Source organism: Nicotiana tabacum, chromosome 7 (assembly GCF_000715075.1).
Source record: "Nicotiana tabacum cultivar K326 chromosome 7, ASM71507v2, whole genome shotgun sequence".
Classification (NCBI taxonomy): Eukaryota; Viridiplantae; Streptophyta; class Magnoliopsida; order Solanales; family Solanaceae; genus Nicotiana; species Nicotiana tabacum.
Window position 1 is genome coordinate 170887812 of NC_134086.1, and position 72089 is coordinate 170959900.

Below are 72089 nucleotides of genomic sequence, written 5' to 3' on the forward strand. Positions count from 1 at the left end.
ATAAATTTAGACGGTTCATGTTATCGAAACTCGAAGGCACAAAACCTATTAGGCAGTGCCCAAACCTAAAAGGCTATGTTCACCCTAAAAATGGTTCAGAGACGTCTGAAGCCCATAATCAAAACATAAGACATTCAACAAAATTCCAAACCTGTTCAAAGGTTACCCTCAGCAAAGATATAGTCTAAAACATTTGAACGAGCATCTTAGGAAAAACTTATGGTCACTCTGAGCCTTCATAAGTTTCAAGCAAAACTTGTATCAAGGATGAGTCTTTTTCGGACCTCCAAAAAATGACTTATTACTACGTTTTATTCCGTGCTAAGGCAATTGAATCTTTGCAATTGTAAAAAGGATGCTAAAAATAATAGATTTTAAAACTGCCAAAAAGGAAAAAACTTTATATACATTACGGAATGTCTTTACAGAGGCCAACAAAAATAGCCTCAACAAAATAAATGTACAAGGTGCAAAAACAAAGACAAAAAATCATAAGGCATCTACGCCTGATCTTCACCAGGACTCGACCCATCACCAGGGTCGTTGGGGACTTCTTCATCTTTGGGTTCTTCTGAGCCCTTGAAGCCTTTTTCAACGCCTAATTCAGCTAGCTTCTTGGCCTCTATCTCAAGTCTTTTTGCCTCTTCGATCTCGGCTGACAGATCAAAGCCTCGGGCATGGATTTCCTCGAGGGTCTCCCTCAGGGATAGCCCGCCTCACGTACTCAATAGTAGTCTCCAAGCGAGCCTCGACTGCTTCGATATTGACCATTTGCCAAAGCTGAGCTCAATTATGATCGGAGTTCATCATACAACTAGGACTGCTTGTCGGACTTTTCTTTTGCTACCTAGAGTTAAACCTCAATCGATGCCATCTATGCCTTGGCAGCTTCCTTCTCCGAACCGAGACGATCCGTTTTGATCTTCCAACCATCGACCATGGCTTGGACCTCGTTCATTTCGTCTCGGAGTTGATCGATCCGGTCAATCTTCTGCTGAACCTACAAGGTGTTTGGTTGTTAGTCTCCATGGCTAAGTCTTCATTGCTAACTTTAAAAACTTTTACCTTTTCCACTAAGTCGGCATGCTCCTTCTGAGCTATGTCCTGCTCGTCCTAGAGATTCTTAACTACCCCTTTGTGTTTCTCGCTAGCTTATACATGTCTCTTTTCTTAGCAAGATCCTTGACCTTAGCCTCGAGCTAGCTAACCTCAATCCAGTATCGAAGAAAGCTTTCATGATGGAGTACCAAGGTCTGCAAAAGGGTAAAAGAAAGAAGACATGAGAAATATCAAAGACTAAGTCAAAGGTCAAAATATCGTAATGATCTCTTACGGCTGGGGTCCGCACTCGGGGCGGAGAACTGGTTGACTAACTTTGGGCTCAAGTTAAGCCCTCTGACTTCTGAAGACGGATTCTTTCTTGCCACTTCCAGGTCACCCAGCCCGGAGTAGTCTTCCAAGACAGATGTGTCCACGCCGTAAAAAAAGGAACGAAGGGGATCATCCACGCCATGAACCCCTTTGTTAGATTTCTCCTTCCTTGCTTAGGCTTCGTCGAGGATAGACTCGGTGTAAGAGGGCATCCCTGAGATCTCAACTTTGCCGGGCACTCCCTTCGGTCTAGAACTGGCATCCTGGGAAGTTTCTCCCGAGGATCCACATCGGTTTTCTAAGTTGGAAGGGAATCGATCTCGCGAGTCTCCCCCTCGGATGCCTCCCAATCCCCGGGATAGGTGGTTGTCCCATGAGTTACGAAGAAAAATTCTTCCTTCGGCTCGTCCCTAATTAGAAGGAGGGAGTCGGAGGCAGGCACACGATAACTGGAGCCCCTCCTGGGCTTGCGGAGCACCTGCTTCTTCGATGTTTTCACCTCGAAGCTTGGGGAACCCGAGGGTTTTCTTTCCCTCTATGGCAGCAAAAGAGGAATCAATGGGCGGGGGCACATCTTCGTCCCCTTCCGAAGGCCTATGTTCAGAGGTCTTAGGCAAACCTACAATGATAAAGAAGAGGGGTTAATATAATATAAAGCGGAGACGTAATGTTGGCTATTCGAAAAGAGACCTTACCATGAGAACAAGCTTCCCATTGGCCCTTTGAGAGTCCGCACCACGTGCGATCGAAGTAGGACATCTGAGTACAGATGTCCTCGATCTATTCCATTAACCAGAGGACCGCATTCGGAATTCGGGCAACGGCTGCACAGCCATAAACATAAATGAGAATATCAAAATAAAAGAAGAAGAAATTTTAATTAAGGATTTTCACTTATGAGACGCATTCCATTCCTTAAAAATGGCATGTATTCTGGGGGGGGGGGGAATCGAATCCTCGGTCTTTACTCGGACAAAGCATCCCTACTAGCCACAGTATCGGTCTTCATCGATAGTGGAGAAGGGGGCCTTGCTGGCCCGGCGTGTGAGCTTGATCAGTCCCCCTCGGAACATCCAAGGATTGTATAATTGAAGCAAGTGGTCGATCGTGAACCGATGATATTCGGTCTTGTCCAAGAAATAACAAAGGAAGGTCACGATCCTCCATAGTGATAGATGGATCTGCCTGAGGCACACTTCGTACCTCTTGAAAAATTCTAGGCTGATCGGGTCCACCGGGCCCAATGTGAAGGGATAAGTGTAAACCCTTAAGTACCTATTCGCATGGGTAGTAACACCGTCCTCGGTCTTGGGGACTACCACATCCTTTCCTTCCCAACCGCAGTCCTTATGAACTATGGAAAAAACGTCCTCGGTCACGTAACATATATATCTCGAGACCCCTTCACCCCGGTCCTGTTTGCAAGAAGGCTTCTCGACCTTGAAGTCGTCTGCAAATGAGCAGCCCCCAGGGATAAAAGCCGTTAAGGAAGGCTCGATGGCCGGTTCATTAGCAGCCTCAATGGGGGGCCGTTTCGAGGACAACCACCTCAGGGTTAAACACTTCAATACCAATGGCCGGTTGAGAAGACAAAGAGGCAACTTGTTGAGGAACAATTTCAATGTTTTTGCCATTATCATCTGGGGGAGTGTTTGAAAATTCAAGAAATAAACACGAATTTTTGGAGAAACGGGTTTTGAAGATGAAGAACAGGGTATGAAGATTTGAAGAAATTTTAGGTAGGAATCTGGAGATTGCTATGAAGATTGAAGAACAAGGATGAAGATTTAAAGATATGAAGAAGTTTTTGATGATAGTTGATGGCTCGAATATTACGGTTTGATCGGAAAATAGAAAAGTATAAAGGAAGGAGGCTTTTATAGGAAAACAGCTGATTGATCACGCCCAACTATGCCTTATAAAAAGGACACGCGGACGTTGCAATTATAATCTGAGCATTTAGCCCAGAGTCGAACCCACAAGGAATTAACCTATCAATTACTCTCGTTAGACTTACTAAATTCCACGGAATCAACTTCCCAAACGTTCTGAATAACGATTGAAAATGTTTCTACTAATTAAGAATGAATGTAAATAAGCCACTGAAAACTAACTATGATTAAGTTGTAAACAATCAAGATAAGGTTTTAAGGTTATGATTTTCCCTATTGATGGAATCCCTTTTGGTTATGGTTCACATAGATTTTCCTAATTGTCTCTATCAATCATGAGCACTCTTATTACCGTAAATCTCTCCCGAGTAATCACAATAATTTACTAGACGCACTCTCCCGAGATACGCTAGCTGGCTTTGGTTATTACAGCTCACTTTAGATTGCACCCAAAGCTTCGTTATCCCTAATCCCGCCTTTAAACCGTCAGTTATTGATCCCTCATATACTTTGGGAGTGATGTTGTTCAACAATTACCTAACTATGCACTCTCTCCCGAGTTATGCACACTAAATAGGCACAACTAATTGAGGATCCTATCAACTAACTACAAAAAAAATGTAGTTGAACAAATAGAGATTAAACCAAACTATATTAACATAACAAGAAGTTCATCCTTCAATAGGTTCCATCAAAACCTTAGACTAAATATTTAGCTACTCATACTAGGGTTCATCATAACAATATTCAAATTCATCACAGATCGTAAAAACAAAAGGAAGAAAGGAAGAACTCGATGTTGAATTATCCTCCTTGCCTCTCCTTGCCTTGAACTAAGCTATGAAAACCTTGATCATGATCTCTTGGGCGAGCTAGACCTTCTATAGGTTAAGTAGATTTGCCCCCGAACTTCCAATTTTACCCCTGAAATTTACTTTTCCGGAATTGGGCTAGCGCGGTCGCGCTAATGGATGCGCTAGTGACCGCACATATGCCCTATCATTCTGCCTCGACCATCTGGGCTAGTGCGGTCGCGCTAATGGACGCGCTAGTGGCCGCGCTAGTCCAGGTCTTCATTTCCTCTCTTCTTTTTCTCGTCTTCCCATGTACTCAGCTCCTAGGGGCTTTTCTTGCTTCAATTTAGCTCCAATCACCGTTTTAAGTCCTCATACGTGCTACTCACTCCTGCAATGTGAGCCAATTTATCATCATTTAACTATATTATCACAGTGAAACATAATCAAGCTGGGGCATAAACAATCGCCAAATTACATACATCTAGCCTATTATCACTGATGCTTCGCATTCGGAGGCAACCTGCTGATGAGTGACATGTGTCTAAAGTCAGAACGACGCAATTGATGGGACGTTTTGGTTCCCCGTCGTAACGTACGAAGGAAGTAACCTGGGTCATCAATTGTTTTCCATCGTTTCAGCTAGCCTACTCTCTCAGAAACGAGAGGACCAGCTGTATACGGGTAAAATCGAGCCCCGTTGCATAACTCGACATCCCGGTGAGCCAAGCGAAGCGGGAAGATGACAGTAACATATTGGAGTCAGAATGAAGAACCCCTCGTATTAGGGCTTGGGCAAACACCTGCCCTCGGGATGTGGGGGTCATATCCTCGAGGTCCGATTTAAGGGTTGAGACTTTGGAGAGCATCACCCTGTACACGACTAACAACGTATCGTGATGTTCGTACCCAACCGGATATCAGAGCATGAATCTCGGCTCGTATCAGCGAAAAATCAGTGATCATCGAAACGGAAGATTTTTACCTTTTTAGCATTGTACTTAGGATAAAAACCCCTACTGTATAAAGGGGAGAACTAAGTATTCATAGGCACATTGTAACACACATATCAAGGCAATATACTCTTATTTTCTCTGTTATTCAAAGTTCTTATTTTTATTCACCAGTTCTTCATAAGTGGGAGCCCGGGATCGAAGACAGGAATTTCACTACACTGTTATTGAGTTCGGGGTCACTCCCCTAACTGGTTTGACAATTTATTACGTTCTTTATCTGTTTAATCTAACGCTATTTATCATTTGTATTGAATTAATCTGTGTATACTTAAAACCACGTATAAATTCAATTGTTATCCATTTTTTAAGGTAAACACCTACTCTATTTAAAAGACTAGAATCAGGATTTAAAGGCATCAACCACGTCATTACATCAATTCAAGAAAACTATTCAAAGTGATCAAAGTGGTCTGCGCCATTCTTCTGCCCTTGATATGCATGTGGAGTATAAAACAATTTCTCGACAGACTAGGCCTGCATCAGATCGTCCTAGCTTATCAAGTTTTCTCTCACGCCAAATGATGTGTATGAGCATAGCAAACACACAACGTAACAATTACTATCGGATTTGCTTTTTATCATCTGACATGCCCATTGTGACTTATGTCTCCAAGAACCAATATTTCTTTGAACACCCAGCCAGCTAGGTAATCTATATTGAGCCAACGTGAAGCACTGGAAACTTCAGGGACTAAAGTGTACATAATCTAAGTTATAACTAACTTACTGTTAGTCGGTTAGTTAGGTGTATGTAGTGCTGTGTATATGTATAGAGTAGAGAGGTAGCTAGCTTTATATATAGAGGTAGTTAGTGATCAATGTAATCATCTGAGATCATTCTAATTCTACACAGAAATGAAGAAGCATTTTGTTCTCTGCAACTGATCTCACTTCCTCTCTATCCTTCACATTTTCTATACGATCACATTTTGACGTATGTGATTAGTGGTGGCAAAATAGAGTGGAAAAACAGTAATCCCTCCATATTTTTCTCTAAGAAATAGGTTGGATAGTGAACTTTTTAAAAATTGGTCAAATATGGAGAAGATTCATGTTATCCACTTAAAAAATGGTTAATTAATGGGTTTAACATTTACATTTGCATATACTCAAATTAGGAGTTTTTCAAGTTTGATAGACTAGGAATTCTCCCAAAAGTGATCATATTCAAGAAGCCATAGATAATATGGATATCTATATTATCCCCCAGTTAACCCATTTTCTATCCGTATTAAATATGGGTCAGATAAGATATTTTATCTGTTTTGCATTATCTAATTTCGACCCACTCATATCTGATCCCGATCCGATCCGCATGTGTGCCACCGCTATGTGTGATTAATATTTTTTTACAAATTCCTTTAAATACCCGCACAAATATACACCCATGGGTGAATGCATGCTTAAGTGACGCCGCTCCGTCGAAATTTTTTACTAAATATATATATTAATACTGTATGGAAACTGATAAATAGAAAAAATGACATCACTTAATATAAATTGTATCTTGGCGTATTTGTTATATACTTAAATTTGCTCTAAGAGGTCAAAGGTTCAAACCTCAACTAGAACATTTTTCTTTTGTAAATATTTCAGAGTCTTTTTAGTTAAAAATTGTGATAAAGTAAAATTGAACTCGTGACCTTTTCTAAATTAATACTCAACAAAATTAATAGACTAAGGCTATTTCTTGTGTAAAAGTATGATAATTAAAATTATATTTCAGTTCTTCTATAAATTTCGACATTGCTTACAAAAATTTCTGCGCACATGTGTACACCAGATGCTTACCCATGCAAATCCTACATCAGATATGTCCGTATGTACGTATTAGAGTTCAAGTGATATAGGGTAAGAATTTATTCCCAGCCGATAATTATTTGCTATCAATAGTGGAGTCCCAAGTTATACACGTACTAGTTTATGACACCTTGTGGTATTCCTCCATTTTGCCTATATAAATTAACATTTTGTTTCATGAAGATCTTCACCTGCAAGATTATCCCGTCTCTTCTCCGTCAACTTATGTTGGGAATGAATATGGCAGGTGGGAAACTAGAAGCAATTTACGCGTGTACACATACTATGACTGTGAGAGTGAAGAAACAAGTTTGTGAAAGAAATTGAGGACACGGACCGGAGAAATTCTTTCCATTTGCTATAATACACATTTTTTAGTCGAGGGTCTATCGGAAACAATATTTTTATTTCGACAAGGTAGAAGTAAAGTATTTATACAAACTATCCTCGCTATATTCACATATAAAAATATAACGGGTATGTTGTTGTTGCTATAATACCCATCCAAAGGAAGCTTCATGCCTTACCTCACTCAGCAAAAGTATTTTATTTTATACGTATAATGCATCTTGACTGTATTATGTGTGACGAGACGGTGTTTTCAAATCATTATATACGGACATAAAATAGAGTTCTCACCGAGCAACCCCACCCCCTTAAAACACAGTTACTACTTCCAAGTTCCAAGTTAGACAAAGGAAGGTTTGACCTCTTTTCCTTTAAAATGACGGGTACAAAAGTAAGAAAGGAAAAAATTATAGATAGAAATTATTGAAATAGTTGGTAACTCAGTTGAGTTAACTGTGGCTAAAGTCTAGTTATATTAGAGGTTTGTTATTACTGTTAAGAGGTTGTTAAAAGTACTGTTAAGAGCAGTTAGTTGCACATGTAGTGCACGTGAGGTCTAGCTGCTTCATCTATACAAGCAGTCATTGTACTCTTCAGCTCAATAAGAAAATATTACTCCTTCTTCTTCATTTCCCAATCTCAGATTCTAGAAAGATCTTCTCTGCATGTGCCCTAATTCACTGCTCCATTGATAGAGCAGTGAAAGCTTCATCTCTGTCACAAATTCTTCATGGTATCAGAGCGGCGATCGTGAGGATCTGATCCGGCGTGAAGCTCCGGCGAAATTGAAACAATTTTTGGCAGACATGGATTGAAACGAGGTAAGCTCGCTCGACCATAATCACCCGCTATTTCTTCAAGCAAGAGATACCCCCGGACTAATTTTAATCCCAATTAAGCTCACAGGGCCAAAAAATTATGCCCTGTGGAGCAGGGCAATGAATCTAGCTATGAGAGGAAAAGGTAAGATTGGATTTGTAGATGGTTCCTGTACTAAAAGTAGGTACATAGGTGAATTGGTTGAGCAATGGAAAAATGCAACGCGATAGTACTGTCTTGGATTGGAAGTACAGTTTCGAACCAATTGATGTCAGGGATCGTTTATGCCTCAGATGCTAGGAAGGTATGGAATGATTTTCAAGAGAGATTTGATCGTTCAAACCTAACAAGGATCTATTACCTTTGGTTTGAGATTGCAATGATGAGACAAGGAACAGATTCAGTGACTAGCTATTACACTAAAATGAAATATCTATGGGATGAATTGAATGTTTTGTCCCCAATTTCTTGTTGTGATTGTGAAGAGTCAAGACGTTCATTTGAACATCTAAAGTCTTAGTGTGTGTTGCAGTTCCTTATGGACTTGAATAAAAGCTATGGGAATGTGAGGAGTAACATACTAGCAAGGAGACCAGTAGTTACTATTAATGAAGCATGTGCAATTCTGTTACAAGAGGAAAGCCAAAGAACACTTGATGTGGTAGATACACAGAGGGATCCACTCACTATGTTAGCAGGAAGGGCACAAGGATTAAAACCTAAAGGCACAGTGTTGATTTGTGAACATTGTGGATATAAAGGTCATCTGAAGGAAAACTACTACAAAATTGTAGGCTATCCCCTAGGTTTTAAGAGTAAGAAGAAAACTGGACAATTTGGTGGAGTTACAGGCCAGTAGGGTGGCAGAGCACATCCTAGTGGAGGATTCAAACCATATGCCAATAATGCAACTACTGGAACTCAGCTGCAAGGACATTTCTTCACTAAGAAAGAATACTCACAGTTGATGGACCTCCTAAACAAGCCACCATCAAATGATAGCACCTCAAATGTGATGGCAGGTACTGTTATATTATTATCTAGTACCTATGCTTGTAAATGGATAACTGATTTTGGAGCATCTCGTCATATTACGCCATGCAAGGAACTGTTAGATGAACTAAGAAGCTTAGAAAAATAACAAGACAGTAAAGTGCATGTGCCAACAGGAAATAGATCTTCCATAGCATGTGCAACAAGTACAATGATTTTAGGAAGTCAAAAGATCACAAATGTACTACATGTCCTAGATTACAAATTCAATCTGCTTTTAGTGTCAAAATTAACCAAGGAATTGTTGTGTAAAGTCACTTTTTTCCCTAACTTCTGTGTGTTTCAGGGACTCTACAATGGCAAGGTAATAGAGATTGGTAAAGAGAGTAATGGTCTTTACAAAGAGAGTTCAAACCCACAGTAGGAGCAACAATAACTGGAGAAGTGAATGAATCAGAACTATGGTATCTTAGATTGGGGCATCCATCAATAGTTTCTATGCAACATATTCCTAGCTTAAAGAATAAAGTCAATAATACAATACATGAGAACTGTTCAGTATGCCCAATGGCATCAGGTTAAGCTTTCCTGTTAGTAAGAGTAAATCTAATAGTATTTTTCAATTGATTCATGTTGATATTTGGGGACCTTATAGAAAGGCTACATTTTACAAAAAATAATATTTTGTTACTATAGTAGATGATTACAGCAAATATACTTGGATCTGTTTGATTCAATCCAAATGTGAAGTTTCAATTGTACTTAAATACTTCTTAGTGATGGTCAAAAATTAGTTTGATGTTTCTGTAAAAGTACTGAGATCAGAAAATGGCACAATTTTTTTTAGTTCACAATGTAATGAGATGTTATCTTCCTTTGGCATAGTTCATCAAAGTAGTTGTATCTATACACCTCAACAAAATAGAATAGTTGAGAGAAAGCATAGACATATCTTAGAGGTAACAAGGGCTCTTAAAATACATAGTTCAGTTCCAGTTAAGTTTTGGGGAGAGTGTGTGAAAATTGCAGTCTATTTGATGAATAAAATACCTACTGTTGTACTAGATGGAAAAACACCCTATGAATTGCTTTATGGTAAAGAACCTAGGCTAGATCACCTAAGGGCGTTTGGTTGTATATGATGTGCAAGCAGCTTGCCCAGGGGTGACAAACTAGCCCCAAATGTAAGAAGGACAGTGCTGATGGGGTATTCTAAGGTTCAAAAGGGATATAGGCTATTTGATCTGGATTCCAAACCTTTTTTGTTAGCAGGGATGTAAGTTTCAGAGAAAGTATCCTTCCTTTCAGAGCCATGCCAGTTGAACATGAGGAGGAAGTCATATTCATGCAAGTAAATGATGCACCATCACCACCAGACCACCCTCCTGTGATGCAACATAACAATAATAGTGCAACAGCAGCAGAAGAACCAATAGAGAAAACAGAAGCTAAACCTCCTATCATTTACAATCATGAGATAAATGCAACAGATAGCACATCAACTTCTTAACATGCTGAAGATCCTGCAGATGCTGATAATTCAATAGAGGCACCTGATACTTCATTACAAGAGATTGAATCAATAGCAGAAGAGCCTCAAACTACAGAAGAACCTGCTACTACTGAAGCAGTTGCAGAAAGTAGCAGAGGCAAGAGAATTATCAAGCCACCAATATGGATTAAAGATTATGTAACTTCTAGAAGCAATGCCCATATTTGCTTATACTTCATCACTAACTATGTGGAGTATGATCACTTGTCCATTGGTTATCAAGAATACATAAGTTTGTTCTCAGCACCCACAGAGCCCAAGAATTTTAAGGAAGCATCTCAAGATCAAAAGTGGATTGAAGCTATGCAACAGGAAGTCACTTGCCTTAGAACAAAATCAGACCTGGGAATTGGTAGACCTATCTAAAGGAAAGCAGGCAATTGGATCAAAATAGGTGTACAAATTCAAATACAAACCAAATGGAGAAGTAGACAAATACAAGGCCAGACTTGTGGCAAAAGGCTACACTCAACAGGAAGTCCTAGATTATCATGACACTTTCTCACCAATTGCTAAAATGGTGACTGTCAGAACAATGATCAATGTTGCAGCCTCAAGGAATTGGCTTATGTATTAGATGGATGTAAATAATGCTTTCATACAATGTGACCTATTAGAGGAAGTTTATATAGATTTACCTCAGGGGTTTCAAACGTAGGGGGAGTATAAAGTATGTAAGCTGTTGAAGTCACTATATGGCTTAAAACAAGCCTCTAGGTAGTGGAATATCAAACTCACAGATGAACTACAATCAGCCAAATACATTTAAAGTCCATATGATCATTCTTTGTTCACAAAGAAGGAAAGTGAGGAACTAGTCATTGTCTTAGTGTGTGTAGATGATCTACTCATTACTGGGAATAACAGAAGAATAATTGACCAAGCAAAGAGTACATCGCACAATAATTTTAAAGTCAAAGACCTAGGTGAATTAAGGTATTTCCTAGGAATTGAAGTTTTCAGATCACATAATGTTATATTGCTCAATTAAAGAAAACACACTCTTGAGTTGATCTCTGATGTTGGCTTGAGTGGAGCTAAGCCTGTGAACATACATTTGGAAGTAAATGCTAAGTTTACTACTGTAGATTATGATGAACATAAGGAGGTATCACAGATCCAATACTTCCAGATGTTACTCCTTATCAGGAGCTCATTGGGAAATTACTCTACCTAACCATCACTAGACCTGATATTAGCTTTGCTATACAGGTCCTAAGCCAATTCATTCAACAGCCTAAAACTTCACACTGGGAAGCAGCACTTAGGCTGGTTAGGTATTTGAAAGGGTCACCAGGTCAAGGGATTTTGCTGAAAAACAATCCTTGCACAGAGCTGACTGCATTTTGTGATAATGATTGGTCAGCCTGCTCAAACACTAGATGTCTGTGACTGGCTACATAATAAAACTAGGGGACTTTATCATATCATGGAAATCAAAGAAGCAACACACTGTGAGTCGAAGCTCAGCAGAGGCAGAGTATAGGAGCATGGCAGTTGCAGTCTCAGAGGTAATATGGATAACAAGGTTGCTGAGAGAACTAAATGTGCCTGTCACCACACTTGTGAAGTTGTTCTGTGATAGTAAAGCAGCTATACAGACTGCTTCCAACACCATCTATCATGAGATGACGAAACACATTGAAATTGACTGCCACTTTGTAAGAGGCATGATCAAAGAAGGGTTGATAGTGCCTGAGCATGTCAATGCCAAACACCAACTAGCAGATTTGTTAACTAAAGCTCTGGGAACTACTCAACATCAGTTCCTTCTATCCAAGCTTGGAGTGCTCGATGTATTCCATCTGTCATACCCATTTTTACCCATCCAAAAGATATAGATATGTTATGGATTGTGGGTTAAAGAGTTTTTTCAATTAAAATGACAAATTTGAAATATGAATTATTTTATTTATAGAGTCGCCACTTGGAATTGATTTTTGTCGGTGTTGCAAGTCACCTTTATTTGAATCCCTATTCAAAGGAAGATTTGACTCTATTATTATTGGTCTGCGAAAATAAAATTCGGGTAAGGAATTCTATTGACCAGGAAGAAGGTGTAAGGCATTCCCCGAGTCCCGTAGTTCTAGCACGGTCGCTTTATTGACTACATTTGGCTTGAATTAATTCTTTAATTGCTCATCTTAGAACCTATGTACATTTTTACCTTTTACCGCTTTTTACTTGCTTGATTATTCGCAATTTAAGAATTGAGTTACGCGGACGTATACTCTTTTCCTTTGGCGCATAAAAAATAATGTCACGCGAACGTGTCTACAATCAATAACGTTTTGTTTATTTTTAAGAAAAAGTTTGGTTGAAATTGTGCGAACGCATCCCTCGAGTTACTTTTAGAAATAAATTCGCAATTATGTTACGCGAACGTATACATAATCACAATACTAGTCTAAATCGAGCCTAAAGCAAACTACGATTATTCAAAATACTTTCTACACTAATTGTTATTAATGTGAGGGCCATGGGTTATGAATTTTATTTGTGGATGAAGATTTTAACTATTATTATATTTGATAGATCATCTACATTACAAATTATTAACGGGCTAAAAGGCATCTCAAACTTATTTAACAATTACGAATTAAATGATAGGCTGATCAATTAATCAAATTCAAGCCCAATACAACTTGGTCCACTTAGTGGCTCAAATCAGCCTAAATCCAATATCCAGTGAAAAGCACATGACCCACTTCAACTTTGAAAAACCAAACACTGACCTATTTGTTCTAAGAAAACAAACCAGTGGTAGGTTCCAATTTATCAAATACTTAGATTAAACTCCATAATATCTAATAATTATCTAAGTGAACAGCAGACTAACATGGATCAAACTTTAACTAAGACAAAGAAACAACTAAATCAAAGCAATCATGAGGAAATGAACAAAGAAATAAAAAAAATCAACGAAAAGCATGAAATTTAAAAGAGAAAAATGAATAAAAGAAACATTAAAGATGAGGACAATAGGTGAAAACAGACCTTTCTTTAGCTTTCAATAATAACTTTGTACAAAGGAATCTGACATCGACAAACTTTGCAGAAAACAAAAACAAGAACTAGGATATACGTCCGGCGAACTCGAACAATGGCCTCGATAATCTCGACTCAAATGGGTTATTTTCGCTGATGTTTTATGTGAAAAAGGAGAATGCTTCAAGGTGTTTTTAATGGTATTTTGGTAGGTTTAAGGGTGCATTTTGGGGCTGATTTTAGCAGCTTTTGGACCTGTTTTGCAGCATGATTTTCGCTGCTTTTCTGAGCTGCTTTTGAGCTGTTTCATAGCTGCTGGGGTTTGTGTTCTTGTGTGTGTGTGTTGGTCGTTTTTTGTTTGGAAGAAACCATGGCAGAAGGCTGAAGAAGAAGATAGGATAGGAGGTTGGGTATTTTTGTTGTCTCAGCTGAAGAAACGGCGGATAAGATGGGGTTTTCGGCGTAGGTCTATATTTAGGTATTAAGTACTATTGTATAGGGGTAGGAATTAGGCTATGGGTATGGGCCTAAGAATTATGAGCTTAGTAATTATGGACTAGGTCAAAAAATTAGGCCTAAAAATTGGTTGCTCGAGCCCAAGTTTTATTCTTTTCCCGCGAACGAGATTAAAATACGATCTCATTTATTAATTAATCCTACTTAAGTAAAATAACTATTAAAATAAGACTGACAGTTAAAACAAAACTATTTTTTGGTATTTTTCAAGATTAAAAAAAATGACTACAAAACATTAATGAAACTATTTTTTTGTAATTTTTATTTTCTTGTAATAAAATAAAGTAAAAGAGTCAAAATTAGTTGAAATAGTTATATTAGGCCTAAATTAAATATTTACGTGCTAAAATATAAAAAATCTTGGGGAGGGTCAAAAATCACATATCTACAGCTGCCCCTCTTTGACTGGAAACACAAAGAGTTTTCAGACGAAAAATGACGAGACAAGTTTTTTGACCCCGACCCTTATTTAAGGAGACCAAAAGAAAGGAGAATGTGACCGAGCCCTGGTATCTGAGCTGCCTACATATCCTTGGCTATAAAGGAATAAGACCACGTGTAATTCAGAAGTGAATGAGGTGATGGAGTACCGAGGTTGAGAGCCGATCGAGGTGCCGTCGAGGTTCCGTTTCGTGGTCATGTCATTACATCAAAATCAAAAATTAAAAAGACTAACTAATCCTATCAGCTACGAGTTACAAAATTTCTATTTATGAGTCTTCTGAAGCTTGATCTTGAGTCTTGGTTGGTTCTTCATGCAGACTCTGATCTGGATCTTGATGCTTGTTAGCTGCAGGTGCTAGTCCGTTCTTCTTCAATTTTTTCAGGTCAAGATGGGGCATGCAAAGCTTGTGACTTTAATTATGTCTTGAGCAATCCACATCTTTTCTCTGCTTCTGCACTTTGGATTCACTTTTTTTCTTTTCTTCTTTTTCCTTTTATTCACGATTGAGACTACTTCTTTTGGTCGTCTCGATTCCTGTGCCTCAGGTAAAAACCTATTTAGGCACCAAAATAAACAAACAAACGAAATTTTTTGCCCCAGTTTTCACTAGGAAAATTTTGTGAGTTATTGTAACAAAAATCTAAACTATTTCTTTATTGAAAGTAATAAAATCAAGATTGCGTATCTTTAAGAGAAAGAGATTAGGGAGTGGAGCCCTATAACTATACTAAAAATCAACCAGGGAGTGGAGACCCTGTGTTTAAAATCTCAACTAGGGAGTGGAGACCCTATGTTGGCAAAAGGCGACTAGGGAGTGGAGACCCTATGTCTAAAATAATCTCAACTAGGGATTGGAGACCCTATGTTGGCAAAAGGCGACTAGGGAATGGAGACCATATGTCTAAAATAATCTCAACTAGGGAGTGGAGACCCTATGTTGGCAAAAGGCGACTAGGGAGTGGAGACCCTATGTCTAAAATCTCAATTAGGGAGTGGAGACCCTATGTTGGCAAAAGGCGACTAGTGAATGGAGGCCCTATGTCTGAAAATCTCAACTAGGGATTGGAGCTCTATGTTGGCAAAAGGCGACGAGGGAATGGAGGCCCTATGACTAAAATCTCAACTAGGGATTGCAGCCCTATGTTGGCAAAAGACGACTAGAGGATAGAGACCCTATGTCTAAAATCTCAACTAGGGATTGGAGCCCTATGTTGGCAAAAGGCGACTTGGGAATGGAGACCCTATGTCTAAAAATCTCAACTAGGGATTGGAGCCCTATGTTGGCAAAAGGCGACTTGGGAATGGAGACCCTATGTCTAAAAATCTCAACTAGGGATTGGAGCCCTATGTTGGCAAAAGGCGACTAGGGAATGGAGGCCCTATGCCTAAAAATCCCAACTAGGGATTGAAGCCCTATGCTGGCAAAAGGCGACTAGGAGATGGAGACCCTATGTCTAAAATCTCAACTAGGGATTGGAGCCCTATGTTGGCAAAAGGCGACTAGGGAATGGAGACCCTATGTCTAAAAATTTCAAATAGGGATTGGATCCATATGTTGGCAAAAAGCAACTAGGGTATGGAGACCCTATGTCTAAAATCTCAACTAGGGATTGGAGCCCTATGTTGACAAAAGGCGACTAGGAAATGGAGGTCCTATGTCTAAAAATCTCAACTAGGGATTGGAGCCCTTTGTTGGAAAAAGGCGACTAGGAAATGGAGGACCTATGTCTAAAAATATCAACTAGGGATTGGAGCCCTATGTTGACAAAAGGCGACTAGGGGATAGAGACCCTATGTCTAAAAATCTCAACTAGGGATTGTAGCCCTATGTTGGCAAAAGGCGACTAGGGAATGGAGGCCCTATATCTAAAAATCGACTAGGGAATGGAGGTCCTATGTCTAAAAATCTCAACTAGGGATTGGAGCCCTGTTTAGCAAAAGGCGACTAGGGGATGGAGACCCTATATCTAAGATCTCAACTAGGGATTGGAGCCCTATGTTGGCAAAATGCGAATAGGGAATGGATGCCCTATGTCTAAATATCTCAACTAAGGATTGGAGCCCTATGTTGGCAAAAGGCGACTAGGGAATGAAGGCCCTATGTCTAAAAATCTCAACTAGGGATCGGAACCCTATGTTGGAAAAGCGTAAAAGATTAAGATTGGGGATTTTAAACTATCATTTTTTCGAATTTTCTTCTTATCTTTCCTTTTGTTTCTTTTTTTTTCCTTTTTTTTTTTTATTTCACGGAATGAGTAAATGCGGGAAAAAACTTGGGGGGGACTTCCCTTTTTAAGGATTGTTGCTACAAAGTTGTTTCTAGCATCTGCACATTTCTTTTATTTCTTTTTGGTGGCACTTGCTTCTTGCACGGTTGCTTTGGATTGCACCTGCTTCAAAATTCAAACAAAGAATAATTGTTAGTTTTAAACGGTGGCTGATTTTGTGGCTTTGATTGTTTTTTATCATGGCCCGGTTTCTTTGATGAAGATCTCAATTGCAACCGCTCATTTCCTAGGGACCGATTTCACTTCAGGCCCTGAGAACCTCTGGGTTTTTTTTAGATTTTGCCATAACGGCTGGTCAGTGGAACTCACCCTTTTCGACTTTATTTTACCTTCGTAGGCCTTTCCTTTCTAACTTCTTTTCTTTCTTTTTTTTTCTTCTCTTTTTTTTTTAACTTCGGAGCATCGGGGAACTTTTGGCTCCTCAAACTTTGTTGCAACGGCTAGTCGTGCGGGACTTGACTTTTTCCAACTTTGTGTCGCCTTCGTAGGCCTTTCTTTTTTGGCTTCTTTCTCCCAACTTCAAATTTAGAGCATTTGGGGTATCTTGGTTTTTTTTCAACTCTTTGCCGAGACGGTTAGCCACGTGGGACTCAACCTTTTCAACTTCATTTGCCTTTATAGGCGCTCCATTTGATTTTCTCTTTCCAAGAGGTTTGATTTCGATGCATCGGCCGCCATGGCTAGTCAGGGTCGACTTGATACCCGTGACGAGGCTGGGTGCCTTTCTGCACATTAACTCGCGCCAAATGAGAACCCTGTAAATCAGTCTTGCCATCCTTTCTTTGTCTTAGTTTCGAAATAGTGTTAGACCAAAAAGGGTTTAAAGAAAACAAACAATGGAATGGAGAATGAGTTTAAAACAAGAAGTGTCCATTTCGGGGAAAGGAAACAAGGACTTATCTGGAGTACATGCGGACTTCAATAAACATGACATGCCTTTTGGACTAGATGCCTGATCTGTGTAAACCGTCCAACTCTCAAAAATTCATTACAATTTTCGCCTCAAAATCGAGAAACCTTGCCAGGACTCTGTTGGTACCAATGGCTGTGAGGATCTTCTTTTCGATCAGGGACGCCTTTTTTGGGTTTTCACGAGCTGACCTCTCTCATTTCTCTTCTCACCATCGCCTTATAGTGCTCTTTGCGGTTTTCACTAACAAGACTCTCTCATTTTCAATTTCTCTGCTTACTGTCGCCTCACGGTGCCCGTGTGTGTTTTCACCAATAAGACTCTCTCATTTTATTTCTCTCATTTTGTTGTATCAGATCTGAGTAATTGCATTCTCCTATCCTTGGACATTCTCACTGATTGGTCAGAAGGACTTGAACAGGGTTTTGGGGTAAAAAAGATTTGGATTGAGTTACAACTTTGGAACTATTCAGGCGGGATCATCGCCGAACCACTATAACATCTGTCCCAGTTTCACTTTTGGGAGAAATTGGATTTTTGTTTTGGTGTGACTGAACCCCAGTGAGGCTGCCTACGTATCCTTTCGGAATCAAGTTGAACGTAGTTCAGGGAACTTTGTTTTTTATTTTCTTTTGTTTTTCTACTTTGCTTTGTTTTCTCTTTCTTTTTCCTTTCCTTTTTCCTCTCTCTTTTTCATTTTTTTTCATCATCATTTTTTTTTCATTTCATTTTTTTTTCTTTATTTTTCTTTTCTTTTCTTCCCTTTTTTTGTATCTTTCTTTTCCCTCTCTTTTCATTTTTCATTTCATTTTTCATTTTTTTTTTTCAAAACACTTTCAGGTTCAAAAAAGGGTAATCAAAGAGGAGTAACCGACTCAAAGGGTTTGCAAATGGTTGAATAATTAGATGGTGAGAAAGAAAATCTTCTTTATCCCAACCGGAGAATATTAATTCTATATAAAGAATCCAACATAGTACCATTTGACTGCATTCGCATTCACAGTTGTTTCAGAGACATTTCCTTCGATGTGTCCCAAGTACAACGCACTCTTTTGGCAGTACTCCTATTGCAATGTATGGACCTTTCCAATCTGGGACCAATTTTCCTTCGTATGTTCCGAATTTTTGTTTTATTTCCTTAAAATTATCTTCATTGCGATCTAATTCTTGATTCATTATTTCGGAGTCTGACAGCTTTCAGGATCTGGGCATGAAGTCCGCAAGCATGTCATGTTATTGAAATCTGCATTTAACAGAACTAAAAAGAGAATGAGAAAGAAAAAGAAAATGACAAGATTAAGAAAAGAGACATTCCTAGACAATGAAATATTAATTTCATTTGATTTTTTTATTTTTTTTATTTTTTGATTTTTTTCTGATTTTGAATTTTAAAGATAGAAGGGTTTAGATCAGAAAGTAAGACAATAAAGTAAAACATTCATATCACACCCTGAGATAATCCGGACGCAGAAAGGATAGCAAAACTGGCTACCGAGACTCCCGTCTGATAGGGAACTTTCAGGTTTGGCGACCGTTTTTTGGCTTTTCTTCTATCTCGGCAATGGTTGCAATGGCCTTCAGTGCCGGATCAAATTCCTCATCTTCATAAATCATTCTGACTATTGGCCCGTTATTATGGGGGCAATAAATTATTCATCGCATCAAGAGCTTCTTCATCCTGAAAAACAATTCTTTCGGCTTCAATCAAATCTTCAACTACCGTTTTGAGGGTCCAACAGTCCTCTGTACTGTGTCCCACTGCTCCAGAGTGGTATTCACATATAGCATCAGCTCGGTGCGAGGGGGACTCGGGGTTCGGCCGGTTTGTGGCCACTGGCTGCAATAAATCTAGCCTGATTAGCTTTTGGAACAAGCTTGAATACGATTCACCAATAGGGGTGAACTGATTCTTTCTGAAAGGCTCTCTTGGGGGAGGATTGTATTGGGGATCATTTGGTTGAGGATTATATGGAGCTTGGTAAGGATGAGCATTTCTGGGAGGTGGAGCTTGGTTTTATGTATAATGTTGTGGCTGCGCATAAGATTGCGAGCTCATCACCACATATGGAGGCTGTGCCATGGCATACGCAGCATCTTGAAGAGGATAATAATGTTGAGGGACCTCAGGAAGCATATATGATTGGTTGGATGACCTGCGGGTCCCCCTCGAGCTCGGAACCATCATGGCTCCTTCTTCTCTCCCGTTTCCATTTATCAAATCCTCTGAACCATTTTTAACATTTGGTGATGTGGCTTTAAAAGCAACATGACTCCAGATTCGACCAGTTTTTAGCCCATTTTCTACCATCTCCCCAATTTTGATAGCCTCAGCAAACGACTTTCCTATAGTGGACATCATGTTATGGAAGTAGTCCGCCTCTTGGGCCTGTAGAAAGACTGTGACCATTTCAATTTCATCCATTGGAGGATTTACTCTGGCAGCTTGCTCACACCATTTGACAACATATTCGCAGAAGCTTTCCATGATTTTCTTTTTCAAATTGGACAAAGAGTTTCTGTCTGGAGCGATGTCCACATTATACTGGAACTGGCGAACAAAATCTCGGTCCATATCGTCCCACGCGTGCCAATGATAATTTCTTGATCCGTATACCACTCAGAAGCGATTCCGGTGAGGTTTTCCCCAAAATAGGCCATTAGCAACTCCTCTTTTCCACCAGCACCCCTCAACTGGTTTCAGTATCGTTTCAGATGAGCAATCGAATCTCCGTGCCCGTTGTACTTTTCAAATTTTGGCATCTTGAAGCCAGCTGGCAAGTGGACATGGGGAAACATACAGAGGTCAGAGTATGAGACACTCTTCTGACCACTCATACCTTGCATGTTTTTCAGGCTTTGTTCTAGGGCCTTCATCTTCCGAGTCATCTCCTCTTGCTCGGGATTTTTAACAACATTTTCTTGCTCCCTCGAGAGATCATATTGTGGAGGTTGAGTGAAAGAGTATGGGGTCACATATGCTATTTCTGATTGAAGCTATGGACCCTAAAAGATGAACATTGGAGGTGGTGCCTTTTAAGCCGGTGCCTGGGGGTGAACCACAGAAGGCATGCCAGGATCATTGGAGGGCATTGGAAGATGGCCGCATGGAATGCGCGGGTTTGGCACAGGGGCATTGGTAACCTCACTTGACCTGGGGATCAACTCAGGGAACCCAGGGATTGCACTTGGCGGTTCCCTACCATTAGACCAGACGTCCCACATTTCCAATATGTGAAGACGCAATATCTTATTCTCTTCAGCAACTACTGATTCTAGCTGCAGAATTGCCGATACTGGGCTATCCTCAGGACCGATGATTGGTAGATTACTTACGGAGGCCATCTGTGCCTTTGAATTTTGTAAAGGAGGGGAAGCTAGACTACCAACAAAACCAACCACCAAAACCTGACTAGTTTGCACATCCAACAACCTTGTTAGTTTTGAAACATTTAACACATAGGAAATCGCATGTTGGGATGCAATGCACCTAACAGTTAAACGCTTCTACCGTGTGTTTGAACGGTTGCATGTTTCATCCCAGCCTTAACAAACTCTCTTTTTCACTCAATATCTCTTTTCTTTTATTTTTGTTTCTTTTTAATCCCTCTTGATTTTTTTTATTTTGTTTCTGCCGCTCTTTTATTTTGGCACTCTCTTTTTCCTTTTTTTTCACTCAATTTTTCTTTCTCTTTTTTTTCACTCAATTTTTCTTTCCCTCTTTTTTCAGTCTATTTTTCACTCAATTAATTTTGTGGCTATAATCGAATCCGATGGGGATTGCCTACGTATCATGACCCCGCATGAATCAGATCTTGCATAGTTCGGGAAGATCGAGAATAGAGTAAATAAACTAACTCTTTTTTTTTGGTTGGAATTTTTGAAAGAAATGCTTTAAAAGAAGAAAAAATATTGTTTTTTTGAAAGTAAGACTTTTAAAAAATTCATTTGCTTTTGATTTGAACTTTGAGAATTTTAAAAGTAAAAAGAAAATATTTTTGTTTGAATTTTCATTTGTTTTCTCTTTTTCTAAAAAAGAAAGAAAATATTTTTGCATTTTGGATGTTGCCTCTTAATTTTCAAAAGAGGGACCTTTTAAGAAAATATTTTGAATTTCTGAGTTTTTTTATTTATCCACAAAAGCACTTCTAAAGAAAAGAAAAATATTTTTGGACATCAATTTTCAATTTTTTTTTTTGAAAGAGAGACTTTTAAACAAGGAAAAGATTTTTTTTTTCAATTCATTTTTTTTTTGAAGTTTTTGAGAAAAATACTTCAAAATAAAGGAAACCCGTATTTTGGATTTCGATTTTTTTATTTTATTGATTTTTTTTCATATGAAAGACTTTAGAAAGAATGAAACTACTTTTTGAGTTTTTTTTTCTAAGGAAAGATTTCTAAAGAAGGAACTAATGGAATTTTTTTTTTTTTTGGATTTTTTGAAAATTGGGGTCGGAACCGATGAGGTTTGCCTATGTATCTCACATCCGGTGAGAATCAGACCCGCATAGTTCGGTCAAAACTGTGTACTTTTCCGTTTTGGTTTTTATGAAAAATAATCCTTACACCTCACACCAGACTACTACAAAATATTTCTTTTAAAAGGGTTTATTTGCGCTAAACTAAAAGAATGACTCCTTTTTTCTCTTTTTTTTAATTACAGTAATTTTTAAAATCGGTCAACAATGCAAGTAAGCCTTCCAAATAATGTATCAAGTAGCACATAAGTGAACATTATGGTCTCAAAGAGGATACCTGTCTTATACGGACCCAGCCCCTGTGCCGAGTTTCGCTAAGTCAAATGCACGTGATGCAGATAAAGCGAACCTACTAGGGACATCCGGCATGAGGTTTGTTCTTCTAGGTTTAAATCCTGGTGGGGAAGGTATCTAGACTGACTTACTCGAGCGGACAACTCGAGCCGAGGAGGGTCAGTGTACCGATAGCATTGCTTTCCGGCTTAACTGGTGGTGCTCCCCGCCTAAAACATGTGTGACTAAAATCCTTAACCGGGTGTCAAGCACCTCGGCTATCTCAAAGAAAGCGGGCTATGTCAAGCAAATACCCAATTTTTAATTTCAAGAAGACTCAGAGGGGTGCGTGAGAAGTCAGTTTATATATACAATTCAACAATATCAAAGGAGTAAAAAGCGAACAAGTAGCACATTAGGCACAAATAAATCACAATATATACAAAATTAATAAAGCCAAATAAAAGTCAACATGTACAAGCTCGAATTCTGGTTAGTCCCCAGCAGAGTCGCCAGAGCTGTCACACCTCTTTTTTACCCCTCCAAAAGATATAGATATGTTATGGATTGTGGGTTAAAGAGTTTTTCCAATTAAAGTGACAAGTTTGAAATATGAATTATTTTATTTACAGAGTCGCCACTTGGAATTGATTTTTGCCGGTGTTTCAAGTCACCTTTTATTTGAATCCCTATTCAAAGGAAGGTTTGACTCTATTGTTATTAGTCTGCGAAAACAAAGTCCGGGTAAGAAATTCCGTTGACCAGGGAGAAGGTGTAAAGCATTCCCCGAGTCTTGTGGTTCTAGCACGGTCGCTTTATTGACTACATTTGGCTTGAATTAATTCTTTAACTACTCATCTTAGAACCTATGTATATTTTTATTTTTTACCGCTTTTTACTTGCTTGATTATTCGCAATTTAAAAATTGAGTTATGCGGACGTATACTCTTTTTCTTTGGCGCGTCAAAAATCATGTCACGTGAATGTGTCCACAATCAATAACGCTTTGTTCATTTTTTAAGAAAACGTTTGGTTGAAGTTGCGCGAACGCATCCCTCGAGTTACTTTTAGAAATAAATTTGCAATTATGTTACGCGAACGTATACATAATCACAATACTAGTCTAAATCGAGCCTAAAGCAAACTACGATTATTCAAAATACTTTCTATACTAATTGTTATTAATGTGAGGGCCATGCGCTATGGATTTTATTTGTGGACGAAGGTTTTAACTATTATTATATTTGATAAGATCATTTACATTACAAATTATTAACGGGCTAAAAGGCATTTCAGACTTATTTTACAGTTACGAATTAAATGATAGGCTGATCAATTAATCAAATTCAAGCCCAATACAACTTGGTCCACTTAGTGGCTCAAATCAGCCTAAATCCAATATCCAGTGAAAAGCACATGACCCACTTCAACTTTGAAAAACCAAACACTGACCTATTTGTTCTAAGAAAACAAACCATTAGTAGGTTCCAATTTATCAAATACTTGGATTAAACTCCATAATATCTAATAATTATCTAAGTGAACAGCAGACTAACATGGATCAAACTTTAACTAAGACAAAGAAACAACTAAATCGAAGCAATCATGAGGAAATGAACAAAGAAATAAAAAAAATCAACGAAAAGCATGAAATTTAAAAGAGAAAAATGAATAAAAGAAACATTAAAGATGAGGACACTAGGTGAAAAACAGACCTTTCTTTAGCTTTCAGTAACAACTTTGCACAAAGGAATCTGACATCGACAAACTTTGCAGAAAATGAAAACAAGAACTAGGATATACGTCCGGCGAACTCGAACAATGGCCTCGATAATCTCGACTCAAATGGGTTGATTTTCGTTGATGTTTTATGTGAAAAAGGAGAATGCTTCAAGGTGTTTTTTATGGTATTTTGGTGTGTTTAAGGGTGCATTTTGGGGATGATTTTAGCAGCTTTTGGACCTGTTTTGCAGCATGATTTTCGCTGCTTTTCTGAGCTGTTTTTGAGCTGTTTCATAGCTGTTGGGGTTTGTGTTCTTGTGTGTATGTGTTGGTCGTTTTTGGTTAGGAAGAAACCATGGCAGAAGGCTGAAGAAGAAGATAGGATAGGGGTGGGGTATTTTTATTGTCTCAGCTGAAGAAACGGCGGATCAGATGGGGTTTTCGGCGTAGGTCTATATTTAGGTGTTAAGTACTATTGTATAGGGGTAGGAATTAGGCTATGGGTATGGGCCTAGGAATTATGGGCTTAGTAATTATGGACTAGGTCAAAAAATTAGGTCTAAAAATAGGTTGCTCGAGCCCAAGTTTTATTCTTTTCCGGCGAACGAGATTAAAATACGATCTCATTTATTAATTAGTACTACTTAAGTAAAATAACTGTTAAAATAAGATTGACCATTAAAATAAAACTATTTTTTGGTATTTTTCAAGATTAAAAAAAATGACTACAAAACATTAATGAAACTATTTTTTTGTAATTTTCATTTTCTTGTAATAAAATAAAGTAAAAGAGTCAAAATTAGTTGAAATAGTTATATTATGCCTAAATTAAATATTTATGTGCTAAACTATGAAAAATCTTGGGAAGGGTCAAAAATCACATGTTTACACCACCCTCCAGCTTGAGGGGTAGTATTAAAATAGTTGCTAACTCAGCTAAGTTAATTGTGGTTAAAGTCTAGTTATATTAGAGGTTTGTTATTACTGCTAAGAGGTTGTTAAAAGTACCGTTAAGAGTAGTTAGTTGCACATATAGTACACGTGAGGTCTAGCTGCTTTATCTATAAAAACAGTCATTGTACTCTTCAGCTCAATAAGAAAATATTACTCCTTCTTTATTTCTTAACCTCAGATTCTAGAAAAATCTTCTGTGCATGTGCCCTAATTCACTGCACTATTGATAGAGCAGTGAAAGCATCATCTTTGTTACAAACTCTTAGAAATTATAGAAGAGATTCGTCAAATTTGACCTCGATGGATTCGGTTTTGCTTTGTACTATGTTTTTTCTTCCCTTTCATTCTACTTTATTGTTATTTATTTTTCTTTACCCTCTTTTAGATTTTAAACAAAGGAAAATATCACAACAACAACAAAAAATGAATTCTCTAATGAAAGGTTGAAAAAGTCAGACAACAATGTAAATACTAGATGTACAAGTTAGAAATATGCACATAAAATAATCAACTTTTTCCTTATAGTTTAAATTATTTTCTTCATATTTATGCATGTGTAGTTTCACCTATTCAGGTATATAAAACTCAAGTATCTCTGAATACTAAAAATTCTTACGAAATGAAAAATTAAGGAAAATATAAAATTAAGTGTTAATAGTATAATGGATTAAAACTTAAAACCTAATCTATTTAGATTTGAACACTAATTAAAAATAATCTTGAAAATACTTTTATATTTTGATATTAGAAAATATATTCACAAATACGTAAATCCACGAGAAGGTAGGATAAATTCACAAGTCGAAAATAAATGTAATTAGAAAAGAGGATCCAATTGAAAAATGACACATACACAATTTAGTTCGTTTTTAACGTTTTGGCTTCTCAAGCGCGTTTAGAAGGCCAAATCTCAAGGGCAAATGTGGCCGAAACTATTAATATTTATTTTCATCAGTTAAACACATATTCCATTTAGTTTAACTTTCATTGTTGTTTTTCAACAATTTGTATATATTTCATATTAATTAACGCGATTCAGTTTAAAACTAGTGTCGGTAAATCTGGAAATGCTCGAAAGTTGAAGTGTGTCAATAACTTTTTGGGGGCAACTTTAGAATGCAATTTATGCATATTCCTAACATAATTATGTCTTTAATATCTGTATCCATTTCTATACGTAAATCGAATAACTAACCATAAGATTTCCATATTTCAACTCCTAAGTAAATCTGCAAATTGATTACTAGGATTAATTAAATATGGAAACACGTTAAAATAAGACACCTATAAATATAGCCACCCCAGAGTCATCTTCTCCAAACAATTGCAAATCTATATATATTGTCTATTAGAGTACTTAGGCAATTAGCTAAAATATGAGTTCTCCTCACTGTCCGTTTCCACAGTGTACGATTCAGGGTAATTTTCTGTTTATTTTTCACCTTGTTTTGTGTCCTGTTCTTTTTAATGTTTTCTGTCTTTATTTTGAATAATATATTTGCAATTGTTAATGTGTATATATAGGTAAGTCTTCATGGCCAGAGCTTATTGCAGCAGATGTCAACAAAGCAGTGAATATAATAAAGAAAGAGAACCCAAATCTTCATGTTGTTCTTTTAAAAATGGGACAAAGCATTCCAGTTCCAGAGGATTGCACTCGTGTTCTGGTTTTTTATGATGACGTCACCAACAGGGTTGGTCTCGTACCTATTGTTTGCTGATATTACAACATTTGTTATGGAGTTTCGTATTGTTATAATATTCTTTATGAACAATTATTTATTTACTTATTTAAATTCAATAAAATTTCATTTTAAATAGATTATGTGTTGGTTTGTGCGTCCATTGCTTACATAGTAGATGATTTAGTGTATAGATTTTAGCTTATACACGGAAGATTAAATCATCGGTTCTTGTAAGACATAAAAGTTAATGTTCACAATCTAATGATGGAATTGGACAAATCATCGGAATGATTGTAGCACAAGATTAAATATAATTTATCTTGATTATGGGAATGGTTTAATTCCAACTTCTTGTGCTAGTACATTTTGTATGTATTGAACGGATCAAGTAGAGATGAGTATTTTATACTGACTTTATAAAATAATTTCTCTAGTCCATTTAATGTACTTATACTCTTAATCCTGATATAATTATTATTAGCTGTGTATGTCACTTGTTGTTTTGATTTATTAAAACGCGAGATTCTTTCGCGAGTCAATAAGCCTGGTAAATTGGATAACAATGATATACATTGGCGAAGTAATAATTAGTTGATGGAATCCATGTCTCGATTTTGAGATTGATGATACTCCTTTATGAAAGCTTATAAGTTTTCATGTGTAAACCGGGCTGGTGGATTTTGTATCCGTCACATGAAATAAGTTAAGTGTAAGTCTAAAGGAAGTAATCAGTAAATTAAATAGTCAGTAATTTAATTTGATTGATTAGTATCTGAATCTTAACATGGGGAGTTAAATAAGGTTTTATGGAAGAATTTCGAAATTGAACTAAGGAGTGCAATTACGAATTTTTAGTGGAATAATTCGTAATTTATTACGATTTTTTATGGAAATTAGTCTCAGAATTTCGAAATTAATATCATAATAGGAAGCATTGTTAATTAAATTTTGTGGTCCCTACTGTGCCTAAATAATAGAAAATAGTGGAAACTGTTACTTAGTGGGAAAGAAAACGTGGAAACCGTCCCTTAGTGGGAGAAGGAAACCTAAGAGGTTTTGAAAACGGTTTTGACCTAAAAAACGCAGCTATATATATGGATATAAGGGATGGACGTTTTTTATATGATTCTGACTGCGATTTCTACTAGAATTTTGCCCACCCAAAATTCTCTATTTTCGGTTATTGTTTGAGTAACACAGTAGAAGACTGTGGAAATCTGCTAGTGTGTTTTCAACTGAGGAACTGGAGAACGACCTAGATTTGTTGTGTTTACGCTTCAAGAGGTAATCCTAAAATCTCCATACGTGCTAGTTGTTTAAATTACACGTGAATAAGATTCTGTTATTGCTTCCGTTGTGGTATATATTCCAACAATTACAACGTCTGTTATGAAGTATTTGCTGCTTAAATTCAGTCTACCTTGTACTCAAGTTTCTCTATTTTATGTCTTTTTTCAAGCTTATGCACAATTCTGCTCCTTTGTCTTTAATTGAATGGAATTTCGTTATAATGGTTTTCAATTTTGATCTATTGTACGTGTCAATAGTTGGATATATCCTAGTCCCCTACATCAATTTTATTGCATGCAGCAACATTTGTATGTTATCCTATTAGTATTTTTATTATTAGGTGCGTCAGATTTAACTCATGAATTTATAGTGCTCGCGTAATCTTAAGTTTGGAAAGATTGATCCAAATATATACTTATTCATTATGGAATCAATTTGGGTTTAATCCATATTAGAACATCTAAAAGGTTCGGCGAATTGGACAGCGCATGTAATGCTAGATTGACCCATAATAAAATTTATCAAAACATAAAAAGAGTTGGTTAGCTGTATATTTTCATGATTAATAAAACAAAAACCTTTTTTTCAATTTGATTAGGCTAATAAAAACGATAAATGAAGTAAAGAAACAATAAACAACTGAAAAATGACTTTGAGTTAGCAAGTTCATTGTTTAGTTCAAACTGACCCGCAAATTTTAAGATTCAAGCCGTTTATTTATGAGAAATTTTCAGAAACCACTATTGTTTAGTGGGTATTAACTTGTTATAGCTACCATATACTTAATTACTTCCTATTGTTATCTTTTCGGTTGTTATGGAATGTATTCGATGTATTTAAGCTACTGTATTCACGAATATGGTAGCAAAACTCGGTGAAAAAACAGGGCATGCCAGCTATCATCCGTTGTATTCATATGTATTCGCGAGATGTATTAATGAATACAGCGTAAAATAGGCCTCTCCAGCTGTTTAAAAATTGAAAGTGAATCAATTAACGTGATAGACTCCTAATATAACTCAATAAACTCAGTTATAACACGCAAAATTATTAATCCAATTAAGGAAAAAGATTTCTTAGACGAAAAACACCCAAAAAATAGAGCAATATTTAGAGATTTAGTTCATCCTTTTTTTTGTGGTATATACGTATAACCTCTTCACCAATTTGATGTATCCAACTGTATGGATATGTATTCTGGCTAGTTGTATAATGTATTCATGATAGAACTTTTAAAAAATACAGCATGTATAATGTTGTATTCATAATATATGCTTTCCTTCATGCTATGTTTCTCTAACAAAATCTAAATACATCTAAAAGTCACTGTCTACAATCTAAATACATTTCCTCGGTTGTATTCATTGATTTTCTATTTTGTATTGAGCGTATTTTACTGTATTTCATTGTATGGTTGTTTTAAATACAGATGGATACAATTAGGTTGAAAATACAGATGAATACAATTAGAACTAACAATGTATTTTAAAATGTTGTTGTATGAACTCAAATACATGTAAATATATCCAAATACCACAGTCAAAAATCACTTCACAAAATAAAAAACAGTGTATTTCTTATCGAATACATATAAATACATCTGAATACAAGAATCAACTCTTCCGTTGGATTTGTCAACCGGCCACCGCAGTTGCAGAGTTCATGATAAAAGAAAATCGTGGTTCAACGTAGCGACGTAATTTTTGCAGCTTGGAAACATTATCTAGCATGTCTGCCAAGTCTCCAACAACTCCCTGTTCAGCATCCAAATTATCCTCGTCAAGAACATTATCAGACAATTCGTCGAAATCTGCCAGGAACGTATCAGCAAGAGTTGCCATCCGAGAATGAAGCAAATTAGTTTGATCAGTTTGAAAAGAACATACGCCAGTGATTTTGGGAGAGAATTAACTGAAAAAAGGAGAGAGAAAGATATTAGACAGCGTATTTAATGGCTTAATGGTAGGAAGTGACCATAAATACATATTTTGCTATAAAAACTAAAAGGTAGCTATATAAAATAATATATTAAAGGTATTTTTATTTATAATAAATAGGTTGTAAAGCTTTGCTATAGGAGGTACAATTTCCTTTATTGAATCAACTTGTTAAATCGTTTTTGATTGATTTGGCCCAACCGGACCATTTGATACCCTAATTTTTGTAACCGCTTGAAAGAAATATCTGTATACCGAAATTTTAAAAAAAAAATGTAATAAAAAACACAAAAAGAATGGTGAAACAAACTAAAAAGTCTTTTAATTTTTTTATATATTCATAAGTCTAGTTTGGTGCAACGGAAAGACAGCACTAGGATAAGCTACATTAAGTTCTGGGGAGTTTCCACTAGAAGGTGACAATGATATTCGGTTGTAGTAATTGTGGGAGTTTCTATTCTTCATTTCTAATACACAATCTTTAATTTGTGAATATATATAGTGTTCGCATCTAAAACTCTTGTAAGAACTATTTTCCAAAAGATTGACTGTTTGGCCCATGTAATTTAACTTTTTTGTTTAAACAAATGTAGTAACAGAATTGACAAGCTCAAATATCGGAACATGTAATATATAGCTACAGATACATAATCATAGCTCCTTTTTAAAATCAAAACTCCAATCAGAATAAACTAAAGACGAAATTCCAAAATCTACTCAGTGTAACACTCGTTAGTTTATTCCAAGCAAAACTACAGTATTCTCCGTCAAGTTTCAAGCAAGATGTCATCGTCAAATTAGAAAGGCCAACGTTTGAGGGGCATCACAACAAACTTCATTGTCCCATTGTTGCAATGAATTCCCTCATGCTCTCCACAGGCAAAATAATAAGGCTGCATTTTCTTCAGCACGAACTCGAATCCTTCACCTGCACCCTGGTTCGGATTTGCTATCCTCTTAGCCCTTCTGAAATCGCACTTAATGAAGCTCCAATAGTTTGGTAATAAGTACACACTGTGTGGAAATCCACCATTTGGATTTGGTGGATCATATTTGAAAACTGCATAATGCAGTCGAAGGTGAAATCAAAACTTAAAGTTAACGAGCAAATAATAACATGCACCATATTTTGTTATAATGGGTGTCAATTTAGTACAAAAAAGAGTTTTATTTCAATATACTAAAAACATAAAATAATTTTTATGAGGTCACATAACAGAAAAAGACAAGTAATCGTCTATAAAAATGAGATTAATAACCTGTAAAATAAGGTATATTATATAATTGCTACAACAGCTTAAAATACACTTATGTAATGTATATATAAATTAAATCCTATATATGTGTGTGTCTGCATGCATATACGTGACATGGGCGAAGCTGCATAACTGACCACTCTTCGTCGGAAAATTACACTGTGTATATAGGTAAAATATTAGATTTTTAGAGGTATATAATATATATTGAATACTCTTTCTCGAAGAATTGTTTTCACTTCATTCAAGTTTGAACACCCTTGCGTAAATTTCTGGCTTTGCCACGTAATGAGTTATGTGAAAAGGAGAAATTTTAATTTTTGAATAAAAGAAGACGTACCTAATGTGTCATTGATAAAGAAAGGGCCATTCTTGCGAGCCCAATCCATGTAGTCGAAGCCATAATGCCAATTTTCGGAACCACCAACAATGAATTTATTCGAGGTTTGAGTAGCATTTGGGTGATTATTACCATAGGGGCAATTAGTTTTGTTCCAGTTTCCTGGTCCCCAACTGTAGTTAAAGTTGGCCAGACTAACGCCAAACATGAACGAAAACACTACAAGAAACAGAAATGTTTGTACGTTAGCCGAAGCCATTTTGCCTCAGAATAGTTCTTTGATTTTCCAATGAAGAGAAGAGAAGAGAAATGGAATTGATGGTGGTGATGAAAGATCCAAAAGAATAGGCTATATATATAGGAAGGCAAGTACAAAACTATGACTAATTAGGAAATGAGATAGACGAAAATGAGTCAAATTTTTCATGAAGTTGGTTGGTGAGACAGGAAAATTAGTGCAAAGCATTCTCGTATTTTCTAAGAGAGACTTGGTAATTAACTATATCTGCAGTCCACCACCGAAACACCATTTTCCCTAAAAAGCGTTAAGTATTTTAAAATGGTTACTGACCTAAACCGAGTTTCTTACGACCCTTTTGACTAATTAGCATATTTAATGGTCGGTTCTACACTTGAGATATTCCAAAAGTTCATATCTTTCTCTATTAAACATGTTTTATAGGTTGCTAGAAGAGAACCTAGCTTTGTATTCGGAGGTTTCCACGTTGGGGTTCGAGTCTCTCAAGCAGAGGTCATTTAGTTCATGGACACTAAAGGTCATTTGGTAGGAAAATAAGTTATCATGGGATTATAATGATGGAATTTCGAAGGACGGAGAATTGGAATACAGTCATTCTGCTCCAACTCATCCTATTAACCCTACGACGCTCCTTGGCATTTTTATTTGTTGTTTAAGATTTTGGCACACCAGCCCTTTAGAAAACTAACTTAATAGTGTTAATTAAAAGGGGTATTGGCTGAATTACTCTTATTAGGGGTGTTCGTCGGTCGGTATGGTACGGTATTTAGACATTTCGGTTCGGTATTCGGTTTCTTAAAATTCTATATCAATACCGTGTTAGTAATCTGTATTTATAAACTAATTCTAGAAAAACAGAATAATATATAAACAGAAAATGTAAAGAAACAAAAGTTAATCCGAGCCCACAAGTTAATCCGAGCCCACTGAGTTCACAGTGTTTCCTTAAGCAATTTAATCCCCTCCTAATATCCAAGATTATGGATTATTTCCTCCCAGGATAGAACGAATTACACACTGGTGTAGTGGTACTTTAAACCCCAGTGTTTCAGCGAATACAAAGTTCGGTAGCAAATGACACTTACTGTTATTTTTTTTAAAGTTAAAACAATGCAGAAGAAGGAGGAGAAACTCAGAAAATCGTATAGAAAATCTGAGAGAATGGACTTATATTTTTAGCCAATGTTGAGCTGAAATCTGAAGGGGTGCAACTCTTCAGAATGGTTGTTTCTGCAAAATGGCCACAGCATAAATGCCATAACATAAATGGCTATTTACTCAGCAATAAAGAGGGAAAATAAAGAGAAAATTGAAGAGGGTAGTTAATTTTCTGTTACCAAAACAGAAAACGGAAAAATGGAAACGGTTGGATTTTAATAGTAATATTCTTGGATTTAATATTAATATATTATTATTAAACGGATATTTAATAACATTTCCATTAATATTTACTATTAACAAACAAATTTGGTCCAAAAAATTAATCAATCGATCGATCATTTGACCAAATCCAAATCCGAAGTCGAGTCGAGCGACGACGACGACGGCGCGAGGCTTTCCTTCTTCTCAACTCTTTAAGAGCTCGAAGAAGAGCAATTGCTTATATATCCGTTAAAACCTCTTCCTCTTCTAATATGGGACAATGTTCCTTCATCAATGGGGAAAAACTTAAAATTTCACTTAAAAATTTCATTTCCCTCCATTTTTCATTCACCCTCTTTTAAGCATTTAATATACTTAAAACCCCAACAATCCTCCATATGAATGGAGAATGGCTATATCACGGAAATATGCATGAAAAACTGTATGATTCGCAAGCAAGGATTAATTGCATCTGGATAAGTAGGTTTCCCTTTGAACTTTCCATAGTGAACTTATATCGGATATACTCGGTCAATCGGTAGATTTGATATCTTTGAACCGTCAAACTTTGGTGTATATCTAAACATCCATAAGTCACACAACCAACTCTTAACCGTCTTTGGTTCTCATTGTTATGTTCGTTTCAGCCATGAACACCGCCTAGTTTCATAAATGCATAGAGAATTGGCCTTACAAAATTCTCCTTGAAGCAGCTAACACTTCATACTTACATAGTTGATTCCTAAACGTGTCATCCCGTAGATACACTATTTGATATACCTCGTATCAAATTTAGAAATCATTAAAAAGCCTTAATGCTTTATCCTTGGTATTGAACATTGTCACATCACGAGAATGGACCAAAAGTTTAGTTGACAATGTTGAACAGTCATTAATGACTTTGTTTGATCTCCTTGAACCTAGATCTTGGGATCTCCAGTCTTCTAGGTAGAGTTACCGCCACTATGACTTGTTCTCGGCCATAGTCCCATTCCCCTTGATGATTTCTCAACTACCTCTCTAGTTAGGCCTTTTGTAAGTGGATCCGATATATTATCACTTGACTTTACATAGTCAATCGTGATAATTCCTCTAGAGAGTAATTGTCTAACGGTTTTATATCTTCATCGTATATGACGAGATTTACCGTTATACATAACACTCCCAGCCCTTCCAATTGCCGCTTGACTATCGCAATGTATGCATATTGGTGCTAACGGTTTGGCCCAAATTGGAATGTCTTCCGAGAAATTCCGGAGCCATTCAGCTTCTTCACCGGCTTTATCTAAGTCTATGAACTCAGCCTCCATTGTAGAGCGGGCAATACAAGTTTGTTTGGACGACTTCCAAGATACCACTCCTCCACCAATAGTGAATACATATCCACTTGTGAACTTAGAATCTGTTGATCCGATGATTCAATTTGCATCACAGTATCCCTCAATGACCGCAGGATATTTACGATAGTGCAAAGAAAAGTCCTGGGTATGTTATATATATATCCCAAAACTGGTTTCATCGCCATACAATGAGATTGACCTGGATTGCTCGTGTATCGACTCAATTTACTTATAGCACAAGCTATATCTAGTCGTGTACAATTCATGATGTACATTAAGCATCCCAACATAAGAGCATAATCCAATTGTGACATGTTTTGGCCTTTGTTCTTTGCTAATGCAAGATTACGTCAATTGGAGTCTTTGCAACTTTAAACCCTAAGTGCTTGAATTTTTCAAGTATTGTCTTAATATAATGAGATTGTGACAATGCCAGACCTTGAGGAGTCTTATGAATCTTAATCCCTAGAGTTAAATCAGCAACTCCCAACTCCTTCATAACAAACTTGCTAGTTAGCATACGCTTAGTAGCATTTTTGTTGGCAATGTCATTACTCATTATCAGCATATCGTCCACATATAAGAAAACAATGACTATGTGATTTGGAACATTTTTAATATACACACATTTATCACATTCATTTATCTTAAAACCATTTGACAACATTGTTTGGTCAAATTTCGCATGCCATTGTTTGGGTGCTTGTTTTAGTCCGTAAAGGGACTTAACAAGTCTACAGACTTTATTTTCTTTACCTGGAACCACAAACCCTTCAGGTTGTTCCACGTAGATTTCTTCCTCCAAATTTCCATTCAAGAAGGTCGTCTTAACGTCCATTTGATGAATTTCAAGACCATACACCGCAATTAATGCTACTAACATCCGTATGGATGTAATTCTTGTAACTGGAGAGTATGTATCAAAGTAATCAAGACCTTCTCGTTATCTATATCCTTTGACTACAAGTCTTACCTTAAATTTATCAATAGTGTCATCATCTTTCATTTTCCTCTTAAAGATTCATTTAGAACCCAAAGGTTTATTTCCAGGAGGAAGATCAACCAATTCACATGTATGGTTGTTCAATATGGATTCTATTTCACTATTGACTATTGTAGACATGTGATTTTTGACCCTCCCCAAGATTTTTCATATTTTAGCGCGTAAATATTTAATTTAGGCATAATATAGATATTTTAAGTAATTTTGACTCTTTTACTCTATTTTATTACAAGAAAACAAAAATTACAAAAATAGGTTCATTAATGTTTTGTAGTCATTTTTAATCCTAAAAAAAATACAAAAATAGTATCGTATTTTTATTTTAATATGATATTTAAAAATACCAAAAATAGATTTATTTTAATGGTTAGTTTTATTTTAATAATTATTTGAATAGTAGGACTAATTAATAATTGAGTTCGCATTTTTAATCTCGTTCGCGGGGAAAGGATAGAACTTGGGCTCGAGCAACCTATTTTTAGGCCTAATTTTGGACCTAGCCCACAATTTTCAAGCCCATAATTCCTAGGACCATACCCCTTAACCTAAAACCCTACCAAAAAACCTACAATATAAAAAAAGAGAAAAGCCTAAAACGACAAGAACGGACAAAAAAATACACAGAGAAGCTGCGCATAACAAGAACCCCCTCTGGATTGTCTTCTCCAAACGCCCTAACCTTGCAAAACAGACCCCCCACGACCCATGCACGCCGGAAAAACGCACAGACCCCATACTCTCATCTTCGTCTTCTTCACGACGACCTGAGCCGACAGCCGCTGACCAGCAAAAGGACCTCACCCCATCTCCGTCGTCAACCATCGGTCGACCACCCCATAAACATGACCTCGACCATTCTGCCATCTCCTTCACTTGAGCTGTTGCTTCGCCGGAATTGATCACCGGCAAGTGACAACACCAACCAGCGACCAAACAACTTAAACAGTCGTTGTTCGTCGGAAACCAGATGCACGACGTCACCGGCGACCACCATTGAAGCCGACGAACACACACACACACACTGCTACCGTTCCACCCTCCCACATCTGTCGCTACCATAACTAGCCGGAAATGCAGCAAAAACAGTGATAGAAACATGAGAAGTTTCTAGTCATCGTTCCGTTCGAGGTCGTCGAGTTGGTGTTCCGTCCGAGCTACTGTCAGATTCGAGTTCTTCCGGCGAAACTCGGTCAAATCCGTTGCTTGCCGAGTGTCTGTTCGTGCCCAACCATCGTGCTGTATTCTTCTTGTAACCCGTTGAAAGATCTTTAATATATTGAGAGGCTTCAAAGGTCCGTTGTTTTCTTCTTTATTGTTTTGCTTGGATGGTTAAATTTCTATAATCTGTTTGGTTTGAAATTAAATGGTGTTATTAATGTGCTTCATGTTGTTCATGTTGTTGATTCATTAGTGGCATTAAAATGCAGCATCTGTAGAGTTTAATCAATCATGATAGGCTTGGAATTTTTTTGGAATAATATGAATGCTCATCGTTAAGTCCTGATGCATTTTAGTTTTCTTCTACCCTGTTGGTTCTCACGTTTTAGACTTGGTTCTTCTTCACGGATGGAATGATAAGACTTGAGTCAAAAATAATAGTTGGACCATTATTTGCTAATTTACGTGGGTTGTATGGTCACTTGGTCTAGTTTAATTGAATAAGTAGTTGTACTGCATTTCTGGGCCATGGCATGTTAGTCAAGGCAGTAGAGATGTTTGTTTGTCTTTGAAAATCAGAAATTGGATTAGATAGGAGTATCCGTAGGTGACTTTATTTGAATACAATCTTTTGAAATAGTTGGAGGCGTGCCATGTTAAATAAGCTTAGCTATGGCCCTCGAATAATAAAATCCTTTGAAATTAGAAATCGAGGTTTGCCATTTAGCGAATTTTCATGGCCCTCACAAAATTAACGCGTTAGTTGCTTTAGGTACGTTATTTTTAATAATATTACCTTCCTAAACTCGGGTGCACATTTTATGTGACCCAAATTCAAATCTTAACAACGTCAAATAGAATATGTCTCAGACTGCGGGTGCATTTCATGTGGCGCGGTCGAAAGATGTGTTTTGGCTGACGTTAAAATCTTCCTTAAAATGAATAAGAGCGGTTATAAATTTAAAATGCATATAGGTTCAAAATATTCTAAAATCAGATAATAAGTCAATTATAACAGTTGAGCGACCGTGCTAGAACCACGGAATCCGGGAATGCCTAACACCTTCTCCCGGGTTAACAGAATTCCTTACTCGGATTTCTGGTTCGCGGACTGTAATACAGAGTCATTCTTTCCTCGATTCGGGATTTGAATCGGTGACTTAGGACACCATAAAATTATCCCAAGTGGCGACTCTGAATTTTTTAAAACAATAATCCCGTTTCGATTGTCCTTTAATTGGAAAAACTCCTTTTATCTATACCCCTTTCCGGGAGTGTAGTGTAAAAAAGGAGGTGTGACAACTACCTCTTTCCAAAATAATGATTCGGAAGAAGACATAGCTTCTTTAAATATTTGAGGCTCATTCTCCAATAAGAAAGTCACAAAATCTTGTCCAAATAAAGTAGACGTTCTTTGACGTTTACTATGTCTTGGATCCTCCTGATTAAATGTACTTTCTTTTGTTTCTTCCCTAGGTCGTTTAGATCCTTCACCAATCAACTCACATTCCTTTTTATATGGATATATATTTTCAAATAACTCAACATTATCTAATTTTATAACCGTATTATTATGAATGTCGGGATTTTCTAATTTATGAACCAGAAATCTATATGCTTTACTCTTGGTCGCATATCCTATGAAAAGACAATCAACGATTTTCGGTTCTATTTTTACCCTTTTGGGTTTAGGAACTTGCACTTTTGCCAAACACCTCCACACTTTAAAATAATTCAAGTTGGGCTTCCTTCCTTTCCATTTTTCATATGGAATGGATTGTGTTTTGCTATGGGGTACTGGATTTAGTATTTGGCTAGCCATAAGAATGGCTTTCCCCCACAAGTTTTGTGGCAAACTAGAACTTATCAACAATGCGTTCATCATCTCCTTTAAAGAACGATTCTTTCTTTCCGCAATCCCATTAGATTGGGGAGTGTAAGGGGTTGTTGTTTGATGAATAATTTCATATTCTAAACATATTTGTTCAAAAGGAGATTCATATTCACCACTCTATCACTTCTTATCATTTTGATTTTCTTGTCAAGTTGCTCTTCAACTTCATTTTTGTATTGCTTGAATACGTCTATTGCTTCATCTTTACTATTAAGTAAGTAAACATAGCAATATCGAGTACTCTCGTCAATAAAAGTTATGAAATACTTCTTTCCACCGTGAGATGGTATTGACTTCATGTCGCAAATTTCTGTGTGAATTAAGTCTAAAGGATTTGAATTTCTTTCAACTGACTTATAAGGATGCTTAACATACTTAGATTCCACACATATTTGACATTTTGATTTGTCGCATTCAAATTTAGGCAATACTTCCAAATTAATCATTTTCCGCAAGGTTTTATAATTAACATGATCCAAATGTATATGCCATAATTCATTTGACTCAAGTAAGTAAGACGAAACTGAAATTTTATTATTATTTTCAACAACCATTACATTCAGCTTGAAAAAGCCCTCAGTGAGGTAACCTTTTCCTACAAACATTTCGTTCTTTTTTATTACAACCTTATCGGAAACAAAAACACACCTAAAACTATTCTTAACAAGAAGTCCAGCAGAGACTAAATTCTTCCTAATCTCGGGAACATGAAGGACATTGTTCAAAGTTACCACCTTGACAGAAGTCATCTTTAGAAAGATCTTCCCACATCCTTCAATCTTGGTGGTTGCTGCATTTCCCATAGAAAGAGTCTCTTCGGGTCCAACAGGAGCATATGTTGCAAAGGCTTCCCTAACAGCACAAACATGGAGAGTGACTCCAGAATCAATCCACATCTCCTTAGGATTTCCTGCCAGGTTGCATTCAGAAAGCATGGCACACAAGTTATCAACATCTTCATGCTTTTCAACCATGTTTGCTTGACCCTTCATCTTGTCTTTCTTCGGAGCACGACACTCCATAGATTTGTGCCCAGCTTTTCCACAGTTGTAGCAATTTCCGTTGAACCGCTTCTTGCTTGGGTTGCTTTTTGATCTAGAAGCCTGTTTTCTCTTTCTCTTATTTTGAGAAGTATCCTCCACAATGTTTGCTCCCATTATTGTTGAGTTTCCACGGCCGCTCTTTTCAGTAGCTTTGTTGTCCTTTTTGATTCTCAACCGAACAATGAGATATTCAAGGGACATCTCCTTGTATTTGTGTTTCAATTTTTGAAGTCCTTCCACAAATGAGGCAACTTCCCAATCATCGCTGCTACTTGGAATGTTTCATTGATGACAAGACCTTCAACGAAAATTCTGTTAGTAAAAATACTAAGATTACTACTTTCAACATCAGTATTAATTTGATTTATACCTTCAGCAAGGAGATCGTGAATAATCACTTACAATTTCTGGACTTGGGTAATAATAGACTTGCTATCTACCATTTTGTAGTCCAAAAACTTGGCGGCAACAAATTTCTTCAACCAGACATCTTCAGTTTTGTATTTCTTTTCAAGCACAGTCTACAATTCTTTTGATGTCTCCACGCCACTGTAGACATTATACAACTAGTCCTCCAGTCCGCTAAGTCTTGCACTGAAAATTAGAATGCTTCCACGCCTCAATTACGAGAAAGTGTTCACTCTCTGGAGTTTCATCGGGCAGAACAGGAACATCTTCCTTAATGAACTTTTGCAGACTTAAGGTAGTCGAGTAGAAGAACATCTTCTGCTGCCACCGCTTGAAATCTAACCCGAAAAATTTTCCAGGTTTCTCCGCCGGTGTTCGGCTTGTTGATGCACTGGCAGTCACCATTGGAACAGCCTAGTTCCCGTTATCGTTAGTCATTTCTGTAAAAGAATGACACAAACAAACGTTAAAATCACATAGATTTTAATCTCCAACGTAGTAAAAACCCATAAAGGTTTTAAACTCCAAAACAGTGAATATAACACAAATACATAATACAAATTAAATTCCTTAAGTTTGTTAGTAATCTGTACTTGTAAACTAATTCTGGAAAAAACAGAATAATATATAAACAGAAATGTAAAGAAATAAAAGTTAATCCGAGCCCACTGAATTCATAGTGTTTCCTTAAGGAATTTAATCCTCTCATAGTACCCATGGTTATGGATTATTTCCTCCCATGATAGAACGAATTACACACTGGTGTAGTGATACTTCAAACCCCAGTGTTTCAGCGAACACAAAGTTCGGTAGCAAATCACACTTACTATTATTTTCTTTGAAGTTAAAACAATGCAGAAGGAGGAGGAGAAACTCAGAAAATCGTATAAAAAATCTGAGAGAATGGACTTGTATTTATAACCAATGTTGGGCTGAAATCTGAAGAGGTGCAACTCTTTAGAATGGTTGTTTCTGCAAAACGGCCACAACATAAATTGCTATTTACTCAACAATAAAGAGGAAAATAAATAGGAAAAATTAAAGAGGGTAGTTAATTTTCTGTTACCAAAACAGAAAACGGAAAAATGGAAGCGGTTGGATTTTAATATTAATATTCTTGGATTTAATATTAATATTTTGTTAGTAAACGGATATCTAATAACATTTCTGTTAATATTTACTATTAACAAATAAATTGGGTCCAAAAAATTAATCAATCAATAGATTTGACCGAATTCGAAGCCGAAGCCGAGCGAGCGAGCGAGCGACGATGGTGCGAGGCTTGCCTTCTTCTCAACTCTTTAAGAGCTAGAAGAAGAGCAATTGCTTATATACCCATTAAAAACCTCTTCCTCTTCCAATATGGGACAATGTTCCTTCATCAAGGAGGGAATATCAAATGAAACTGAAATATTTCATTTCTCCTCCATTTTTCATTCACCATCTTTTAAGTATTAATATACTTAAAACCCAACAATCCCCCATATGAATGTGGAATGGTTTGGTTTTTCTCTTTTCGGTTTCGGTTTATTCGGTTTGAATACTAACTAGTGCATAGAGTCATACACTCTAATATTCTTAATAAAAATACTCAAAAATACAAAACTGAAAATGTTTGTTGACAAAAAAAAATTCCAAAACTAGCAAATATCGACCCAAATAAAGAAAATTATACATAAAAGAATATTTGATCATTAGAAATGTCTTGTTACTTGTTTAGAGTTAATTGATGAACTTTGAGAATAAAGGAAAGTAAAATTTTAGATTTTTTATATTTATGTTATAATTGATAATATGTGTTTTGTGTAATATAGTATATATTTCGGTACAGTATCGGTATTTCAGTATTTTATCTTAAAATACCAAATATTATACCTAATACCAATTTATTTAAAAACTTAAACCAAATACCATACCAAATACTAAAATACCGTACACCAAAATTGAAATTGGTACGATACTTCGGTATTTACAAAATTATGCTCAGCCCTACTCTTACATCTCCCTGCTGCGTTATGCCTTCTTTGAGCAATAAAGATGGAATTTTTAGAAAAATTAATGACTTCTAGTTATTCTAGAGTGACAAATTTGTTGAGAAACAAATTTGTAAAGTGAGAGATATAACATCAACATTAAAGAAGAAAATTAGAATATTCCAACTTGCAACTCAACCTTTAAATATATAATTTGCTCATTTTCGTTGTAAATCAACCGGAAATTAGTGCCCATTTCTCGTTGCAAATTGACATTCTAGATTGAACTTGTTGCAGGGTTTAAGCTTCTTCATCTGCTTTTTAGTTTTTAAAAAAAAAAATTAAAGATAAATATGTCGACAATTTGAGTTTGAAGTATTCCGCTACATTTTGCAAGGCCTTTAGAAGTCAAAGCAACTGTAACTTAGTTTTGGTTTAGTGCGATGTTCATCGAGAAAAAGTGATAATCCATCATTTGGTGCGAAAATAGCAGTCAAATAGTGCTTTTGGAACTGAATACAGAAGCCGGCTGGGAAAATGGGCATAACATTGATTTAATTTTTATGGACAATGGATTGGTGATTTGGTGTAATAATGACATCAAATTAGGAGGAACAGTCTCAAACAGATAAAAGTTTTCTTTCTTTTCTCTGTTTCTTAGGGGAAAATTTGTCTTAGGACAAGGAAAAGCAAATTTCTAAAGCACCTATGAGGAAATAATCGACAAGAACAAGCCTATTTTTTATTCTTAGCAGATAGTACAGCTCTTGATCCAAATAATTTCTTGGTTTAATATTTTTAACATCCAATTTTAAAATAGGTCCAAACAAATTGCATTTCCCTATTTTCTTCAGCAGCAGCGTATGGAACTGACTGAACCAACAAGCAATTCTACCAAAATAGGACCTCATTGTTTTTTTCTGCACAATATGACTTACTCTATGCTGAAAAGAATCCTGTACAAGCGGAAAAAAGGAGTTCGATTCTTGATTTTGTTACACACTTTTGTTTCTATCCCAAAAGGGCTGATCATAATAGGATGTCAGGAGGATTGGCTAGAAATAGCCATGTTAAATCATACTCGGGTCACAAATTATTTGAACCAGAACACTAGTGCTAATAGCTAGTTCTAAGCAGCTGTTCTTTTTCCTACCCTTTAAACTGCTATAGATAGAGTCTCAAGAAAATTGAACATCAGGCTTAGAACGTTTTAAAACTGGTTCTTGTTCTGGAAGTCTTTATTTTTTCTTCTTCCAATAAATTGCTCTGCCAAAGACCTGGATATGAAACTGAAATGACGGGAAAAACCATCAGACAGCATGGCCATCCTTATTTTTTTTCTTTTTTCCTTTTGCGCGTCAAAAGACACAGATAAAATACCATTATGTATTGTGAGCCGAGATTTTCAACAGTCGAAAAGGCAAAGGTCAAACGCCCTCACCATTTGCAGTTGAGTTACATACCAGTAACCTCATCTTATGTTAACAGAGATTGAATAAGTGATGCTCATAATTATTATTTTTTTCCTCCAATGTAGCTTATTAACAGCTGATTAGTAACAAGCAAAGGTGGATTGACACCACAAAACCCCTTCCGCTAATTGGTGAAGGTAACCAAAAATAGCCTGAGCAGTTCATATAAAATCAGTTCAGTGCATAGATCAGGACCAATGTATCTAAACAAGGCATAAACTATCCTGTTTCAGAAAAGCACAAGCAACTCCCAGAATGCTTGCAATTGTACGTATTAATTGCACGTGCCGGTTCCAAATCCGATAACGACTACCCCAACTATTTTTGGAACATCCTGGCATATGCTTTTTTCTCCTTGTCACGTCTATCAGCAATCTATCAGAAGGAAAAAGAAAAAAAAAACGAAAATAAGTGTGTGACAACTATGCTCCTACTGCCCGAGAAAAAAACTAATGTTGGTATGTGTTTAACAGCAGCTGAGTCCCATATACTAACCTTCTTTTTAGCAGCAGCAAGCTGATTTTTAATTCCTCCTGAAAATTCATGTCCAAACAAGTCAAACTATAGTAAATATGACCTACAAGTGTAATTAAGCAATTACTCCTGTTTATCCCCATCCAGCTATCACTACTGTTCTCATGGAGCTAATCACGCCACCTATGGTATAATTAAACAATTCTTACAACATTAAAGCAAACACGTCCTTACATTCACCTAAGGGTATCACATCATAGTTTAACATTTTCTGATAATTATTGTTCCAATCAGTGTTACTTCCAGTTTGATAACAAAAACATGTCCAAACCTACTGAAGTAGCTCTTATCACTGTTTAAATTGAATACTCCGATGTAAAGGAAGAAAAAGCAGGTTGATAGATTAACCAGAAAATGAATACACAACAAACTATGAAATCTCACTAACCATCATTTGGCTCCAGCTCCAATGCTTTCATAAAACTTTCAACTGCAGCATCTATGTCATTAAGAGCCATGTGAGCCTGATTGGTCAAGTAAGACAGACGTTATTATTGAAGAGGACAGAGGAGCCATTGTAAGGAGTAACAGAAGATAGCCGTGAGTAGACATGGGTGACGAACCACTGTAGCCACAATGACATAAAAGCTAAAAAGCAGCTATGACAATTGCAATTAAACAGCAGATACATACAACTTAACACTAACCATACCTCCTTGACCTATCCCCACCCCCCCACCCCCAAACAAAAGAAACAACGTCTTTTTAACCATTGATGAACATGTCGAATGGCTCACATTTTCAACAAACTTTTATAGCAAAATAATCTCCACAATAAGCATCAGAAACCATAAGAACGACACATCCCTGCACCTTCTGAAACTTTTAAGAGAAAATTTGCAACTGCTAGCTGCTTACAGTGGTACTTATAGTTTTACCAAATAATGAACACCCGAATCAGTGCCAAGAGAACAAGATATCCATGCCCTACCACACTACTAATCTATAGAACCATCAGTTGGAAAAATTAATCACCGGCAAATGCCTAAATAAGGTACGTTCAACTTGGTTGACCACTAACAACTCCTTTATCAAGAAAAGGAGAAACTACTCAAGTTAGATTATAAAGCATTTGGTATATATATCTATTACTTCCATACTTGGGTAGTGCTTGCCTCAGCACTAGTGCGAAAAGGCTTGCAATCTAATTTATATCAACCATTCCAAAACCCAAAATAACAAACAGGTTATTGGATAGTTAATATGATCAAAGCTGCTGCAGAAACAAAAAAACCCTTGATAGATACTAACCTGCCCTTGACGAAATAGAGCTTTCGCATTGTTTTCTCCGTCCCTCATTGCAAAGTCAGCATCTAGGAGTGCTCCCTTCAGATCTCCCAGTTTTAGTTTACAAGCCTGGTTATACATGACAAACATCAATTATGTGGTTTGGTTGGTTAACCGGCAAACTAATATGAAGTTAGAAAGCTTGACAACTGGATTCATGACGCAATGGTTGAAGTTCGACTCAAGATATGTGATGAAATTAGAAACATGTGGTCTCAATTAAAGACAAACATGCATTAAGCAATGGAGCAATTATAAGACATGAAAACGAAGTGGAACTAAGATAAAGAGGAAAGCTCAATTAAAAGGAATTGATACATTTATCATAATAATGGACTTTATTTTGCTCTGTCCCTCTACCATCCTGAAATGATCTTGACGTAGTAAAAATATATTACCGTCATTTGCAACAAAAATCAGAATAATGGACTTTATTTTGCTTAGTCCCTCTACCATCCTGAAATGATCTTGATGTAGTAAAAATATACTACCGCCATTTATAACAAAAATCAGAGTAGGTGGGTTGTTACCAACAAGGAAACCCCTAATTATTGCCTACAATGTAACTTCAGTAGAGCAACAACCAAAAGCAGTAGAATGCAGACTCACCGAACTGTTGGTAAATATCTGTGATTTCATCTTTCTTAAATATGCGCTCCTGTCTGCAAGGAACAAGCAGACACTAGCAAAGTTACAAGTCATATGGCAACATTTTCTACAGCATATCCCTATTTCACAGCTGTCTATGCTACTACAAGCAGATATATATGTTTCAGAGCCAATCAAGTTACGAAGTTTTTGCAATGCCAACCTTCATCTATCTCTTCTTTCTCCCAGCAGATATCCAAATAGCGCAAAGCTTTTCGATACTTCCTAAGAGCCATCTTGTAATCTTGTTTCTACAGGAAGAAGCTAGGCATACATTAGAAAGATAGCTAAAAGAGATATAGTCAAATGTCAATGAGAAAAAGAAGCAAGGGTGTGCAACAGTTAATCGCATGATGTTGTTGTAAAATTAATACCTTAAAATTTTCATTACCAAATGCCTTAATAGCCTCGAGGGCGGTGACCCACCAAGAGATATCATCAGTATTGTTGTCAAGATCAGCAGGCCAATCAGGATATAGATCTCCGTCTTTGAAAAAATTTGCAATACCATCATCAGCACCCTGAGGAATTTCACCGCAATCCGCTATACTGACATCTACCATTGGGAAATCATTATCACCAGTAGTCACATGTTCCATAGAACGAACAACCCCCATTCCTTTGATTACTTTCCCAAAAACCACATGTTTTCCATCCAGATGGGAAGTTCGAGTAGTTGTGATGAAAAACTGAGATCCATTGGTGTTAGCCCCAGCATTAGCCATAGATAACATTCCTTTTCTTTCATGCTTCAATTCAAAATTTTCATCTTCAAATTTTAGCCCATAGATAGATTCTCCCCCAGTACCATCGCCAGCAGAAATATCACCACCTTGTACCATGAAGCTCTTAATCACACGATGAAAACGAACTCCCTGAAATGTACGTACAAACGCATTTAGGGACCACTTAAAGAAAATTCAGAATGAGAAGAGCACAAATTTTCTCCAAGGATTCAGCTAAAACAGGTTTGTAAAGTGTTAATCATAAACTAAAAGATAGGTGAAGCATTTATCTAAAATTTTCCCTTTCAATATACTCAAAGATAAGGAGCAAAAAACCAGTTGCCAAAGACAAACTTCAATATCCTATATCAAGCGTCTTTGACTATATACAAGCAATCAGCGGCATATCTAAATCCAACTTGACTAACTACTACATAGTAAATGTACTTAAAAAAGAGGATTTCTAGAGTACAAAAACCAAGACCTGAAGAGCATCCGCTGTCAAAATTCAAAAACCTTGCAAAAGTGATCTTCCCGAGGGAATCAAATGGATTCAATAATGTTCTTTAATTCACCAGTGCAGAGCAATTAGCAGACAGTTAATTTCCAGATCTGTGAGAAAACAGCGATAAATAGCAATCAAATAATATTTCATCATTTTTTAGCAAGAAGTGAAACGGTTCTCATCCTTCCCCAGCAATGAGGCAAACATTCATAAGTTCCTCTTGAAATAAAACAAAAATCTCATTTCTTTCTAGCTGAGAAGCAATAGTAATAGTCATACGAAATCTCATCCTTCTGTAGAATGGAAGCAGATATTTGTATACACTTATGTTGCAATTAAATTTAAAACCAGAAAAAAAAAAGTTTTAATTTGTAAGGAGTGCAAGAGAACTAAAATAGTTTTATTGAGATCTACAGTGGACAATATCCATATAGAACCACTAGATGCGGTCTTAGAATAAATGGCTATTAAATTTATCGAGATAGAACACCTAATTCAAAAGTACAAAATAACTTGCAATCTGCTTGGAGGAGCAAATGTAGGGACACTAAAGTAGAGGTAGAAAGACCCAATTTTTCTACAAGAGATTTATAGAACAGTACTAACCAATGAAAGAAAAGAAATTGAGTCATACCTTAATCTATTGAGCACCTTTACAATCTTTCAGAACAATACACAAGCTTTACATAAATCACAAAAGATATTACTGCAAAATTCTGCCTTTATACCATATATACTTCTGATAAGCAAAAAAATGACTGATCCAATAAAAGTCCCATGAATGAATTGCTGCTGAATTTCAAATGGTTATATATCCAATTTCATTTCCATGGGCAATCGATAACACCAAGAATGTTGAAAAGGTTCAACGACAATTTCTTAGTCTATTCAGCAGTTTTAAATCCTTTCAGATCAAGAAACAATCTTTACATAGAATATATACTTGTTACAAGCAAAACAAGAGCGACCCAACAAAGTCCCAACAATTAAAAGTTGTTATTAGTTCAGAACTATAAAAGGGTATATTTAATTTCATATCCATTAGTGACCAAGAATCTGGAAACATGCGTGCAAAGAATAAATTAAAAGAGAGAGAGAGAGAGAGAGAGAGAGAGAGAGAGAGAGAGAGAGAGAGAGAGAGAGAGAGAGAGACAAAAAGGGAGGAGCACCTTGTAATGGAGGGGGACACCAGTATTAGGACCAATACCCTTTTCACCAGTACAAAGAGCCCTAAAATTCTCAGCAGTTTTAGGTACGACATCATTGTAAAGCTCGACAACAATTCTTCCTTCGAGCTCTCCTCCTATGCTTATGTCCAAATAACACCGTGGCCTTCCCATCTTCTTCTACTACTCTTCCTTGTTTATGTCAACCTTTGTGTGTGCAAGAAAAAAGCAGTTATGAGAGTGGAAGATGAAGAAACCCTAGTTGAGGATGGAGACTTCTAGAGTTGTTAATACTGTTTAAGTAGTGCCCGCTATATATATTTCGAACTCCTTGAAGCTGTCGACAGTATTCAAAAATGCCTCCCAACTGTCTTCTCCGTTACCCATTAAATAAAAGGAAAAAATGGAAAAATGGAGAGTGCGTGTGGTTTTCGATGAAATAAAATAAAAAAGTGAGTAAGAGAAAAAGTTATTAATGTTATGAATAGTTTGTTGGATGCTACTTTGGATGCTACATTGGATGTCCATGTTGTGAATAACTTAAAGATTAAATTTCTTATTTTATGTCCATCATCTTTAATTTTTATGCCTATAAAAGGTCATGTAATTGCAATGGAAAGATACACACAATTGAAGAAGAAAGTCTTTTCCTTCTCTCTATCTATATTTCTTGTTCATGTTTTACTAAATTGCTTTTATTTCATAATACGTTATAAGCACGAATTGCTCACAAAAATATGAACATGAAGCGGTCGAGCCTCTATTTATTTTTGTTCTGTCACCGCTGGATTCTTCAAGGCAATCCGGTTTCATTCTCAGAAAAAAATACGAAGCTAACACACCTTATGGTGAGTTATGGTGATTAATACAGTAAGTAAAGAGATAAAATGGTTGAGCCATTAACTAAGGTTTGTATCTCTAACACTGAGGCTTCTTTTGTCAATGACGTGTCGATGCCGTTTGTCATAGTATGATTTCTTTTCTTCAAATTTATGTTTTTGTGGACTTTCACTTCTACTGGGTCAAATAGATGACCAAATATAATCTTTCAATAGGTTATAAGTATTATCTTACAATACTAGTTATGTATCATGTCAAATCACATAGCTAAATTGTTACTGAAGTTGCATGATAAAGACCTTAGGTAATAAGTGTATTCATATTAACCAGTATCGTTGCTAGATGCATTTAGTACATTTTAAGTCATGCTAATTGACTTGTATAATTTTATGACGTATAACATACTAACTGGATATACTGGCGAGTTAGACATATTTTGGTACTATCTAATTAACGAATTTTGTCAAGTTACTATGATAGTTTTATATCATATTTGTGCACCACTTAATTCGTTTTATTTGTCCCAGCGCACTATAAGGGTAAGACATCGGGTTCAAGTCCTGATGCACTATGGTGATAAGAGTTGGATTTTTGAATACAAACTTATTATAGCCTAGCATGCTTTTATATGGGTAAGGCATTGTGTTTTAATCCCAAATGCGCCATATTGATGATATAATGATGATTAAAGAAAAATAGTAACATATTTTTTATGGAAAAAAAAACATGAAGCATGTCCCACTTGATTTGCACCATTCTTGAAGTGAATGTGGTAGGAGCGCATAATAAGTCTAAATGAAGACAAGTAGTTGACCAATGAACATGGGTGTGCCAAAGACAGACAATAATAATAATCATCATATGATAATTGTAAAAATGAGAACAATAAGGGTTCTCAAATATTCCTACAAAATATGAAGGTGATGTTTGTCATCCATGTGGTATGAAAATAATAAGCATCCCCATATGATTATAGTCCACTTGAAGAGAATGTGACTTGTGATATGCATTGTAAATGCAAACTCATTCTTAAAAGTGAATGTGAAAATATATATGTGATTCAAATTATGCATAAGAATGTGCTTATGCAAGATTAGATAAATACCATAACTTACCTTTAAGGGAGGTTTGAGAGAGATAAAGATATTGAATATTACAATGTGGTTACATAAATATGTCATTGGTCGCGTACATGTGGTACGCCAAAAATATTTTGTCATGTCTTATAAAAGGTTATTAAAGGCAAAAGTAAAGCAAGAAATGAGTTTTGTCTATAATGTTTTTTACCATGATAATTATTATGACAAAATAATTTTCTCTGTAGAGGAAAAATTCACCACTTGGATGGTGTTATAAAAGATCTTGTAGTGCAAAATTATTGAGAGCTCCAGAAGAGCGAATTTGTTACTATCGAATAAATAAAATTATTCATGACATTGATATTGTAAAGTCTAAAAAGAAACCTTTTGGGTTTCAAATGTATAAGTCAAAGTGGTTGTCATATGAGACAATAAATAAAAGGAAGATTGAACATCTTCTCTATAATCATATCGGGTAAATATGAAAGGTTATCCGATTTTATTTCTATTTGTACTACACAAATATAAGCATGATGCTTGAATCATATGCCACAAGTAAACTAGAGATTTACTAAAACAAATATTAGTTGGCATAACCGGTTGACCATCCCGATTCAATTATGATGCAAAAAAAAAATTAATTGAGAATTACATTGACATATATTGAAGAATAGAAGATTCTTCAAGAATTCTTTTGTGCTACTTTTTCTCATGATATACCAGTTAAGGTTGGAATTGTATAACCTTGATTTCTGGAACAAATAAAAGGTGATAAATATATGGGTCCAGTCACCTGCCGTGTGGACCGTTTACTATTATATGATTTTAATAGATACATCTATTCTATGGTCACATGTGCATTTGTTATCAACTTGCAGTTTGGTTTTTGCAAGATTGCTTGCTCAAATTATTAGAGTACAGTTCCAGAATATAAATTATGATTATTTATCTTAATAATACTGGTTTAAATCCAAGTTGGTTTAGCAGAAATTATATGTCTCCAATTATAGCTAAATCATTGGTTATGAGAACAAAACTCTCAAAAAACGAAATGTTGTATGAGATGTATTATTAATATACAACAACACTTATACGCATCTAGCCAAGTTATGAAAATTTCTCCCTATCACAATCGGTTTAGGGTCAGCAAACCAAATAATTTTTATATAGAAATATGGATGTGCTATATGATTTAATTATTCCACCACAATGCACAAAGATGTATTCCCAAAGAAGGTTGGGAAATGTGTTGATGATCCCAACATTAGGGGGAAAAAATGGGCAGCTGAGGAAGTGATACATAAAATGAATTATTATGAATACATATAGATCCTTGTATAAGAAAATCTAAACTTGATGTTCAAGTTCAAGTGATAATTCTTTTACAAATTATTGCCAGACGCATTTGCTGACCCAAAGCTAAATGTCATATTTCAGCTGCTAATGTTCCAAATAGATTAAAGTCCACGAGGGACAGAGTCTATGCCACGCATGAAGCGTAACAGACCAATCGGTTCTAAAGATAAAACTCCTCGAAGAAGGAGAGGGGCAAATATTTAAAATGGTCATAATATGGAGGCAAGTGCACTAGAAGAGCACCACGACATAACACTTCATAAGACCTCATGGGAGAGGCTCAGGTACCTGAAAATAATGAGATAAAGAAACCTCAATAAGTTATGTCTTTATTAGGTAATAATGGAACCGACATAAAGTGATCATCGACGATATTGTTAATATAATGTAGCGCTCAATATTATTAATATTGACGAGGATCTTGAGCTCAAATCTGTCATGAAATTTGGACAGATAAATGATTGGCCAATATAAAATAAAATATACGCAATCAAGATTGATTTCACTTGAAAAATGTGAAGTTGGACGGATAGTCCCAATACCTGAAAGTATAAAGTCAGTGGAGGTATCAATGTGTTCTTGTGCGAAAAAAGGTCAAGTCAATAAACATAAAGACGACTTGTGGCACAGGAAGATTTGTAAATATTCTGGCATTAATTATATAGAGACATGTTCTCATGTGGTGGATGCAGTCATTTCAGGTTTTAATCTGGCAATACATAAAAAAAGAACTTAATATGCGTATAATGGAAATCATTGAAGGATTTAAATTTTTCTGAAATATATTATGGTTTCCAAGAAATTTATTAAATAAAGCTTCAATAATCCTTATACGGATTGAAACAATAAGGGCGCATGTGGTATAATCGCCCGAGAAATACTTGTTGAAAGAAGGATACAAGAATAATTCAATTTGTCCTTGTAAAAGGATCCAGATTTGAATTTGTTATAATCGCGGTGTATGTTGATGATTCAAATATCATTAGAACTCCCGAAGAGCTTCATAAAGTAGTAGACTGTTTAAAGAAAGAATTTAAAAGAAAGATCTTAGAAAAACAAAATTTCATCTTGGTCTACAAATTGAGTATATGAAAGATGAATTTTTTGTCCATCAATCAACATACACTGAAAATATTTTAAAGCGATTCTATATGGATAAAGTACATCCATTGAGTACCCCGATGGTTGTGTGATCACTTGATATAAATAAAGATTCATTCCGACTTCGTGAAAATAATGAAGAACTTCTTGATCCTGAAGTACCATATCTTAGTGCAATTGATGCACTAATGTATCTTGCTAACACTACAAGGCGTGACATAATTTTTTCAGTTAATGTCTTAGCAAGATATAGCTTTGCTCCTACAAGGAAACATTGTAATGAAATCAAACACATATTGCGTTATCTAAAAAGGACTACCGATGTGGGCTTATTTTATGGCAATGATTGCAATTTCGATCATGTTGGTTATGCCGATGCAGTGTATTTATCTGACACATACAAGGCTTGATCTCAAACATGCTATGTATTTATATGTGGAGGTATTGTCATATCTTGGCGATCGACTAAGCAATCAATCGTGGCTAATTCATCTATTCATGCTGAGATAATTGCTATTCATGAAGAAAGTCGAGAATGTGTATGGTTAAGGTCTATAATACATTTTATTTGAGCCAAAAATGATTTGAAGTGTTACAAACTACCCACAATTTTGTATGAAGACAATACATCATGAATAGCCCAATTGAAGAGAGGATTCATAAAAGGAGTTAGGACAAATCACATTTCACCAAAGTTATTTTCCATACATGATCTTCAAAAGAATGGTGATATCAATGTGCAACAGATTCTTTCAAGTGATAATATGGCTGATTTGTTCACCAAATCTCTACCGACGTCAACCTTCAAGAAACTAGTGTACAAGATTGGGATGTGAATGATCAAGGATGTGAATTGATGCTCTCATCAGGAGGAGTTAATACGCGTTGTACTCTTTTTTCCTTACAAGGTTTTGTCCCACTGGATTTTCCTTGCAAGGTTTTTAACGAGGCAACCAAAAGGCATATTTTTAAACATGTGTACTCTTTTTCCTTCGCTAGGATTTTTTTTTCCATAGGGTTTTTTCCTAGTAAGGTTTTAATGAGGCACATTATCTTACATGGACATCCAAGGGGGAGTGTTATGAATAGTTTGTACATTGGATGCTACTTTGGATGCTACATTGGATTCTACATTTGATGTCGATGTTGTGAATAACTTAAAGATTAAATTTCCTATTTTATGTCCATCATCTTTACTTTTTATGCCTATAAAAGGCCATGTAATTGAAATGGAAAGATACACACAATTGAAGAAGAAAGTCTATTCCTTCTCTCTATCTATATTTCTTGTTCATGTTTTACTAAATTGTTTTTATTTCATAACAATTCAAACCCATTTTGTTTTATCTAACGGAATTTGATTTGACACAAAAAAAAAATTATTAGCTGCAACCTATCTCATATTTGGTCACCCTCGATCAAAAAATAAAAATTTGATAAGATAAAATAAAGAAAGAATTCCGGCTAGGTTCAAGGTATGCCAGTTGATTGAAAAAGAAATTCTACATTCAAGATTTAAGATTAGGTAAGTGTTCACCTCAAATTCCAAAAATGCTCCTCTAGTCCCGAGCTTGAAAAATAAAGTTGTGGAAAATTCTTTTCTTCCGGCCTGTAAGTGATAAGAGGGAGTCGCTCTTACGTTCTCTCTTGGGTAGGTCAGTCTCGCTCTTTCTTGTTGGTAAGTATATATATTATGGTATTGTTGTCGGCCCGTTTCAATAGTGTTTGTTAATTTATATTTCTACAGTTGCTCAGATGTCTCGCATGTCTGCTTGGTTATAGGGCTATAAGTGAGTAGGGCTTTTGAAAATAAAGAGGTAGCACAATAGGAGCTAAATATTAGTAGAGCGCCCTCTCATTTCTTTGGGGCACATATTAGAAGTTAAAAAATTATTTATCTAACGGAATGTGATGACAATTTTAAAGTTGTAGAAAAATTAAGGGGAATGCATGCTAGCAGTATTTCTTTTAAATACACAAAAATAAAAAGATTGTCGGATAAAATAAATAAATGTATCAATATTTTAAAAGGTATTTTTGGGACGTGTTTCGAAAGACAATATGTGAAATGAAAGTATTGATGGCCATAAACCCATTGTTGGGGCGAGTTTTTGTTTTGAAAAATGATCAATTTGCAACTACAAGCAAAACACATCATCATTCATGATTTGCATTGGTTCGAGCTTTTGATTGTAGATTAATTCCTTCTTTATTTTATTTTTTCAAGTTATTTTGCTCTTTCAAGTCAGTCTATAAATTTTTACTCATTATTTCCAATGTGAGGTCATTTTTTGTGAAGCAGTTCTGATTTTTTTTTTAGTCAATTGCTAATTCTAATTTCTAATTAGCATTTTAAGATGATACATTTCAACTCATTCCATACTTTCTTGAAATTATTATAATTTTATAAAATTTTAGTTTATTTTAATATTTATTTTTATTATATTAATTTATAAAATTTTAGAAATTAAAGATCCATGGTGCTTACGCCCAATGCCTCGAAACTTACCCATCGACCCATATTAAGTAAAATGCTTTGCCTCTCGCTTGCACCTTTTAAAACACTTGAATGTATTATAGTAAACTCGGTGATTATGATTCTTTTTTGCATCTTTATGATATATAATATATTTAAATGTATTTAACATCCTAAAATTAATCTAATTTATTTTAAGTATTTTTGCTAGTTTATTTATCTTAAAAAATACGAATTTTATCCGAATTTCCAGATAGTAGTACTCCACTAAATTGGTAATCTCGTAACATGGGGTTACAAAAAAAAACAAAAAAACTAAAAGTCTGTTTACCCTAAAATCGGATAAAATTGAATTTATATGTAGCTTTAAGAATACGTGGTATAACTTGGAACAAATTAAGAAGATAAATATTAATATCGAAATTGATTGTAAATGAAATAAATGCAAACCGAACATATCAAATAGCCTTGGCCCTCAAGTTCGATCACACTTGAACCAAGTGAAGTTTCAGTTGATATAAGAACAGAGTAACAAGATAATGAAAGCTAAGAGAGGCAGTATATTACTTTATATTGCGTGAATATGATCATCTTTTACAAATGATCAGCCTCCTTTATATAGTAGGGGAGTCATACTCTTGGTACAATTCTAAATACAGTAAGAAATCTCATGATTAGCTACTTAATCGGCCTTTTCTTGATACAAGCCGAGATTTCCGCCGCAATCCTCGCCCGATTGTGGATATCTCGGCTTTCCGTTATTTGGATCGGCAAACTTCCTTGGATCTCGCTCGATCTTTTTCTTGCTTGATGTCGATCTCTGAGTCACGAGCTTGGTAATCTAACTTTGCTTCATGGTTTGATATAATACAAGGCCGAACCTTGGCCTACCACGTTCCAGTCTCAATTAGTCATAAAAAAATGCAAGCCCAATTTTGACAGTATACAGATAGTCCCCTCGTTTCTCGGAGAGAATAATGACGAGAAACGATATGAACTTTTCCAATCCTGTCATGATGGGCCATGACGTAAGCGACGAACCCGACTATGACGTCAACGATAATAGGGTACTAAAATGTCCCGTCGGTTCGGGTACCTGGGCATTAAATGCCTGTTAGTTGTTGTCGGCCACTACCGGTTCTGAACCATTGGCAGCTACCTATAAAAACTCTAGCCTTTCCTCATTCAAACTTTTACACTCAAAGTTCCTCCTACTCTTGCTTTTTCTTCAACAAATCCCTTTGCTTTACAATTTTCACACCCCAAATTTCTTGAAGCCTAATCAAACCGCGAATCATCCCAATTCTCTTTTCTCTTGTTTATTAATAACTAAAACTTCCAAAATTGTGTCGCAAAAGGAGGCCACTTCTTCATCACGACCTGTCGGTGGTGAGGCTCCGATGGAGCCCCACCCTGAGGAATTTGTTCCGGCAGGGTGTCCAACTATCACCGACTTTAAGGTCATAAAGACCTCCTCAGTACCGGCCCAATGTGAGCCTGTCTCGAGGTACATATGCACAATCACTGAAGACATCCTCAACAAAGTTAAAAAGGAATGTAAATGGGACAAAAAGGATGTAGTGGTTCCTTCACCTGAGGAATCGATCACTACTTATGTGGAGGGGTATCTAAGTGTTTACACTTACCCCTTCATGTTAGGTCCCCTAGACCCTATCATCGTCGCTTTTTGTTAAAGATACAACGTGACCTTCGGCCAAATCCATCTTTCCTTCCGGAGAATAGTGAATCTCCTCCAATTCTTTACAAGCAAGATCGAGGGATGTCTTTTTACCCTCGACCATCTCATGCTTCTTTACAGTCCCCGGCTTTTTCAAGGAGGACTGATCAAGCTTGCCCGTCGAGCCAGTAAGGCCCCGTTTTCCAGTATAGATGAATCTCGGGATCAGGGATGGATGGGCCGATTTATCCAAATAAGGACTTCAAACTTGATCCCCGCTGAAGACATGTTATTCCCTGAGAAGTTTAACATGAATCATAAGTGGAACTTTACCTTGAATGTTCAATTTGTTTCTTATCTTCTTTTCTTATCTATTCTTTTTGGTGTTGCAGCTATAACCCAGATGCCGCAGGTAGTCCCCAAGATCAAGCAATGGGTTGAGGGCTTGGTACTCTGAGGTACTTGGATGGAGTTGTCGAAGGGCCGATGGGAGGCCCACAATCATGGTAAGTCTCTTTCTTGGAACGGTTACCATTTGGGTTTTTTCTCAAGCTGACTCATTTTTTCCTTTGTAAGCCTCGAGAAAGACGTAGAAATAAGGCCTCATCAGATGAGGAGGAAGTTCTACCCCCGCCACCTGCTCCGAAGCAAGCTAAGGAGAAGAAAAGAAAAGGGCTCTGAGTCCCCCAGGCCTGGAAAAGAAAAGACCTTCAAGGAGGTCTCGTAAGCCTTGGGAGGATACTGGTGAAATGCTTTCGGACTCGATTCGCCAAGGGATGATTCCGAAGAAGAAAAAGAGGATAATAGTTCCAAACTGGTAACCCGCGTACGGGCCGGTGTCACCGCATAAAATCCCTCCGAATCGGAGGAGGTTGATGAGGGAGCCTCGGCCGATGTTCCTAAACCATAAGGAGTTGAGGCCGCTCCGTCCCAAGCTGAGATGGTTAAGGGAGAAACTGGGGATGAGGCTTCCCGAGTAGCTAAAGATATCCCGAGGGACGATCTCGGAGTGGTTGATATCTCCGATTCCCCTCAATTTTCGGATGCCACGATCTGTGAGGCCGCTAACTTAGAAGGTCTCTCTTGCGAGGGTCCTCAGAGGGTGGTTGATATCCACGCCTTCTTGGACGGGGTAGAGTTTTCCGCTTTGGGAGATGTCACCGAGCTTGGTAACTTATCGGTGGCGAATAAAGCACTATCATCGGATGTCGGTGGGCCTTCATCGACCCCAAAACTAGTGAACCGATTTTCGGCCCCCAGTATTAACCCCGATCGTAGGCGTAATATAGTGCTTTCTGTCCCGGAGGATGCCCGAGTCTTCCCCTCCCCCCGACTAGCTACCTTAGATACTTGGTGACCGAGGAAGACCAAACTGTGATGAATGCGGTGAGAGCTGCTTGTCTGTTCAACGAGGCCCAACACGCTTTGAATCGAGTAACTTCGAGGGTCATTCCATCATCTCTTTTAAACTTTGAGTTGTAGGTAATTCGAACATTTTTTTCCTTACTTGTAGGCTTCGGTGTTGCATCATGAGGCATTCCTTTGAATCCGGGAGGAGTGCAAGGTTGAGGTTTGGGACTGTCTGAGAAAAGTGACACCTACAAACTTCTCAGTGAAAACTTCAGGCAGATTTAGTGACGGCTCGGGATGAGCATGCTGAGATGGCGAGCAGGTATTCTGATTGCTTTATGATAGTGAAGATGAATTGGAGATAACAACTAATGATCCGATTCTGTAGGTCTGGTAGAGGCTCGAACAAATCAAGGACCTCTAGAGACAAATAGATGACATACGAGCTGAGGCTGAAGATTTCGAGAAGAATATAGACATCTTAGCCTCGAAAAAGGAGTCCATTCAAGAAGAGTTGGAGTCGGTCGAGTCCCAGCTTTGGGCTGCAAGAGAGAAGACGTCGATGCAGGTTAAGAAAATCGAGGAGCTTCAGTTCCAACTGGACTCGGCTATCTCTGATAAGGCAAAATTGGCCAAAGAGCTCGAGGTGTCCATGGTCAACACCAAGGCTGATACCAAAGTGGCTCAATATAAGGTCAACGTCGAGGCCATCCAGGCGAAGGCCAAGAGCATAGTTGATCATGCAAAATGTCAAGCTCAAAGGGAAGCCCTCGAGGAGGTTCAGGCTCAAGGCTCCGATATTATGGCCAAAATCGAGAACGCCAAAGCAGAGGAAACTAGGACCCGGAAGCTGGCCTTCCTTGAGGAAGACTCCGAGAGCTTAAGCGAGTCCGAGGGCGGGGAGGATCCCGATGATGGATATGCCACCTCCGATAAAGACCAAGCTACTTAGGCCTTTATATTTTTGCTTTCTTTTGTATTTTTTTAGGCTGTTTTGGCAATTGTAAATTTTTGTATTAGGCCGATCTGGCCTTTGTAAAACAGATTGTTAATATATTCAAGTCTTTCTTTCCCTTTCGACTTTAAAATTTTTCCTTTGTTTTATCTCTTGTGTTCATAAAGGTCAGAGTGTCTTAGCATAAAATAACTTAAGTTTTGTAAAATTGAATAAACCTTGCTGTTACATTATTCAGTTTTGAGGCATTTTGGGTTCGGTGTCATTGGGTACTTTCTCCCAAGATAAGTAATTCAAACTATAGTTTTCCTAGGGTTAGCCTTTATAACCGGTTATGAAAATTTTGAAGGCCTATTTTTGTTACGGCTCTCGGACGTCTCCGAGCCGTGTTAATATGGTCGTGGCCTTTTAATTTTGAGTGTAGCCTAGTGGGCTTGCTTCCCCGAGTTGTCCAGGCTTGTCTAAGATAACAGTCCCCGAATCAGTGTGGCAGTGGCCTTTAAACTTTGGGGGTTGCCTAATAGGTCTTGCATCCCCGATGTTTTAATAGCTCGATCTATTCGAGTTCGTTTCCGGATAGCAGTCCCCGAGCGAGGGAGTAACCATCCAAATTTTGGCTATAATTGGCTCTTGAGCTTGTTTCCTTAAGAGATCGAAAGTACGGAATTGTAAAGTAGAAAATTTTCTAAGACATAAGACAGTTGCAAGGAAAGTATTTATCTTTATTCTTGTCAAAAATATTCATACATGCGTGCATGTTTTATGTCACGTCTCTAGAATTCTATGGGGGAATGGTTCGTTCAACCGTTTGGACCTTATAACAAATCCTACCTATAAAGACCCTTCCATTAAGAAATAATTTCCTTGCTAGAGCAATTCGATATCCGAGGGTGTGAGCACGTGATTTTTGCCCTATATGAGAATTACTCCCAAAAAATTCAAAATAAAACAATTTTCCTTTGTGTGCAATTTTGAGAATTTTCGTGGCATTTTTGGATAATTATTTGTATTTGTCTGTGCATGTTTATTTTTTTAATTAATAAAAAATACAAAATATATGTCGCATTTGCATTTAGGATTTAATTCTACAATTAGGAGTAATTAAGTTTGTTTTACAAAAATGAAAAAATCACAAAAATAATGTATTTTTGCATTTTTAGCATTTAATGTCCAAGTTGTGTGATTTTATTTAATTGTGTGTGTTAATTGTTATTAAAAGTTAAGTAGTACTTTTATAATTTAATCTAGTCCTATAAGTTAATTTAGGATTTTTGGAATTTTTAGTTTTATTAATTTAAGAAAAAGAAAAGCAAAATAAAAGAGTGTTAAGTCATATTTGGACCAAATCAATTTAAAGTCCATCATCCCAAACAATTTTCTTCCCCTTGAAATTGAAACCCGTCCAAGACAACCCAGATACCTTGCCCATACCCCATCCCCGACCCGGTCTGCCCCATAGCCCAAACGACCACCCCCTTTCTTCATTTCATTTTCATTTCCAATCCCTAACAAAAAAAACCCTAAAACCACCCGCCCCCTTCGTCTCCCATCTTCAACAAAAAAAAAACACACACACACAGCCAACCACCCAACACTCGAACGACCACCCCAGCCCGCCTCACGTCCACCATGACCACGTCCAGCAGCCACTACCAGCTTCATCCAAACGACCACTTCCCTTCACGCCAGCCCTACTACCAACGACCACTGTCGACTCCATCAACTCGTCGACCACCTGAAACAGCCCGCCTCACGTCCACCACGACCACATCCAGCAGCCACCACTAACTTCGTCCAAACGACCACCTCCCTTCATGTCAGCCCTACTACCAACGACCACCGTCGACTCCATCAACTCTTCGACCACAGACGAACGACCAGCGAACAAAGCGACCCTCAACCCATCGACTCACCTTCTCCATAACCACCCTCCAGTCCAAAACAAGACCAGCCATCCGAAGTCGTGCTCAGTCAAACGTCGAGGCAGTACGTCGAGGTCCGTCCGAGTCCGTGTTTGTTAGTCAAGCATCAAAACAGTGTTGTGAACGAAGCTGTGTTTCATCGGAAGTTCAGCATTGTTCGACATCAGATCATTAACATAAAGGTCAGCCATAGCTCGTTCACGAATTTTTGCTTTTTCTTTGGAGTTTCATTTTCACTGTGTGTAACGGAGCAAGAAAGTGCAATAGTAAAAGTCATATCTCTTACCTCGAATCTATGCTATTCACGGACCTATTTGTGGTTTCGTTTTACTATGTGGGTTCATTTTGATAAAATTTTCGCATGAAGTATCCTACTGCATATTTGTTGAAATTATATGTGTGTGCGTTTTGACGACTTTCCTACTATTTTGAGTTCAATTGATGATTGTGTTTAGTGATTTGGATCTACTTGTTTGTTCTGATATGAATCTGGCCTTGTTGAATTGTCCTAATGTTGTTGATTGGAAGTTAGTTTCATGTGTTTAATTAGTCAATTGTTAGGATTTCTAACTTAGTTGAATTGGTTATAGCTGATGGATTTGGTATAGATTGAAAGGGGTTGAGGTAGGATAGTAGTTCAGGGCATTCAGGAGGGTAGTTTGGGATTTGAGAAGTTTGAAATGGTTAATGAGAGTGGTCTGACAGTAAAGGTACCAATATAACCATTAAATTAGTGTATTGTCCCATAATAGTGGGATGAGAATCAATAATAGTATGAGAGGTTTATTGGGAGTAATTAAAGTAAAAAGTATCCATAACATATGAATTAATTATTGAAACGGGACATATAGTAGTGGGGAACAAGGGAATTAAATAAAGAAAAGACAAGGGTAGTGGGGAACAAATGAATTAAAAAGAGAACAAAACATGTAGTAGTGGTTGAGGAATATCATGGGCAGAAATACTTTCTTAATTAGCTTAATGCTCCTAAGAGGTGGAAAGTTAATAAAAGTTTGGCTATAAATGAGAGGAGTTTTAGACAGTTTAAGGGGGCTGGTTTTTTTTTTTTGGATAAGAGAAATCAGTTTTCTTTCAGTTTTTTTCAGAGAGTCTAGGCTGGATTTTTAACATTTAAGAGTTCAGTAATTTGAGAAAAAACAGGCTGGTTTTTAATCCTAAAAGGTTTAGTGTTTGAGAGCTAAGAAACTGAAAAGTGAGGTCTTTTCTTTACTGCTGAATATCAGAACTAGTACTGTTACTGTTTCATTGGTGTTGTTGGTTGGTATTTCTGGGGTTTCAATTGGTTTTTCCTGAGTTTGCTATTGGTTATTTGCTATTGTTTCATTGGGTGCTGCTGGAATTCTGCTGGTTGTTTTCTTTCTAATCTGTTATTGGGTTGTTCTGTTACTGTGTTGCTGGATATTGCTGTTGTTGTTTGCTACTGCTTTGCTGATCCTCCTCTTCTTCTTCTTCTATTGTCTATTACCAGGTACACTTTCGAATCACACTGTGATGTAGCTGTGAGATGTAAAAGTGAAAAGAAAATGCTCGAGTAGTGGAGTACTTAGTGCATCTGTAATTTAGTAGATAAATGATAAGTTGTATAGTCTATCTTTATAACCCAATGAAGAATGTGGGCTGTGGAGTTTGTATCTGATAAGGATTGTATTGGGCCATTAATTTGCCTTTCTTAGTTGCAAATTTAGTAGTTTAATACCAATTTTAGTAGCATAGAATTAAAAAATCAAACTTCCAAGTTAACTGTGCTTTTCCCGAATAGTTAAGCATGCCCATTATTGTCAAGCTGTTTAGTTAAATAAGTGGGGTAAGATGAAGATAACATGAGTTTGTTCTATTGAACTTGCCTGTTTAAACTTATTAGTTTCACTAGCTATGAAGATTTTAATATTGTCAACAGTAGGTAGATAATGATTGTTGGCAGCCCATTTGCTCAAAAGTTGAAATATATCGGGTTTGGCTTCATCATGTAAAGCAATTGGCAATAGCCTGTGTATGTTAAATCAGACTCGAATCCGCTTCTGTGAGTCGAACGCTGAACTTGGCCCGAATAACGCATGAAATCTGGGCGTAGGAAACGGGCTCGATCACAAGACCATCCTTAAAAATCATACAATAGAGTTAAGTAACAATTGGTTGGGACCTTCATTTTGTGTTTAGAGACGAACTTAATAGAAAAAATGTAGTCACTTTAGGATCGTCCTTTTAAAATAAATGAGATGAGCCTCGCCAAATAAAACGCACAGATTGCGGGGCCCTCACAAATGTATGTATTAATTATTTAGAACTTGGGATCGGCCGTTTAGCGAACTTCACGGCCATTTCCCAAAATAACCACGCGTTAGTCTCTTTAGGCGCATACTTTAAATAACATTACCTTCTTAAACCCGGGTGCACATTTATGTGACCCAAATCCAAATCTCAACGAAGTCAAAATGTGTCGCTAATCACGAGTACATTGATTGTGACGTGGTTCGAGATGCATTTCCACAACGTTGCAATTCTCTGTTAAAATAATAATAATAATAATAATAATAATTAAAAAAAAAATCGGTAAAGAGTTAAAACTTGCATATAAGCTCACAATTGTTAAAATCAGATAAATAAGTCGAATGTGACAGTTGAGCGACCGTGCTAGAACCACGGAACTCGGGAATGCCTAACACCTTCTCCTGGGTTAACAAAATTTCTTATCCGGATTTCTGGTTGGCGGACTGTAATACAAAGGCATTCTTTTCCTCGATTTGGGATTAAACTGGTGACCTTGGACATCCTAAATCTCCCAAGTGGCGACTATGAAATAAATAAACAAATCCCGTTTCTATTATCCTTTAATTAGAAAAACTCCCTCTGCGCCCCTGCGGGCACGGGTAAAAAGGAGGTGTGACAGCTCTGGCGACTCTGTTGGGGACCAACCCAGAACTTTTGATTCAGGGTTCAGAATTCGAGCTTAGATAAACTGTTAGATTTGGTTTATGTGATTTTTTACATGTTTGGGCCTAATGTGCTAAATAATGCTTTTACCGCTTGATATTATCTGAACTGTATATAAACTGTGCCGAAACCCTTCTCTTCTTACCTCCGGGGATGTGCTTACTGGTTGAGACTCCCTATTCTGTTAGTGTCATACCCTGAAATACGAAAGAGGCCGGACAAGTTACAAATCCAGACGATCCCGCGGGTCCCCGGTACGTTGCCCCCTCATCGACTCGAGTTGTCCGCTCGGGTACATAGTCTATAACAAATACCTAGGCTTTGAACCTAGAATAACGTGACTTCATGCCGGATCCCTAGTAGGAATGTTTGTTTGCATCAAGTGCATTTGACTTTGGAGGCTCAACACAGGGGTTGGGTCTGTCTAGGACATGTGTATCAAAAATGAAAAAGACCATCCTGATGCATCTTACTTGCTACTTGTGCATTTATTTGCTTCGGACTTGCATGATGACTGACTTTTGAATATTTTGAGGAAAAAGAAATAGCAGTATGAGGGTTAAAGAGAGTTAACCGCCTGTTTTGAAAAAGCCAATATCCAAATAGTGTCGAAACTCCGCCGAATTTTTGAGAAAACGAAAAAAAAAAGCAAAAAAGTTAAAAAACAAACAAACAAAAATATAGTTTTATTTGCCAATGAAAAGAGTTTGGTTTTCAAAAGAAGTTTGTTTTAGCGTCCCGAACTACGCCGGTTTGATTCTCACAGGGTGCGGGATACGCAGGCAACCCTCATCGGGTCCAACCTCCCTTTTACAAAAATGTCAAAATTTTGTCATAAATAAGTCGGGTGACGCCATTCTTGCTTAAAATAAGCCGAATGTCCCCAAAAGGGCACCGGAAGGCTATTTTCGCAAGAACAGTCACCTTGAGTCATTTTTAAATGGTTTGCGGGCACAGCCTTAAAATCTTCCTCCCGGAAGCGCTGAAAGGCCGTGTTTTCAACCGGGTCTTTTATTTCAATTTGAAAAAAAGAGTCAATAATAAATCGAGTAATGTCATTTTTGGCAAAAATCGTCGAATGTTCCCGAAAGGGACGCCGGAAGGCTGACTTTGCATAAACGACCCCTTTTAGGCATTTTTGGATTTTTGAACGGTTGACTCACCCAGCTTTGAAATCTTTGTTCCCGGAGTGCTGAAAAGCCGTGTTCAGAACCGGATCTTCCTTTTAATCTGTGGAAAATTAAGAAATAGTCAATTTGTTGAGTCAAATAAATTTTATTTCTTAATCACCTTAATAAATATGCAGGATGAGCACGATGCAGAATGAACCTTTTTCAATAATGACTAAAATCCCCTTCGAGTTGCGGCTATGGTGAGATGATTTAAGTGGTGAAGGGCAAGAAGAGGTCAAGAAATATCTAAAAGGTCTTACGGGTTTATTGGAAATCCAACCTCGGGGGATATCATAAGAGCTTTGGTCACCTGCTGGGACCCGGCACACAATGTCTTCCACTTCCCCGATTTTGAACTCACCCCGACTTTGGAGGAAATAGCCGGGTACATCGGAAATGCTGAAGTTCCGATAAGGCAAAATACCTGGTTGTTCCAAGAGCTGTCACCGCGCATCAGTTTTTAGATTCATTAAAGATACCCAGGATGATCCATAACCCAGATTTGGCCGCAGGTTTTTGTAATCCGCGCTTTATATACGACAGATACGGTCATGTTGGAGGATTCAACAATCCAGGTAACAAGTTATGCAGCAAAAGTAACCGTCAGAAATGGGAGGAGCATAGACGAGTGGCTTTCATGATAACCTTTTTGGTCCTTTTGGTGTCTCTAAGGAAAAATGGAAACATTGATTTGAAAATAGCCGGGGTCGTCAGTACCTTGCTCACTCAAGATGAAAGCACTCTTGCACCTATGATAGTATTTGATATCTTCCGAGCTCTCACAGCCTGCAAAGCCAGAGGGAACTTTTTCGAGGGGTGTAACTTGTTGCTACAAATATGGATGACTGAGCATCTCTGCCACCGTTCCCAGCTCTTGAGTTATGGTTCCTCGAAGAAAACTTGCATAGAAGAGTTCTACACAAGAATCAAGGGGGTCAGTCTACCCGAGGGAGTTACAACATGGACATCATTCTTTCGGACCCTCACCGCCAGCCAAATACAGTGGATGCTAGGATGGTTGCCCGTTGATGAGGTCATATATATGCCGGCAGCTAGGACCCACTTTCTATTGATGGGGCTCAAGAGCATTCAACCTTACGCGCCATATCGGGTTTTGAGACAACTCTGGAGATGCCAAACAGTGCCACAGTAGGAAGATCTTAGTGCTCAAGTAATTGAGATTAGCCCTGACGGACAGTTTCCTGAAGCAAGAGTCCGTCAAATCTGGAGTGAATGCCAATATTTAAAAGCAGATACTTGCGTGCAGGATCGGGCCAAAGGTGAAGTGGCGCCGGATACCTTGCTTGGTACAAGAGAGAACTTGAGCACGAAAGGCTGGCTAAAAGACCCCATCTCCAGGAGTTCTTCAAGGCGTCGCAAGAATAGTGGGATTGGTTGGCTAAAGAACACGAGTACAGGATGACAATAGGCAAGTTGGAGAAACAAGTTATGGATTTGAAATTTGAGAAAGATTTGCATATCGCTGCAGATGAGGGAGAAAGGAGAAAACTAGCTCAGGAAAATGAGGTCCTCAAAACTCAAATCCAAAAAATGAAAATAGCTGCCAGGAGAGAAGCCGGACTGATAAAAGGCTCATAAACGGTCTGAAGAAGAAAGTCCTCGAATATCAAGAAGACCTGGAAAAATCTAAAATTGGTCTAGCGAGAATCCAGGTGAAATGGATAAAGAAGACAGAAGAGCAAGTACAGTTCACGCAACAAATGAAGAGGGACTACGAAGAGTGGATCTTCAAACAAGCCCGATATGCCAGAATAGATAGGAAGCGATACTATGATCTGATGGCCTAAATGAAGAAACAGATGAATGAGTTTCAGGATCAACTCTTTTACAACGCTCAAGTGCTGGGGACACGGAATCAACAAATAGGGCGATTGCTTATGGAGAGGGACAAAATCAAGGGAAGAATCGACGATATCGGGCACTACATCACCATAAAGTGCCTAGCTTGTGCGGATATGTCTCGTACCACCTTCTTTGCTTCAATAATAATTTATGTCCACCAGATCATGGAAGATTTGAAAGATCTGTAAAGGGGCCTTGCAACAAAGCCCGCGATGAGGCCGAACGACGCCCCGCGGGCGCCAAAATTCAAAACTTTGAAACATTCATAATTTGAGTCTGTATTTTCCTTATCTTCAGAGTCTGTTGTCCGTTGGAGTTTGTATTTCCCTCTTGCATAGAGTCTGTAGTCTGTATCAAGCCTGTCAGTTTCCTTTCAAAAATGTTTTGCCTTGTAATAAAACGTTTTGCTAGTGAAGATTGAAAAATTCAAAAATGGTGTCTTTATGTTCCACACTAGTGATAGAACTACGCACAGTCTGATTTATGCAGGGACATGATACGTAGGCAATCTCTATAGGATTCTACCACCACTAAAAAAAGAAAAAGGGGAAAAATGAAAAATAAATAAAGAAGGATAGAATAAAGGAAGCTTAAAAGAAGGGGCACAATTGTGAGAGGCCGGAATGACGTACGCAACCGAAGCAAATGCATGATAGAAAATGGTTAATTGTCTAGGTGCATTGCATCCCAACGTGTAATTGCATATGTGTTAAACTCTAAAAAAACTAACAAGTTTGTTAATTTTCAGAGAATTCAAGCAGATAGTTTATTAAGAAGATACTGTCACATTATCATTACCAAACCAAATCAAAGGGACCAATACCGAAAATCATGTCTATCCCAAATGTCGACACTAGTGTTGAGGTAGAGGAGTTGGACGTCTACAAAATGAAAGAGGAGATGCTCAAGCTTAAGCAATAGATGGCCGAAATGTACCAGGCCTGGTCCAAAGGGCAATCACCGCCAGCTTACCCTGCTAACCCTGCTTTTACCCCACCATTAGCTTAATCTCCGGATCATCCCGCCATCGATCCAAGTTTTCCCATTTATCAACACTACCATGGCACTACTTCTCATACACCACAAGCTCCACCACCAAAATCAATTCCATACCCTTCTCCGCCAATCACCCATGTCTTTGTGGCATCTCCACCAGCTGCACTCCATAAATCCCCGAGAGAACCTGTGTGCCAAGCTTAGGACAACCAGTATTATCCCCCGGAGCTCACCTTCAAAGCACCCGAAACCTATCCATATGATCCACATTCTGACCTACCGGGGAAAGCAGAAAAACCGGCCAGAAATCCTGAATAGGAAGAGATGTTCAGAAAAATGAAAAGCATAGAACAATCCTTCAGGGATATGAGAGGGTTAGGAGGTCAGGTAAGTGTAGCTTACAAAGACCTGTGTTTGTTTCCAAATGTACAACTATCGGCGGGGTTCAAAATGCCCAAATTCAACTTGTACAACGGACACGGTGATCCGGTGGCTCATTTGAGAGGTTTTTGTAGTAAGATGGGGGGAGCCGGAGGAAAGGATGAATTGCTAATGGCTTACTTCAGTCAGAGTTTGAGCGGAGTAGCATTGGAGTGGTACACCCGCCAAGATCATGAAAGATGGTACACATGGGATAATCTGGCACAAGCATTCGCTTGTCACTTTCAGTATAATCTCGAGATCATTCCAGACCGACTATCTTTGACTAAACTAGAGAAGAAACATAGTGAAAGCTTTAGAGAATATGGTTTCCGGTGGAGGGAGCAAGCAGAAAGGGTAGATCCCCTAATGAAAGAGAGCGATATGGTTGATTACTTTTTACAGGCTTTGGAGCCGACCTACTTTGGTCATCTAGTGTCCGCAATTGGCAAATCTTTTAATGAGGTTGTAAAAATGGTAGGCATGGACGAGGAGGGGCTTAAGTCCAACAAGATCATGAGTTATTCAGCGATCAAGGCAACCACCCAGGCCATTCAAAGCGGCACTAGGGTGTACTCGGGAAAAAGAAGAAAGAAGATGTTACGACTGTTGAGTCCGGAGCCTCGTTCGGATCTAGAGGCCCGTCACCCTACTATAGCCAATCACGACCCTACCACCAAAATTACCCCCACAATTCATATAGCCCTCCACAACACTACTACCCACAGCCAGATCCCCATTTTTCCATCCATCATGCACAGGCCTATACCCAAACTCCGGCACACGCACAATGGCGTGCGCCGGCTCCACAAAATCCATACCCAGCTCCACGAAACACATATCCACCCCCAAGGGCCTACAGAAATTCCCCGGGGACAGGTTTTCAACCAAACCCAGCCCTCAAGAATGAGAGGTCACAGAAGCAGAAGACTTTCACTCCACTGGGGGAATTATATACCAGTATTTTCCACAGATTGAGGCAGTTGGGCATGTTGAATCCAATTGAGCCTAAAATGCCAAATCCGCCCCCTAGAAATTTTGACCACTTGGTGAGTTGTGAGTACTGCTCAGGGGTCCCTGGGCATGATACAGAGAAGTGTTGGAAACTAAAACCAGCTGTGCAAGAGTTTATTGATACTCATCAGATCGAGGTTCAAGCCCTAGAAGTGCCAAATATCAATCAGAATCCACTACCAACTCACCAGGAGACATACATGATTGAGTTGATACACAAAGAGGGGGAGCCCAGGAAGCCCTCGCAGAAGGTAATGATGATCAATTCCAGCAAAATCGACTCAAAGGAAAAAGTAATCAGTGGGAAATCAGTGGTCCAGTTGAGAGGGGTAGATGATAAGCCAGCTATGGTAGCCGAGAGAGGGTTGTCAAGCATTGTTGCAGTGAAACCAGAGAAAGTTAAAGTGGTAGTGCCAGGGGCCGCAAGTAAACCTGTGGTGGTCGTGAAGGGTGCTCGCACAGAGCCTGTTATTATAAAGCCAGTAACTCAGCTTCCAGTAATCAACGGCAAGGCTGTTCCTTGGAATTATGAACGGGTGACGTTAATTTACAAGGGGAAAGAAGTCAAAGAAGAAGTTTGTGAAGCACAAGGTTTGACTCGCTCAGGAAGGTGTTTTGCTCCCGAGGAGTTAAGAAGAGCTAAAGATAATCCAATGCCGGTAAAGAAAGCGGTAACTAAAGAAGAGGCAGAGGAATTTTTGAGGAAAATGAAGGTGCATGACTATTCTGTTGTAGAGCAGTTGAGGAAAACGCCCTCTCATATATCTTTACTCTCGTTGCTAATCCATTCAGATGAACACCGCCAATCCCTGATGAAAAACCTGAATGAGGCCCATGTTCCCGACAAGATCTTGGTAAACCATCTGGAAAAGATAGCCAATAAGATTTTTGAAGTAAACAGAGTCACTTTTTCCGATGATGAATTGCCCGTAGAGGGTACTGAGCATAACAAAAACCTTTACCTGACAGTGAAATGCGAGGACACCGTGGTTACCCGGGTATTGGTTGACAATGGTTCAAGTGCAAACATCTGTCCTCTCTCCACTCTAAGCAAGCTGAAAGTAGAAGAGGAGAGGATCCATAAGAACAGTATCTGTGTGCGGGGATTTGACGGCGGAGGCAAAGACTCAGTCGGGGACATAATGTTGGAGCTGACCATAGGTCCAGTAGAATTCACAATGGAATTCCAAGTGCTGGATATAGCTGTTTCCTACAATTTGTTGTTAGGGCGACCATAGATTCACGCTGCTAAAGCGGTGCCATCAACACTCCATCAGATGGTCAAGTTTGAATGGGACAGACATGAAATAGTGGTGCACGGCGAAGATAATTTGTGCGCTCACAACAGCACCATTGTGCCATTCATTGAAGTGGAAGATGACAAGGGACCATGGGTCTACCAAGTTTCTGACGCAATGTCAGTTGAGAAAGTTCCAGAGGGGAAATATATCCCGAATCCAAAGATAAACGCCGCAACAGTCATGGTAGCGTATGAAATGTTGAAGAATGGTTTTGTACCAAGAAAGGGTTTGGGATCAGCATTGCAAGGCATCATACAGCCCGTGTCTCTTCCTGAAAACTTGGGAACATTTGGTCTGGGATTCAAGCCCACAGCCGCAGACATAAAAAGAGCCAGGAAATTGAAACAGAGGACATGGGTCCTTCCAAAGCCGATCCCACGTCTTTCTAGATCATTTGTCAAGTCTTATACGAGGAGTCGCCCAGTGACAGCAATTCCCAGTTCTCTGATTAATCCTGACAAGGAGTTGATTGAAAGATTTGAGAAGTTGTTCGATACTGTGAACATGGTGGAAATTGGAAAGGGTTCTAGCAACGCGGAAGTGCAATTTGTCAGGCCAAAAACAAAGCTTAATAATTGGAAGGCTACTCCCCTCCCTACTCGGAAGGAGTCTTGGTAGTTTGCTTTGATTTTCCTTTAAGTTTGTACGCATTATTCCAGGGTTGTAATCCAGATTTCATTTTTTCAGTTTGTTTGAGTGTGCAAACCTTGTTATCTTTTATCAATCAATGAAATACAATTTTCCTTTCTTCATCTTTCCTGATGGTTTTCCTTTTGTTTTGTTTTCTTTTGTATACAGTTCTTTTTTCACTGGTTCTAATGACATGGCGTGCATAAGGAATCCTCAGCCCAGTCTTAAAAATCAATCTGATTCCGAAATGTTAGTTCAAGAAGTAGATTGTGGTTACAAATCAGAATATAATGATGAATCCTTCGAAGAGATTAGTAAGGAGTTAATTTACTTCGAAGAAAAACCCAAACCCAATTTGAATGACACAGAAGCCGTCAATTTAGGGGACACATACAATGTCCGAGAGACTAAAATAAGTGTCCACCTCGAGCCAAAAATTCGGGAGGAGTTAATCAAAGCACTCATTGAGTACAAAGATGTTTTTGTATGGTCATATGACGACATGCCGGGTTTAAGCACTGATTTAGTGGTCCACAGATTGCA

At 37.5% G+C, this 72089-nt stretch overlaps 1 protein-coding gene and 2 long non-coding RNA genes across 4 annotated transcripts; all 3 read right to left on the reverse strand.

Annotated features, from left to right (window-relative positions):
• Positions 1 to 14648: 14648 nt before the first annotated feature.
• On the reverse strand, positions 14649 to 24637 carry LOC142161934 (uncharacterized). Its single transcript, XR_012693695.1, has 2 exons — positions 24196 to 24637; positions 14649 to 18975 (listed from the first exon to the last, which is right to left on the reverse strand). It is a non-coding gene; the product is annotated as an uncharacterized LOC142161934 (long non-coding RNA).
• A 6038-nt stretch (positions 24638 to 30675) lies between these two features.
• LOC107780506 (uncharacterized) lies at positions 30676 to 32113 on the reverse strand. The gene is made up of 2 exons (XR_012711416.1): positions 31665 to 32113; positions 30676 to 31128 (listed from the first exon to the last, which is right to left on the reverse strand). It is a non-coding gene; the product is annotated as an uncharacterized LOC107780506 (long non-coding RNA).
• Positions 32114 to 43595: 11482 nt separating this feature from the next.
• Positions 43596 to 48615, reverse strand: LOC107780505 (peptidyl-prolyl cis-trans isomerase CYP40-like). Of its 2 annotated transcripts, XM_016601056.2 has the most exons (9): positions 48445 to 48580; positions 47255 to 47382; positions 46420 to 46920; positions 46209 to 46296; positions 46007 to 46059; positions 45362 to 45466; positions 44499 to 44574; positions 44072 to 44109; positions 43596 to 43951 (listed from the first exon to the last, which is right to left on the reverse strand). In XM_016601056.2, exons 3-9 carry the CDS (start codon positions 46885 to 46887, stop codon positions 43895 to 43897), a joined length of 885 nt encoding a protein of 294 aa, XP_016456542.1. In that variant the 5' UTR covers positions 46888 to 46920; positions 47255 to 47382; positions 48445 to 48580; the 3' UTR covers positions 43596 to 43894. The 2 variants fall into 2 exon arrangements, with proteins under 2 accessions (XP_016456542.1, NP_001312230.1); NM_001325301.1 differs by lacking the exon at positions 47255 to 47382 and having other exon boundaries at positions 43895 to 43951; positions 48445 to 48615.
• Between the last annotated feature and the right edge of the window lie 23474 nt (positions 48616 to 72089).

Coding starts and splice junctions, on each gene's coding strand:
- LOC107780505 (NM_001325301.1), bottom strand. CDS start 48,615: ATGGGAAGGCCACGGTGTTATTTGGACATAAGCATAGGAGGAGAGCTC. Junction 46,297..46,419: donor TTGGTAATGAAAATTTTAAG/GTATTAATTTTA, acceptor TTCTTCCTGTAG/AAACAAGATTACAAGATGGC. Junction 43,952..44,071: donor TTGCTGCTGCTAAAAAGAAG/GTTAGTATATGG, acceptor TCCTTCTGATAG/ATTGCTGATAGACGTGACAA.